Source organism: Cibotium barometz, chromosome 17 (genome assembly GCF_041138505.1).
Source record: "Cibotium barometz isolate CiBa-2024 chromosome 17, ASM4113850v1, whole genome shotgun sequence".
In the NCBI taxonomy this organism is placed as follows: domain Eukaryota; kingdom Viridiplantae; phylum Streptophyta; class Polypodiopsida; order Cyatheales; family Cibotiaceae; genus Cibotium; species Cibotium barometz.
In genome coordinates, this window is record NC_141062.1 from 1,273,020 (window position 1) to 1,345,108 (window position 72,089).

The window sequence follows — 72,089 nt, forward strand, 5'->3', positions numbered from 1 at the left end:
AGGATTCAGGAGCCATTGTATAAGGGAAGAGAGTCCCTTTCAACAGAGGAGAGTTTTTTTCTATCAGGAAAAGTTCCAGTGGAAGTTCCAAAGCAAAGGAGGTACAGGTTTGTGAACAGTTGTAATCCTTACTGTATGATTGATGATGTGCTTTACATGAGAGGGGCTGACTTAGTACTCAGGAGGATTCCTTGGCGCATGAAGAAGTCTTCAACATCCTTGAAGCCAATCATGAGGGAGTGTGTGGAGGGCACTTTGCCTTAAAGATTATGCTGAGGAAGATACTTACAGAGGGATATATATGGCCTTCCTTACAGAGGTATATAAGGCATTGGTGTAGGTCTTGTTAGCAGTGTGAACAAATGAGTAAAAGAATCTTGCATCCAGAGCTCAGGAATGTTATGCTTGCATACAATATATTTGAGAAATGGGGAATAGATGCTATTGGCCCTTTGCCCATGACTGCGAGGGGGAATTGTTATGTGTTGACAACTGTAGATTACCTTACAAGGTGGGCTAAAGCACGTGCAGTACGGCCAGTGAATGCTAAGACTGTATGCAAATTTGTATATCAGGATATTTGCTGTAGATTTGGAGTACCGTTGGAATTGGTCTCTGATAGAGGTCCAGGCTTTAGGAGTGATTTGATGGATTTGCTGTGTGATAAGCAGAAATTGAAACACAGGTATGCTAGTCCCTATTATCCTCAGTGTAATGGGATGAATGAGAACTTTAATGGTGAGTGCATTGGTAGAAGGATTGGGATCTTGCCTTGCATTGGGCATTGTGGGCTTACAGAGTTGCAGTGAAGGAAGGTACCCAGTTCTCACCCTTCCATCTTGTTTATGAGAAGGAGGCATTATTGCCTTTGGAGGTGGAAATTCCAGCCTTACAAATGTTGATGAAGATGAGTGAAGAGTTAGGCTAGGCCTATGAGAACCGGTTATTAGATTTGCAGGAAGCACAATTGGATAGGCAGAAAGCACTTGAACACTATGCCTTGACTCAGGAAAGAAATAAAAGGAGAGCAAATAGGAAATTCAGAGCATTAGGGCCAAAAACGGCTAGAAAAGGGCTTTTTGTTAATCTAAGGATTAAGAAATTGTCCAATTGTGAATTGACACGTATACAAAAGTATGGCATTCTTGTCTCCTCTAAATGTCTTCTTAACGGTTCTATTTTAGTGGCGAACGGCTAAAACGGCTTAATTTAGACGTTTACGATGGCTAACATTAAAGTTTGGGTCCAAAATAGTGACATCTTGTTCCATTTTATATTTCAAAAAATCAAGCAGGAAGATACGAAATCTTCTCTTTTCAGGCTCTGAAAACAACGCTATTAATGACAAATCACCAAATTTTTTCAAACGTCTACTTTCCACCTTCCCTCCATTTTGGTATGGCTCATTCCCTTTTCCACCTTCCCTCCATTTTGGCATATGGCTTATTCTCCTTTCTTTTCATTTGCAAAAGACTCACTATTTTTCTCTCATCTGTGAGCTTCTATGGCGTCCTCACGTCGTCCTTCTCATAATATAACTTCTTGTGATTTTCATAACACCAGAGAGGATGGTGTTTGGAAACCCATGTCTTTTCGTGTGAATGATTGGGTAACAATGTGTCCCTCTTGCAAAGGTGCCCACAGGGTGAAAAGAACCAAGCGAAATGAAGTGAAAAGAACCAAGCGAAATGAAGTGAAATCCCATTGGAAAGGTCGTGTTCTTGCCTTCAAAGTGACCGACAATGGTGGCTGGCTTGCAAAAGTTCAAACATGTCTACATGGCCAAAGACATGGTGTTGAACTTGGATGAACATCCAATTCTCCATTCTTACTGTAATTTAACAAAACTTTATCTATTTGATACAACACAATATTTCTCCTTCTGATATATTTGTTGTTTGTTTAATTTCAGTTATCTTTCCATCAACAGCTGTGGAGTGGCAGCCTGTTGAGAGCTTAAGTGGCACATTCAAAGCAATTCACAAGGGGATTGCAGATGTAATGTATGCAGACAAACCACCTTCATTTTACAAATCAGTGGATATATTTGTGTACTTTGCAGAATACAGGGTTCCATCAAGAGAAGGTGTTCATGGAGAATTATATGACATACCTATTCCCACATTAATGTCACTGGAATGGAAAGTTCCTGATCCAAATACCATAACAAGCTTCAAATCCAAAATCAAAGATGATATTCTTAAAGCTACGTCTCCTGGAAGGATTTCAAGAAGGATAAAAATTCAATGGTTCTTGCCTATACATGTCTTTGTGGCATGTTTCAATACAATGGAATTGGAGAGGACAAGAACGATGTGGCTTAATAGAAGACTATCTACGACTGATCTGGACACTATACTTGGAGAAGGATGGAGTACCAAGGAAACTTTTCATATTGGCGACAATATCAGTTGTAGAGTAAGCCCAAATTCTATGTCTATCTCATACCAACTATGTCGTCAATCCCTAGTTTTGGGCTATGACTATAGGAGATGGAAAAGCAAGCTTGGTAATTGGGTCCCTTTGGATTCTGAAGAGAATTGTCCAGAGTTTGAATTTAACATCATAGTCCATCCACTCATAGATCCTAGGAACCTCATAGTAACATCAAACTGGAGACTACAACATGTAAGAGAGTTGCTTGAGTTTCTGGATGAAACATAACCTGAATATAGATTCAAAGTAGATGATATTGTTGTCAGTACAAGGATGGAGAGTGTAACCTCATGCATCACATGTCTCCCCCCAAAAAAAGTTGTATTTGAGCCACTTGCAAGGGCAAGTTTGTAAAGCTGAAAAGGATTTCTCCAATAATGTAATCAATATATTCTGCTAAATTTCGTCTTGACTTCTTCACAAAAATGGTCAACATATTGTTCGCAACACAAAATAAGGTTTAACAGTTGAATATCAAATTATTGATACTGAATTTAAGTACAGAATATAGTCCCAAAAAGGGTGTGTTCATATGGACAAAATGAACAAAACAAAAGCCAATTTGTGGAATCACTCAACAAAATCAACTTTTCTTTTGGCATGGGATGACCCTGGTTCTTTAGAGAATCTTTCTCTCTTCTGTTTGCTTCGATCAAATTTGGCTGATTGAGGTTCAAGTTCTGGAGTTTTGAGCTCTTGAGGTGTTGGAAAGGAAGACTTTGCTGCAGTGGATTCCTCAACTGGTGGTAAGTTGGGCTCTTCTCTGAGATCTTTAGGTGTTGGCGAGGGAGATTTGGCAGTGGGGTCTAGTTTTGGAGAAGGTTGTTTGGAGGTTGGCTTTGGAGACTTGGCAATCTTCTTGGGGAACATGAAAAAGAAATTGAATGGAGAGCCAACATTTGCCCTCTTACTTTCTTTGTTGGATGAACGACGCTTCTGAATTTTAAATTTCACTGGTGAGTGAAACGGAAGACCTTTAGTAGCACTCTTCTCTTTGAAAGGGGTCTTCTCTTTGCTTGGGGTTTTCTCTTTGACAGGGATCTTCTCTTTGATAGGAGTCTTCTCTTGAGCTGGTGAAGAGCTCTTCTCTTTGGCAGGAGGGCTAGGGGTCTTCTCTTTGATAGGAGTCTTCTCTTGAGCTGGTGAAGAGCTCTTCTCTTTGGCAGGAGGGCTAGGGGTCTTCTCTTTAGCAGGAGGGCTAGGGCTCTTCTCTTTAGCAGGAGGGCTAGGGCTCTTCTCTGTAGCCTGAGGGCTCTTTCCTTTAGAATGGGTCTTCTCTTTAGAATGGCTCTTTTTTCCCTTGGAAGATCTACTCTTAGTAGGGCTCTTCTTTCTTTTCTTCTTCTCGGCAGAGGTCTTTTTCTTTTTGGATGAGCCATCCTTGACATGGCTTTCCTTCTCCTCCTTTTTTCTTTTCTTTGAAGTTGTACCCTTGGCTTCTTTATTAGGTGGAAAGGGGGAATCAGGATCAACTGGATTGATAGATCTGTCCAAAACCATAGACACTGCCTTCTCCCTTACCCAACTTACCCAAGAATCTGTATATTCTTGCAACTAAGGCAAAAGAAAATAAGAAAATTTCTTAATATGACAAAGTCACTAAATGTATTGACCAAATTTATCAATGCTATTATTACATGAACTTACAGTAAGTGTTGTCATTCTAAATCTTCACTCAAGATATCTCCAAGCATTAGCAAGCACCATCCATCCACAAGATGTTGAGTCTTTCTGCAAAGGAACTTCCTGATTGAAGTACTTAAAATCTTCAAGTTTGTAGTCTTCATAGGTGGAACCTAGAAAACTCAAGATAAGTTTGGCAGCACTGCAAGCATAAAATATTGAGGGTCAACCAAACAATTGAAAACATACAAAATATTGCTCTAGAACATAAACCATGGTAAAGTTGATTCTTACATTTTACTTCTCCCATGAATGGATGCTAAAGAATTCATAAAGATTACATCTCTATCCAATAGATTGAAGATAATAAGACTCCAATGGCCTCTGTGATAAGATGAATACTGCAATTAGTTGTGAATATTGTAATGATGGACAAAAGATAATTGAGTGTGAGTCTTACACTTCAACATAGGGGTATACAATGTAATTGCATGTCAGCATATCAAAGTTTTTGAGAAAACTTGCAAGATCCCCTTGCCTATTGAAAGGGCACTGTGTAACAAGGGGATCAAGAATGGTCACTTGCATAGCCATTGAGTCAGGAAGATCCCTCATAAGACATCTGGAGACATAATAAAACATATCAACAAAATATGGAATCTGAGAAATTCATCAAGAAAGCAAAAGGAAATCCACACAAACCTCAGACAGATGAAGAGGACTGTGTCAGATATCTCAATATTGTGATTCACAAGCATACTTGTGTCTTCAGGGGCAATGTCACAATAAACCTCATCCTCTCCATGCATGGAGACATCTACTATCATTTGACCTGTTACATTCTGATAAAGCTCTGAATTGGATGCATGAAGAATTTCAGCTTGCTGAGAAAGAATGGCATCCTCTATAATCTTCTCCTGCTCTCTCTCTTTCTCCACTTCTTCTTTAATATCCTGAGCTTTTCTTGTACTATAAGTATGAGAAATATCTTCAATAACAACTGATTGTTTGGGTTGTCTTGCTAGAGGAATATTAAGAATTTCAAAAGCCCTCATATCCTGACTTGGAATGGGTTCCAAAGCTTTGTCAAACTTGTATCTAAGTCTGGACACAAGCACAAAATCTTTGCTCATAAGAGTGATCCTATGAGCAAATGCAGCAGCAATGTATCCATCATTCATAAAGTCGATTAAAAAATCTTCAGCAGCCTCTTGAAGACACATAAGGGCCTGTGACTCCCATCAGACTTTATCAAGATTTGTGTTTCTCATTTTGCCAACTAACCTTTCTGATATGTCCCTGACAACCCGAATAAATGGCAGTCGAGGGATGAGAAGACTAGTAGATTTCTGTGCCGCTCTGATCTCTCTTAATGACTTCACCTGATAATTTAATCTCTTTCTTGCTGTTGCCCTAGCACGAGGCTTTGAAGGAGACTTTTCTTGTTTTTCATCGCTAACTGGCTTTTTGGAAGATCCTGGTTTGTCTTCAGGTTTTTCAGTCTCTAAAGGGGGGTAGACTTTCCTTGCAGTCTGTTTTGTCCTCGCGATTGAAGTTAAAGAAAAAAAAGAGACCCGATCAAGGTGATATGTGTGTTGAGATAAAAAAAACTTACAGTGGCCCGAACGAAGCGATTGGGCGGATCCAAAGTGGTTGGATAAGCACTATCGCTTGATTCGGGCAATTACAAATGGAGATGGAACTAAGCGATTGAAGGCTTCCAAAAGTATTGGAAATGTGCAATCGCTTGGTTCTAGCTTGATTTGGTATGGCCAAGTGATAGGGGGAGGATCCCGAACGAAGCGATGGGGCGGATCCAAAGTGGTTAGATAAGCACTATCGCTTGATTCGGGCAATGACAAATGGAGATGGAACTAAGCGATTGAAGGCTTCCAAAAGTATTGGAAATGTGCAATCACTTGGTTCTAGCTTGATTCGGTATGGTTAAGTGATAGGGGATGAGATCTATCGCTTGATATGGGTGAGAAGGGTAAAAGGAGATTCCGGGAAATTCGGAGGAATGATCTCGCTTGATACCGTGTCGGTGAAAAATAGAAATGTTCTCAAGAAAATTTACTTTTTATACCTCGAATCCGTCGTACATAGGACCGTTGGATACACGTGTTATGCAATCATTTTTGCCACGTGGCACGAACGGTCACTATTTAAGGTGTTTTTGCCACGCTCCACGTGCTCCATCGGATATTCTCAAAAACTCTCTCTCAATTTTTTTCTAAACTTTTGGACCTTTTATTTTCGCTTAGTCAAGCTGTGCCATATAGTGACTTCCAAGCCCTATTTTGCAAAACTCTCTGTTTTTTTTTCGAACCTTCAAATTGCCAAAGCCCGCACCAAGCGATAGAAGCATTCCAAAACTTTTGGACCACTTATTTTCGCTTTGTTCAGGCTCTTTCATATCAAGACTTCTAAGCCTTCTTCAGAATTATTCCAGCGTTTTTCTCAAATATCACAATGAGTAAAAGTGTTGAGGGACGACATGAACTTGTTGAAGAAAGCCCAAGTGAAAGACTCTTGAATGCTATTTTGCAAGATGGTCATGGCATGAAGGTATACGTAGATGCAGTGGAGATATTCAATCCAAGGTTTGTTCTTTCAGATGTTTTGATGAAGCTTAAGGACATTCTTGAAGAGGAGTACAAACAATTTGAAATGTCAATTGAAGGTCATTGTTTTCATATCGGAGACAATGATTTTTGTCACCTTACCGATTTTACTCAGCTGTCAGTGGAGAAAGCCTGGTTCGGTAGATTTTCAAATAGAATCTCTTTCACATGCCCTTCATCCATTTCTTGTCCAATTCATAAAAAGCTTTGTAGCCTTGTCCCCAAGGATGTCTCCTTTCTTTTCTTTCTATTTTTGAAAGCAGAAATACAAGTAATGCCTCAAGAGCAAGATACTTTCTTTGCTACTCTAGCTATGCAGCTGCAGCTGAGGAGTCAGATATCAATCTTCTTGGAGGTTATAGAAGGAGAAATTTTTTGAGATACAGAGGTGACATGCCAAATAGTCCCAAGAGAATCAAAAACTAATGTACACACAATATTTTGCAAGGACTGATTATAATTCATCAAATATTTTGTAAGAGGTACAAATGTGTTAGTAAATCATTAGTCTCTATCTTGAGGTGTTTGTGTAGTTTCAGATTGCTGGTTCTTTGATCTCATCCTTTGTAATTGCCTCCTGTAGAACCAATTGAATAATTCTTTAAGTGCATTTCTTCTTCTTTGACCACCTCCTCTTCTGGTACATCTGAAAAAGGAAGTTCTCGCTTGATAGTGAGACTTTTCCATTCCTTGTGTGTTCCATGTTGCAAGGGGTCCTTCTGTAGCAAAATATGGTCCATGCAAGTAAAGAACATGCTACAAAGATAATTCTTTGTTAGTAAATTTAAGAAATTACACTTTAATTTTAACTGTTTTGATAAGTCTGAACACTCACCAAGTAATAAGTTATGTCTTTTTCTCCCCAGGCATCTATGATAGCTTTTATTAAAAACTTTATTGCTTTTTTGAAATCATCTGCATAAGTATTTGAACCAACTTGTTGTCTTAGGACTTTGAAAAAATTATCGAGTTTTTTCCAAACTTCCATACGTTTGTTGGCTACATCTGGTCTACTTTTGACATTTGTGGTGATGACACATAGATGTTTCCAGCAGTTCCACATTGCATTGACTTGTTTGGTGTCATGGTTGCTCAAAAATCTTCTTGCTTTTGCTCCTCCCATTGAAACATCTTGCAGAACATCACCTGTACCTCCAGAAAGAACAGGATCTTTTTTAAGATGCACTTCGCCACCATGGAAACCCATTTGAGAGAGCAAGGCTTCACATTTTTCTATGCACTCATCTGCAAGTTTAGTCGGCTTAATAGAATATGCATAGTCCAGATGAAGTCGGAGCAATTTGTCCAAGATTCTTATCTCTGCATGCAATGTACATATATGCACATTTTTTAAATGTATTGGTAGAATTGGATCCCAAATTTTAACAGAAGTTGGATAATCGACAACATTCACATTATTTCTGGATGGTGGTTTTTCAATCTCATTTTCTGCAAGCCATTCTCTTGTCCCTGTGCTTGCCATGTAATAAAGACATGGATATTTGGTATTTGCTCCTCCACATACACCAAACATACACTTCAATGCCTTGAGGTCGGCACTCAAATGCCATTCCACAATGAAATCACCTATGTCGTCTACATGAAGGTGTTCACCTGCATTTTGGCTCTGAATAACTGAAGGAATGTCTGTTTGTGAGAAGAGCCACTTTAATGTTTCATGACTCTCTACTGGTACTACATGAGCTGATCCAATCCACCATAGCTCCATTTCTGATTGAGTTTTGTGGTATGGAGAATCAAGCTTACCTTGACTATAGTCCAATGCTTTATTCATTAGGGATATAGATATTCTTTCCATTTTTTGATATTTTTGGATTTGAGCTTCATCTAATTTTATAACAAATACAAGTTTTCCTTCACAATCTATTTCTCGAATGTTGTAATATCTCACCATAAAAGATTGGACTTTTCTAATGTTCATCCAAATATTATTATAAACGTTGTATTCAAAAGATGATTTTTTTTTTGTCTCTCATATGGCATTGTTCCCTCAATATAGAAATACTCTCCGAAATGTTTGGAAATTTCCTCATTTAACAGAGTTCTATATTTTCCAACATTGTGAGGTCTAGGCAACCCAAAAGCTTTGATTTTGTAATACTTAAGGACCCTGAACCAGGTTTTAGAGATGGCTCTGTATCCCTTTCTACTCACTCCCACTGTGTCACAAACTTCTTGCATTTGGGAAGGCTGGACCAATAAGTCCATATCTTTTAGTAGATGTTGAAAGACTAGTTTTTTTGAGTTTGATTTTCAGGAAGTTTCAAAAGTTTCAAGATATCCGACCTATTCATAAGCTCATTCAAAAATCTTACCCTTTCCTGAGCATTAGACATGTCAAATCCTAGAAGAGTAGTAACATGATCTCTTACAAGTTTTAACCTTTTTTTCCTTTGTCCAGATCTCTCTGTCAAGTTAACTACATCCCGCATTCGTTTTACTCGTGCTCTTAACCCTATTGGAGTTTCTTTTAAGGTTTTCAATTGATCATTTTCTTGTTTCAAAGACACTATTTTGTTTTCAAGTTCTATAATTTTTGTTGCATTCAAAGATAAAGTATTTTGAAGATATGTAATATATTCTGCATGTGATTGAGATAGTCTTGAACTATAACCAAGTAAGCCATCCACCCCATCACCAACAAATCTAATCAAATCATGTGGTGTGTGAAAAGAAGGATACCGTCCTGTTCTGAGATCCGGTGGATATAGACTTCCATCTGTCCATAGGTCAATATGCTTCTTTCCTTCGTTGCGAAGATGTTGAGCTTCATTCACACATGAAAGGGGTCTTTGGTAGACACTCCGTGTAGTTGCATACTCTTGGTTGAGCTTGATATTCAAATGAAACTTACGATTAGATGTATCACTCATTACTAACAGAGCTAAAAATATTAGCAGAGCTATTAGAACATGAGAGACGCAGAAGAATGAGAATGAGATGTAGCCTGTGAAATTCTTAGAGAAGCAGAGGAGTGAAATTTTTTGGAGAATGGATGAGAGCGCGTTCGGAGGGAATGGTCATTCAAAAGTAAGAGAAATAAGTATTTGCCGCGAAGTCACTAAAAGAGAACAAATTTCGAGACGAGCTATTAAAGAGTAGCATGAAAACGATATATTTTTTTAGATTTTAAAATATGTACTTAGATACGTGTTCAATCACATAGATACGCTTTAAATATCCAAAATGGCCAAATTTGGAGCCGTTTTGACCGTCAACATTCTACTAATTAGCAAGTTAGCGAAATTCCTTACACAGCCCATTTTGAGACGTTTTTGGCCCTAATGGATAAGAAGATCATAGAGACCCTTCCGTGTCAAAAAGAAGTTCAAGAATGGCTCTTACCAGCTTGAAGATTTGGATGGGAATCAACACAAGAATAGAGTGAATGGTTACAGACTTAAGAAGTTTTTTGTCAGGATTATGCATGTGAGTAGTTGTGGTCCGGTTGCTATGAAGCAAGGCAAGGCAAAGAACTTATGGATGAGGATGTCTCTGAAGAGTTGCAGAAGTTATATATGCCTGGCTGCTAGACATGAATGTCTCCAGACTAGAGGGGGTGGCAAACAATGATAGGATAAAAGTTGTTTTAGTTTTTCATGCACTAAATGTGTACATGGGTAGGCATATAGATACATACACCTAGTGTTGCAGTGAGTTTTAGATTTGGGGGGAAGTTTTTTTCATGTGAAGACTATGGACTGATGTAAATTTTTCAAGTTTGATGAATGAATGTTTTGCAGGGACTCCTGAGGGAGGTGATGAAATGCAGTGTGGCTGCACCAGTCGCTCCAGAGCAATGTGGTGTCAGTATGTGACTAAATGTGGTGTGAAATGTCATATGTCTACCATGATTGCCTTTTGTCATGTGTATGTGAACTATCATTTGTGGGCTTCGTGTTACGGGATGTCATGTACATGTCCTTGTGAGGGAAATGGAATATTGTTTATATGGTCCTGTGTGGGTTTACATGCATTGAATGTGTTCATTCAAGTGCATGTGCAAAGGATTTGCTAGGATGGGACAATTGAGCATTAATTGCTTGGTGTGGATTTGGGGGAAGGAAATTGAAAGAGTGGTAAATTCAGTTTGCTAAGGTGGCTTGCAGAATTAGAAATGAGCATGTGCATGCAAGTTGACTAAGGAATGGAGAATTACGTGTTCCTGGGATGAGCATGAGGCGGAACTTGCCATGCAAGGTGTACGTGAGGAGAGAATCGGCAAGCTTCTGGAGGCATGGCTGCCATGAAGGGAACAGATTACATGCTGGAAAGGGGAGGAAGAACCCAGGAGAGCAGTGGAAGAAAAATGCGCAATTGTCTAAGGAGAAGGACTTCCACAGAGATGAGGGAGTCCTGGAAAAAGATGGCGGGTTGCTGATTACGTGGGCTGGGAATAGAGCACCAGGAGCAGAATTGTAAAACGGGCTGCTGCTAGTATACGTGAAATGGATGACGGGCTGATGACGGATTGTTGTCTTCAATTGCTGGAATCGACATCATCTGGATCAGGAGCGGACTCATAAGATGGTTGATGCTACAGGAGGGAAGAATCGATATAGGGAAGTGTGTGATGGAAGCACGTAATGGCAAAAAGTGCTGGGCACAAGGAAAAGAGGATCGTGAGTTAAAAAAAAATGGCTGCCGCTGTGAATTGTGGGCACGTGAAAAGGGTAGCTTCCAGATAGAGAATAGCGCAGGATTGCAAGAAGGGGGAGACGTCGTGTACCCTGTTGCATAAGCTGATAAGGTGGCTGCTGGAAGGTGACGGAGAGAAGTTACAGTCCATCTTTGATTTGCTGCATTTGTGGTGCTGTTTTTACAGAATGTGTGCCCAGGAAAATGTCAAGAGTGTAGGTGTACCCTTTGAATTCTTTCCTTTTGTAGGAGTTTCCATCCTAAACAAACAGAAACACGTGATGAAGAGGACCTTCCTGAGTTCATCTATCACCTAGAGTTTTGTGCAGAGGAGGATTTAAATTGAATCAAAGGTTGTGAGTACTGGTTGTCTGGGGGTGTTTTCAGAGTGTTCCTGTCCATCTTTGCTCTTCTTTCCTTTCCCCTCTTTTCACCTATCATAGTTTTGGCGATCCTGCTGGGGAAAGGGAATAAAGAAAGCAGTAAGTTGGTCTTGGATTGGGATTGGAGTGCACCCAAGACAAGAGAACCCAGGTGTGGATGATGGCTCAGGACTTTGCAAGGTTTTATGGCCTGCCCAATGAAGATCCTGAAAGATTTATTGAAAATCTGGAGTTTACAGCCCTAATTAAGGACAGGAATGCTCCCGAGGTTTTGTTGCAGATTTTCTCATTCTGTTTGATGGGGGAAGCCCGCTCTTGGCTGCAAAAGTTTAAGGCTGCTTGTCAGGATGAGTATGAGGAGCACAGGGATCCCAATTATGGAGAGGTGAGAGCTGCATTTCTGGCTCGGTTTGCATGTGCAAGAGATGCAGATGGCCTTTGGAGGGAATTATGTGCACTGCAACAGAAATCTGATCAGACTGTTGATGATTACTTGGGGAGGTTCACAACAATGTGGAATAGATGGCAGACAACCCTTCAACCAGAAGTGCCACCCCGTGTCATTAAGAAGGACAGATACATTGCCTACTTCATATAACATTGGTATCAGAGCTTAGGTTTCAACAACTGCAGTTAGTCATGCAGCCAATCATCTCTCCAGTCAATTCATTTGCTTTTGCTCAGATAAATCCAGTTCTCAAGATCTTGCAGGTCTAGAACCATGTGCTTATTGCATCAGCATGGAGCATGTAGGTTGCACACTTGCATCAGCATATAGAAGGCAATCCAGTCTAGTCAGTCAGTCAGAAAAAGAAAAAAAAAATGTTAGTCAGTCAGTCAGTCCTTTGCAGGCAGGACCATCCGTGGCAATTATGGGGTGGTCTGACATCTGCCGACAAAAGGAGGACATGGAGTTTCGTGCAGATCTCGGCATCAGAAAGTCTTCTTCGACATCGCTATCAGAACATTGGCCCACAGACCCAGGGTTTGGTGTATGGCACAGGAAGTAGGCATCAGCAGTCACCTTGGTTTGTGCGGAGGTTCGTGGTTTCCCAGTGGAGGTGGGTGGATGGCTTTTTCAGCATGCCATTGGTGCGAGCGTTTGCAGCAGTTTGCCAGGTCCCCAAAGTCGTAGGCCTCGGAGGAGGAGGTTGTCGCCAGGGCAAAGCGTTGCATGTTTTCCACCTAGCAACAAGTTTAGCAGAAGGGAATATCACATGCACCAGTGCCAGGCACATGTGGCAGTGACACCTGGTTGCATCATCAGTTAGAGTTTAGTTTGCATCGCTCAGTTCGAGGGATGAGAAGGGGCCAGGATTAGCACGGAAGGCAGTGGTCAGAAGCCAGTTGGCCAGTGAAAAGGAACTGATCAGCAGGTTGGCCAAAATTGGCAAAAAAGTTGGCCATAATTAGAGGTTGCCGACCAGCAGACTACAGCCTATTTAAGTGGGGCTCCTCACCCTCATTTTGGCATGCATTCAGTAGCAGCTTCAGTCCAGTCCTTGGGGGTATCAATCCAGGCATTCAGCCAGCTAGGAGTGCGCCTACATCAGGAGCATCAAGAGGAGCATTAATTCGGGTCCATAGTCATCATTGGATCACAATTTAGTGCTTCTCCCACAGGCTGAGCAGGGGCAGCATCTTCCTCAGCGAGTATTACAGCATTTAGAGCATCAAGAGATACCCTCAAAAGTCAGATCTAGGCCAGCTCAGCATTGTAATCAGTTTACAGCATTTAATATAGCTTCGCACTTTGCATTGCATCCTATTTTGGTTTCTTGTGTCAGTGTTCTCTCTCTCATCTCTCTTTCAGTTCCTATCTGGTTGTGTTAGTTCGGTTAGTCAGTAGTCCACGGTTGTTTGCATCGGACAAAGACCCACTTCATGTAACATGGGGGCAAAGGTGTCATAATCAATGCAGTGTTGTTGGGCATACCCCTTGGCCACTGATCTGTCTTTGTGCTTGTCGATGGACCCATCATCGGCATATTTGGTCTTGAAGACCCATTTGACACCTAGCTTCCCAGTGTCATTCTTCTCGAGGATCCTAAGTTCAGCATGCATAACTTTCTTCCAGGGATCCTAGGCTAAGGCCTCATGAACAATAGTGGGTTCTCGATCGTAAATGATTGGAGACATGAAAGCATAGTTGACCTAGAGTGGCTCCGAAGAGGTATCATGGACCCTATGAGATCGGTGAGGGCCATTCTCAATAGTCCAGTTCAGAGGATAATCACCCAATCTGGAGGTACGAAGAGTGTTGATCAGCCAATTGGGTACACAAGGATCTACACTGGTACATGAGGGACTGGGATCCTGGTGCTCACCTTGGTGGGGCATCTAGGATCATTGAAGACGAGCTGATTGATGGCTCATCTGCAAGGTCACCAAGAAGTGGGAGCTTGATCATTGAAGAGGTGGGAACTTGCTCACATCCCGGCTGACAATAACCATTCCCTATTGGGATTGCAAAAGGAGAATTGGTATTGTTGTCCTTTTTGTGAGCAATTGTTTCACACATTACTCCTACCTTAATGGATTTCACATTGAAGGCATCTATTGCAACAACACTTAGCGACGTTCCCGATGAACAATAGCTAGAGTTGATAGACAAGGCAAAAGTTATTTGAGCCAGAGCAGATTCTACTCGGTACCCTTGAAGTGGCGTGGTTAGACGAAGAGTTCTTCCAGGAGTACCCCTAGATACTGACAGACTACTTGGAGTCCATGCACATCGCCAAGTTAAGGAGCAAATGTCACATGCACCCTTGCACTAAGGTGCATTGTAAAGGAGTGGCTTGACATCAATGCATATCATGTTTAAAAGTAGGTCCTAGTTAGGATACATTTTGGCGTATGACTTTGCTGTATTGTTAGCCCTAGTCTAGGGACATGTTAGGCACGAGCTACGTAGGTCAGTCTCCGAGCCTTAGGATCTAAGTCAATCAATCCCTTGTACCCATGGGGAAGTGGACATTGTAGATGTACGTGCACACTAGTGCCCGGTGACACTGTCACCTGGATGCATGTGCACCGGTTCGAGGCAATCTTGAGGACATTTGTAAGGGAATTCCAGCTAGAAAGGGGCCAAAGAGGGACAAGCATGTGGCACGGAACATGGGAACTAAACCCCGGCTAGACCAGCCAACCGGCTGACTAGATATGATCAGCTCAGTTGGGACTGTCGGCCATAAACAGGGCCAACCCCCTTTGGGAGCTCTTGGGCAGACTAACAGGAGCTTTTGGGCAGACTAAGGCATATAAAAGGCCAGCGTTGCACTCAGTTTTGGGCATTCAGTTTGCAGCTCAGTTTAGCACCCTTCAGGGCAGTTTTTGAGCAGATTCAGAAGCAGACCTTGGCCAAGCTTTAGGCCCGGATTAGGAGCAGCTTTTTGCCTCAGTTTTGCAGCCAGAAGTGCTTCAACAGGAGAGGGTTCGCCGGGTTCCAGCCAGGCATCAAGAGCAGATTCGGAGGCCTATCAGCAGCCAGCAGGGGTACTCCTCAGGTGTGCTCATCAAGCCCAGCTTCAGAGGCGGAGTCCTCATCATTTGCAGTAGCATCTATTGCAGTCTTCTCTCTCTCTCTCTCTCTCTCTCTCTCTCTCTCCTATCTCTTGGTTGCTATCTAGTCTTGCCCACAATTAGTTTAGGATTGTTAGCAGTGGTCAACATTGGTATTGGAGCCTAGGTCTTGACAACCCTAGTGCACAAAGATGGACATGACGTTGATAGGTCAAAAAATGTACAAAGTTTTTGTGCACTGCATGTACATAGAGGGTAGGCACATAAGTATACACAACTAGTGTATTTGGATTTAGGGGGTGTTTTTTTGCTTGTGATCATGAACTGATGTAAATACTCCAGTTATGGAATATATGTTTTGCAGGGACTCCATGGGAGGTGATGAGTAACATAGTGGGTGTACCAGGCATTCCAGAGCATGAGGGCATCCATTGTGATGTGATGTCAGTGTGGAATGTCCTATGTCATAGTCTCTTTTCGTCATCATGAGTCTATGTCATTTGTGTGAGTTCTATCTTAGTTGTGGGTCATGGGATTGTCCAAGCGATGGATTTGGGTTCACTTTTTTTCATTGTGATCACAATGTGGTCACAAGTGAATGCATGCAATTAATGATTTGCATGGAAGAATGTGTGAAATGTGTGGTGCCTAAGGGTCCAAAACTTGAATTTGGTCATGATTGTATGTGAATTGGGAGAGTGGTTTAATCACAATGATTACATGGCTGGATTTCTGGAAATGGTGCATGTGGTGCGACTTGCCTTGCAAGGTGTCTACGTGAGGTTGATCGGGTCCTTCTGGAAGCATTGCTGGCTCCGAACGGGATTATTCAGTTCACTGGAGGGTGTTCTCGAATTCGTGGGAAGAAAGAAAAGAAAAGAGAGAAATTTTATTAAAGTCTTCGGACGACCGTAAGGTCTATGAGACTAAAGAGAACCAAATACAACGAGCTGCAACAGGTGTGGTCTCTAAACGGACCACGACACCCGTGATACATAAATCCCAAAAAAGAAAGGGTATCTAATGTAATGTAATATGGAGAATAGAACTCCTGATACAAGAGACATAAGAACTCAGAGGCCCCTAGTACAACAGCCAGTGAGGCGCTCAATGTGACGATAAGAAACTCATGATGGAGGGCTGTCTGTGATCAATGCGAAGGCGTCGCTGTGATCTCCTGACCGCAGCTCGGCGTCGAACAAGTGCAACGGTCACACCCGTCGGCTGTGCTTGTGAGGGGTTGAACATGGAGGAGAGGTCTCGCACCCGTATCTGTGTATCAGGATTCAGTACGCTGGCGAGTCTGTCGAGGCGGAATACGGCGAAATAGGGGCAAAAACCTGTTGATGAAACCGTGAGCGCTCGGTGGACTTGAGGGATCAAGGGATCATGAAGTGGACCGTTGCTGAGAAGAGAGGCCAATACGATTTGATGAGGATGAATTGCGGGGCAGAAGGATATAGCTGAAGGTGCCATCGTGGGTACGTGTTGCTGCTGAACGATTTGAAGGGGGAATTGATAGTGTTTGATCATGGGCTGATTGATGGGTGAACTGTTGCAGAATGATGGGATGGATAGCGTGTTTGTGTTGTGGATGAATTGAGGCACGAGTTTGTTACTGCAGGGAGCGCCTGTGGTGATTCGAACTGCCAAAGAGGTGAATTGTTTGCTGTTGGAAAGTGCGATGGGAAATGGGTGTCCATTGCACGTTTGTTCCCTGCGTTGGTTTGTGGGTTTTGGTTCCTGCTGATTGTGTGCCAGTAATGAAAGAGGAATGAGATCGTATATGTGATTGTGACGAGCTGGTTTGAGATAAGCGGAGAAACTCTCATTTAGAGGTTCTTGCTTGGTGTAGATGAGCAAGGATCTTGTCTGCTGAAATCAACGAGGGAAGAATACGCAGTGATTACCTTCATTGATTGGCCGACTCTAGTACGCAGCAAGAGGAGATCCGAAAGTTCACGTAATCATGATGGGGTTCTGTTCGTAATTGGTCTATTTTTTTTGTTTGATGAGGTTCGTGTGGAACTTGTCTAGTGTTTGGAACGCTTTTTGGTTGATCGTAATTCCAATTTCAGTTCGGTTTAAGCCTATGTGCGAGTTCGTGGGTGTTGGGTCAAGTGTGGTCTTTGTCAGGATACCCTGCTCTGGCTGGTACATATGCTTGCTCTTTGCTATGAGCTCCACTCTGTTTTTTTAAATCCCAATGGAGTTCCACTTTCATTAAAAGCTGATCTGCTATAGCTGAATGTTGAGGGTAATGATTAAAGGTGAATGTTGATGAAGGATATCTTTCTGGCATGTGTGCATTAAATGTGTTGAGTGAGGTGTGTTGGCCACTTAAGTGTGGTACTTCAGTTTGTCTTGAGTTGTGCTATGATTGCTTGAGAGCAGTCCTATTGTTCCCCTTTTCTTTTATCAACGTGAGCCAATTTTCAGTCGCTTCTGCTCAGTTAAATCCAAGGCTGAAGATCCTGCAAGTTCGTACCCTTGTGTTTATTGCACGAGCGTGGAGCATGTAGGTTGCATTCTTGCATCAGCATACAGGAGTCAATCCAGCCAGCCAGTCGGTTTAGTGAGTCAGTCAGAACAAAATTTTAAAAAAGGGAAAGAGTATGCCAATCAATCTTCCCGACAAGAACATTGGTGACATCACAAGAGGAGATTCGATATCCAGCGGAGATCATGGAGTTTGTATAAGATCACCGAGGTTTTTTTTATTATCGCCTCAGCACATAAGACCCTAAGGCACTTGGGTTTGCGTAGGTCACAAATGGAGGCTTCATCAAGTTTCAAGCTTTGTGCGAGATTCGTGGTTCCCCAAAGGAGAAGGATGTTTTATGTCTTCTGAAAAGTTGTCAGTGTGAGAGTTTGCAGCAATTTGTCAGGATTCCCCACAGTCTCGCAAGCCCTTGGAGCAGGTTGTCGCCAGGGCAAAGTGTTGCAAGGTATCCACGTAGCAACAAAGTTAGTTTCACTTTTCATGCTTTGATTTCCCCCCCCCCCCCCTTTTTCACTTTTTTCTCTGTGAAATTCAATTTCGCCCATGGACAAGCATGTGGCAAAGAACATGGGAACCAAGTTGGAGGAGCCAACTGGCTGACTAGATCGTTGGCTTAGTTGGGGTTGGTCGGCCATAAACAGGGGAGACCCCTTTTGGGCTCTCTTGGACAGACTAACAGGAGCTTTTGGGCAGACAAAGGATTATAAAAGGCCAGCCTTGCACTCAGTTTTGGGCACTCAGTTTGCAGCTCAGTTCAGCATCCTTCAAGGCAGTTTCAGGGCAGATCTTGGCCACGCTTTAGGACCAGATTAGGAGCAGTTTTTTCCCTCAATTTTGCAGCCAGAAGCTCAGTGCTTCATCAGAGAGGATTCGCCTGGTTCCAACCAGTCATCACAGGAGCCGATTTGGAGGCTTATCAGTGCTCATCAAGCCCAGCTTCAGAGACGGATTCCTCATCATTTGCAACAGCATCTATTGCAGTCTTTATTGCAGATTTGATTCCAGATCTGTTTGTACTCAGCATATTCAGTTATCATATAGCATTTGCACTTCCTATCCTCTTGCATGTTTGGTGTCAGATCTACTATCTTCTTTTCTCTCTCTCTCTCTCTCTCTCTCTCTCTCTCTCCTATCTCTTGGTTGCTATCTAGTCTTGTCTACAGTTCGTTTAGGGTTGTTAGCATCGGTCCAAGCTCCTTGCATGTATCAGTAGGAGACGAGTCATCCTAGGACAGAAGTCAATGTAGAAAAAGATATTAAAATACATCATTTAACGTGTGTCACATGAGGGATCAAAAGATGCCATAGATGGGGCACTTCAGGGCAGATTTAGGGATACCAATTGAGCCCAAAAGAGGAGCCAAAACAGTAGTTGGCCAATTGGCTGACCATTGGGCAGACAACTTGGCTGACCCCGTCTTGGCAGCCCACTCCTATATAACCAGGCCCTCCCCCACTTTCATTCATCCAGCTCTTCAGCTCTAGCCTTCAGTTCCTCCTCTGTTCCCATGCATCTTTTACAGCCTGCTGCTCCTGGTTCCACACATCCTCATCGGGTGCATTGCCTCGTCCTGCTGCAGCAAACCCTTGTCCTCATCATACCTTGGGGCCTCATATCTGCAGTAGATCATCCTTTGGGACAGAAGTACAACATACATTGCCGCATTTATGACAGCAGCAAGCAGATCGACTTCAGAGCTCGAATCAGCATTCTATCTCTCTCACACACAGTCACTCATTCACAGCAAATACCTGCATTTCGTCGACAGCAGATGCCCCAGGTTCCAGCCTCGCATAGGTATTTGGGGCGCATTGGGTCACACATTCTGGCTGCAGCTGTACCACTCAAGCTTGGTCTCGTCTCTCGCATCAATAATCTTATTGATTGCGTCAAGGTCTTGCTGTGTATCATATGATTATAACCGCTGCATGTACAACCAAGTTGAGTATAGACTCGGGTGAGCTAGTGGAGGATCTTATTATGTACATATTCATAGTAGGAAGTTTTATTCACATGACAACTACCAATTCTTGATACTAGTTGTAGGAGGGAAATGAGAGGACAAGGCAGGAGCAACCCATTGGATGAGCTTCTGTTCTCTCCTTTAATAGAAGAGGAGAAATTAGGTTCACCCTCATGGGTGGCATGTAGCCTCTCATTGGTTGAGGCTATCTCTTGGGTGGTAGTGGCCTCCCTTTGGTTGGGAGCCACACTCCCCAATTGTATGTAATTGAACCCTTATAATCTTACAATTTATTGTTCTTTTGCCTATTATAATTAGTCGCCATTGATTGCACTAGAACTCTTATGGTCTAGATACACACACATGATATAATACATGGCTCTTATCTCCTTGAATGTCCATTTGGCAAGACAAGCTACATTAATTAATCAATTAATTACTCAATTCACTGAGCAAATTAATGAATCATTATTGGTATTTATCACTTGAAGCCTTGACCTTTGTTTAACTAAGGTCCATTAGCTCATTTGTAGTGACGCCAAAGTAAAATCATGTCTTTCAATGATCCACGTGAAATCAATCAATTAATTCATTCACAAATTTTGCCATAAATGTTGCTTTCAATTAGAAACTTGATTTTAATTTTGATGCGTGTGAGGTTTCTATGAAAAGAATCCTCTCATTGCTATAAGTTTATTTCTTTCTCCTTTCGAAAGGAATGCAAGTTTCTTTGTTAAGTTAATAATATAAGGTTTCATAAATTTCATTTCCTTTTTGGGTTTTTTCTTTTTTGTATTTTGTTTTCAACCCAAATTTATTTTTCATCAAAATAGATGCTTAGCTATTTTAAAACGTTTCTCAATTTGTAAGTTGGCTTAATTCTAGTCTTATGTTTGTTGCATATTACACAAATGCTGGTTCAAGCTTGAAAAGTATTCACTCTATGAAATCTACATGAAGTCTTTTCTTGTGCCTCAAAACTTACCAATTATTGTGATCACATCTTTGTTCTAGTTTAATCACTGGCTTTGCATTACCTTTTTATTATAGTGTTTCTTTAATTTTTGCTTTTTTCCCATGTGATCATTGGTTGTACTTAGGATCTTATTGAATGCGATTCTTCAATTCACTATCTATCACACAAGCATCTAGGTCTAAGCAAGTCCAATTATTGTGATTACATTTTTGTTACAGTTTAAGCACTGGCTCTGCATTACCTTTTTATTTTAGTGTTTCTTTAGATCCCCTTTTTTTCCCATGTGACCATTGGGTGCACTTAGGATCTTATTGAATGAGATTCTTCAATGCACCATCTATGACACAAGCAGCTAGGTCCAAAAGGCTTATTCTACAGAATTCTAGGAAATCAAGCTTGGATCATCGTTAAATTAGTGGTCGTCATGATTATTTTGTGATAAGTTTGATTCCGTGATTGTTTTTAAGGAGCGTCACAATCTTGCGGGCTTGACAGGAATCACGTAATGATTTATCTTTTGTAGTGCATATCCAGCCTCTTATCTTTAGTGGTGTGTACACCTATCAACGATCCTTAATTTTGGAATGCGTTTTTTCTCTCTTTTTTTTGGGGGGGGGGGGGAGCCTAAATGGAAATAATATTTTGTGCTCCATAAACTATCACAACTTGGATGAAAGCTTTGTATAAATGTATGCTTGAGCCTTGAGTGTATGGGTGTGCGGGGTGTATGCGTGCTCATAAAGTTCTACACCCACTATTGGAGGTTGATGACATTAGTGGGTAAGTCATACTAGCTGGTCCCTACAGTGCTTGATGGAGCTGATGGTTTATAATCTAGTGGATGATTACTATTTTATCTCATGAGTTTGAACATGTCCTCAGATTCATCTAGGTACATACATGGAGCTGCAACATTTTTCTGGATTTCAGGGTCGGAATCATGTATGAAACGTCTGGAGCCCTTGCCAAAGGTGATGTTGGAAAGTCAGAGTCAAACCTGATGTCAATGACTGGTGAAGAGCTTTGGTGCAGCTGTTAGCCACAGCGTCAAGCTTGGTAAGGAGGAGACAGCTTAGTATGTTGTTTTGATGTATAAGGTGCTGAAATGAAGCTGCTCACTTCAACATATGAATCCATGCACAAACATTTGGCGTTCCACACTTCAACACATGAACTTTTTGCTTATGCAGATGCTGTACCTGTTTACTGTGGATTGATGTGAATAGGCAGTCAATCAGCTTTGGCTCTTTGGTTGATACTGGCTTTCGTATCAAAGAAGTTATCTTGTGCTGCTGGAGTGGCAACTGGTGAAGAGGTGAGATTCTTCAGTCTGATTTTGTCAAAGTACGTTTTATTTACACATTATGTAGTTTTTTAGATTTGATTGATGACTGCAGTTTCGAGCTGCACGTAGAATATCAGAGGAAGTAGGTGCTCAGCTTGTCCTTTGAGATAGACCCATTGAGATAACTGTAAGTATGCTCACACGAAATTTTGTGCTTCTCTGCATCTTAGACAGTTGAAAGATTCATTAGCTATTGTGGGATTTTCTGACTTTGAATGGATTACACCTTGTTTGTATGGATCAATTGGCTGCTTTATATCTGAAGGAGTATTTCTTCACATACAATGTGCTTTCAGCTGGACTATTCACATAACCTTGGCTGGTTAGATGAGCATGTATTTTATCATACCAAGCTCTTGGGGCTTGCTTTAACCCATACAATGCTTTGTGTAACCTGCATACTTTATGTTCCTCACCAGGAACTACAAAACCAATGGGCTGATTTACATATACTTCCTCCTGTAAATCACCATTTAAGAATGCAGTTTTGATGTCCAATTGATGCACTTTCCATCCTTTATGTGCAGCCAATGCAATCACTGATCTTATTGTGGGCATCCTCGAAGTAGGAGCAAAAGTCTCTTCATAATCCATCCCCTTTTTTTGGGAGTAGCCTTTAGCCACAAGTCTTGCTTTGTACCTGTCAATAGTACCATCAGACTTTCTTTTGACTTTGTACACCCACTTTGTTCCAATGACATGCTTGCCTTTAGGCAATTCCACAAGATCCCAAGTATTGTTCTTCATGATAGAAGAGATTTCAGCTTGCATAGCTTGCACCCAATGTTCATTCTCATGTGCTTCTTCATAAGAAGAAGGCTCTTCTCTGAATCAAAGAGACCACCCATGGCTAATGGAGACTCCCCACGATGTATATTCAATGCACGGCTAGAACTAGCCCTTGTTCTACCTGTGAGTGGAGCTGCAAGTTTGCTTTCTTGCAAAGTTTTCAGCAACCATCTTGGCACTGACTTGGCTGTGTCTATGGCTGTTTGCTCTTCCTTGACAAGATCTTCCACTTCTTCCATAGAAGGGGGCTGAATGGCTGGCTGTTCCACATGTTCTACATAAGGATTTTCTTGTGTAGGGGCTGGCTGATCTGAATCCCCCCTTATTGCAATGGGTAATAGTCCATCAAACATGTCCTGTATGCCTGTATCATTACTTTTATACAAGCTGTACATGGGCTGTTCTGAATTTTCAGCAAATACCACATCTCTACTGACAAAAATCCTTCGTGTTGTTGGATTATAAAGACGGTATCCTTTGCTCTCATTGCTGTAGCCCACAAAAATTCATTTCATTGCTTTGTCATCTAGCTTTGTTCGGAGTTGTTCTGGCACATGTGCATATGCCAAACACCCAAATGTACGCATATAATCCACTGTTGGCTTTCGGCTATACCAAGCCTCAAATGGTGTTATGGTTTTCAAAGCTTTTGTTGGACACCTGTTCAACGTCCGCAGGATTGGACCACATACATCACTATGTATGAGCTGTAATTTACTTTCAGCTCTAACAGCTCCATATTTGGGGAATGGTTTTCGTTGCATCTTTCCCAAAATACACCCCTCACATACATGTCTTGGTGGAGACTCAAGAGGCGGCATATTATCAACCATATGATGCTTCTGCAAAAGCATCAAACTTTGAAAATTTACATGCCCAAAATGAGCATGCCATAGCTTTGCATGATGCATAGCAGGAGTGTGGGCAGCCACTATATTTGCATCATAAGTACGCTTGTCATTAGCTGTCCAGCTTATACAAGCCTTTGTATCGTGTTCCAGAAGTGACTATTTCATAACCCTTTGATGGGTCTTTTACCAAACACTTCCCATCTTCAAATTCAACCTTTAAACCTTGGTCGTTTATGGCTGAGACGGAGAGCAGATTTTTCTTTATCCCTGGAACATACAATACATTTTTCATACATATATTGGCACCATTGGCTGCAATAAGTATGACATTGCCAATTCCCTTTATTGGATATGTGGTATGATGTGCACATGATACAGTGCGGCCATTTGAAGCATAAACCAAGTGCTGAAATACATCTTTGCATGAAGTGATGTGGCTCCAAGCACCACTATCAAAATACCATGATCCATCCTGTCTGTTAGATGCAATGCAAGACATATCATTGTCTGAAGCACTTGGTGTGCCACTAGATCATGTAACCAAAAAAGTGTACTCTTCCTGGATTACATTAGCTGATTGCTATGCTTTGTCATCAGAAGAGTCTGCTACTGCATTGCCTGCTTCTTTCCTTTTCTCTTTTGCAATCCGCTTCCTACATTCACTGATGTAGTGTCCAGGCTTATAGCAGTAGTGACATTTGCCCTTCTTTTTGGGCTTGTTTGCATCCCCTTTGTCAGACTTTTCACCACCAGAAGAGGGCTGTCCATGACCAGCCTTGCTAGACTGTTGTCCCCCATGCTTAAAGCTCTTTGCTTTACCCTTATCCTTGGTTGTAAATGCCTTGTCTCCACCACGGTTGCTCGCTAAGTTTGCTCTTGTTTGCTCTTCTTGCAAGAGTAAACCCACCAGCTCCTCAAAAAAGTGACCGGATCACCACCTCCTCTCATTGAGAGGTTGAGATAGGTGTGAAAGCCCAAGTAGGAAGGTGGTAAAGAATGAAGAGTGTTGGTGACCAGCTGTCTCTCTGGGATAACCTCATCAATGTTGAGCAATTGTTCCTGCAAATCTTTCACTTTGGTGAGATGATCTGCCATGGAATCACCCTCATCCATAGAAAGAAGATCCAATTGCCTGTTCAAGTAGGCAACTCTTGCCTCGTTGCGTACCTGATACATTGCTTCCAATGTGTCCCATGCAAGCTTCGATGTCTTGCAAGAACGAATGTGCGGAATAATAGTCCTTTTCACTGAAAGGGCTATCAATGACATGGCCTGTGCATCTCTAGAGTCCCATCTCTTCTACTCGTGTGGGAGCAGGTTCTATATCAGGAGCTCTTTGAGCACCTCCCCTTTGAGGCGTGGCTGGCTGTATGGTAACTGGGCGTGTGTCATCACCACACACGATGTCCCAAAGCCCTTTGGCTACCAGCAAATTACGGATCATGAAACTCCAGAGGGAATAGTTAGATCCATCCCACTTGTCCTCCTGGGTGAGCACACCAAATACATCTGTAGCATTTTGAGCCATGTCAACAAAATATACCTGCAAGCAAACCAAGCACCAATGTGCACTGCCAGGCAACCAAATGTCATGTGCAAATGTTTGCCTGCAAACTGAAGCAAGTGTAAACCTGCACCAAATTGTCCAATTACACACAATGTGTATACATACGCGACAAATCACAGCTGTAATGCCCAATTACATGCTCCAATCTGAAAAGCCCCAAATTTTATGCACTCCAATCGCTTCAATGTGCATTTAATTGGCCAATTTTCACAAAAGCCCCAAATTTTTGCAACTGAAAGAGGCTCAATTTGCTGATTTTGACCTCAATTTGGAAAACCCCCAAATTGCAAGCAAAGCAACATGAAAATTTTTCAATTTGGCCTCAAATTGAGAAATCCCCCAAATTGCCTGAACCTTGTACCACCTTCAATGTTTCTTTGAATCTGACCTGCACAGAAGTGTCTGCAAAATTTGTATGTTTCAATGCATATTTTTACTCACATGAAAAGTACATGCAGGCGAGTGCAGTACGGATGGCAGAGACTTGTATTGCAGGTGTCAGTCCAGGTGTAGGTGTCGGGGTAGGCAAGCGAAGGTTGAGGTGGACTACCAGCGCAGGTTGAGGTGGACTGCCAATGGTGGCCTGATGCCAGCTTTGGAGGTGCTGGCCGAGCGGGGCGGAGGTGCCGGGAGGGGCAGCCGTGTTGGGCGGAGGTGGCTGCCTGCGCAGTCGCGCCGCCGAAGGAGCTGGGCGGAGGTGGCTGCCTGCGCACTCGCGCAGCTGAAAGAGCTAGGCGGAGCCGGCGGCGGCGGTGGAGAGCTAGCCAGTAACGAAGCCGGTCGGGCTGGGCGGCGACGGAGAGCTGGCCACTAACGAAGCCGGCCGGGCTGGGCAGCGGCAGTGGTTGGCTGGGTGGCGAAAACCAGGCGACGGACCGAATCTGCGTTTTCGACAGAAATTCGCCGACGGAAATCGACAGTCAGCTGCAGGCCCTGGACTGAAGCTCTGATACCAATTGTTGGTGTTGGACTCGCACACTTACACACACAAACCTGCACATGGTTAGGTGCAGGATAGAGAAGCTCACACATAGAAAATGAGAGGGAGAGAGAGAGAGCCAAAAGTGTGGTAGCCACAAAATGCAAGTCAACCCTTGCATGTGTGCCACATCCATATATTATATAGAAGTACAAAATATTATAGGTAGAGTGTCCTTTCACACTTGATATCCAAGGGAAAAAACCACATGGGAAAAAGTGCCCTTGGTTAAGCCCTGTTCACACATAGCACTACCATAAGTGAGCATATGCCTACAAAAACGACCCTCATTGCCAGAATCTTTGGATCTCACCCTTCCCGTCTCCAGGCTCGGGATTGGGTCATGGCGGCTCTGCCTTCCGACCTCGCTCTACACTTTCGAGATGTCGGGTTGCTTTGAAGAGCTTTCTTCCAAGTGGATTTTGATTCCGAGGATGCAACCTCAGAGGTTTTGAAGGGCAGCCCTTTGCCATTGGGCCCGAGGAAGGTTTCTTTTCTTCCGTACTCTAGCTATTTTGACCCTGTTGAGGAAGACTGGAACCGTTTCCCGATTACTCTCAGATTCCCAAGTCTTTCTCGCGCATGCCGGGTTTGTCACCAACAATGTCACTTTGCTCGAGATTGCCCTCGGGCTCGGGGTCGCAGGAGGCCTCGCAAGCGTGCTTCTCAGCAGGCGCCACCTCCCTTGGATCCTTCCTGTCCTACAATCCACCAGGTGTGGCGAGCTGTCCCTCAAGCCCGCCCCCCTTGGTGCGATTGATGGGAAGACCTCGGATCTTGCACCTCAGATAGATGATGTTTCTAGGCAGAGGGATGTATCAGCTCATGCTTCTTTGCAGGGAGATGATATCTCAGATATCAGGATGATTTTGTTGAGTCCTCTCTACTTGGAGGGGGCGATATGCAGGATGCTCAGCGCAGTGGGGATCATGTATTGCAGGATTCTCAGCATGATGCCATTGCCCTTGATGCCCCGCAGGGCGCACAGGTTTCTCGTATATATGCAGGTACTGTGCAGGGCCCCGGACAAGGGCATGTCAGTGGACTTTGCCCCATGGATTATCCCGTTCTCCAGCATTATGAGAGGCGTCCTCAGGCTGCCCATCGTCTTCTCTTCCATGAGAATCGTCTCATGGAATGTTCAGGGCCTTGGAGGGCTTCCCACCCGTGGTAGGAAGCGCCTTCTGAAGGACCAGCTTCACCCTGCTGTTACAGGAGGGTCTATGGATATACTTTTGTTGCAGGAACACAAATTGGATAGATCTCAGTGTGGCAAAACTGGTAAGATGCTTTCTGGCCACACCTTCTGGTCCTCGGCTGTTGGGACTAGAGGGGGTGTTTCCATTTCAGTGGCAGTATCTGTTATGCCTCATGTTATTGGGCACGGTGTTATCATCCCTACTAGAGGTCAGAAATTGGGAATCTTGAATATTTATGCACCTAATGTGAGAGGTGAAAGGGTGGCCTTTTGGGACACCGTTACAAATGTCATTCCCCAAGTTGATCATTGGATAGTGGGAGGAGACTTCAATATAGTTGAGCAACCTTCTGACCAGTAGGGTGGACGTGAAGGGGGTCTACACCCTTTGGAGCGAGCCTCATGGGAGAGGTTCACGCTCTCTTTCTTTGGCAGGGATTGCTGGACTGAGGATGACTTCCAGAGAAGGCCAAATTCCTTATCTTTCTCTTGGCATAACCGCAAGAGTGGGGTTGAGAGCATCTTTGCACATCTGGACAGATTTTATGTGGATGATTGGTCCCTGGACAGAGGAGGCACCATTGCTATTATGCTTGGCACCACCAAATCCGATCATTGCCTCGTCGTTTTGTGTCTCAAGAAGCCTAGGGCTCGCTCGGCCTCTCCCCGTGTCCATATCCCTGACTCTCTTTATCTAGATGCTGACATCTCCCTTGAGATCACAGAGATATGGAGATCTTGTGATGGTCCTAATCCTCGTCATAATATTGCACTAGCTCTTGAGAGGACCAGCCATCATTATCATAGCGCTGCCTTGTCTAAGAAGAAGGAGGCTCTGGACAAGGAGAGAGCTATCAGGCGTAGTATTGCTGCTCTTCAGAGGGAACATGAAAAGCATCCACATGCGTCTTGGATTACAGACCTCTTGACCACAATTAGAGCAGAGCTACAGTTGGCCATGGACAAGAGGGCTGAGTTCGCGTTTCATGCGAACGAGGCTTTTTGGACTCAGATGGGTGGCAGATGCAACAAAGAGTTTTTTTCAGCACACAGGCCTTCCCATAGCAGGGATTCTGTGAGGTATTTCCACGATTCACAGGGTGAGGTTCAGATTGAGCCTAACAAGGTAAGGGGTATTGCTTTAGATTTTTTTGTTGACTGCAGAGGTGCCCTCTCCTCCGAGAGATTTGGCACGGCAGAAAGTCTAGGAGTGGTTTCCAAGGTCATCCAGTGTGATAACCAGAGTTGTATAGCTATTGCTCGGAACCCGGTCTTCTATGCCCGGACCAAGCACATAGAGATACAGTATCACTTTGTACGTGAGAAGATCCTGGCTGGTGACATCTTGCTACTTTATTGTTTGACAGAGGACATTGCGGCGGACCTCTTCACGAAGTCTCTACCTCAGGCTATGCTCAGGCGGCACTCCAGCTCCCTGGGGTTGGTTTCACAGCCAGGAGCTGAGAGGGGGTGTTAGAAGTCATCTCCTATCTTTACTGAGACACCAAGGCCTCTGTTGTGGGTGTGCCCGCCCTTGTAGGTGCTTTGGTCATTTTTCCTCACTCCCCGTATTTTTCCCCATATTTTTTCCATTTATCTATGGCTTGGGGGGGTAGTCGTGAGATGGCAGGCGCTTTTTCCTCTCGCCAATTGTACCTGACTCAGGTTGTGCTGGCCGATTGGCCCTTGTAGCTGGTCGTGGAGAACTGGACCCTGTCGGCTGCCTCTGGAGCAGGCCGACTGCTGCCTCGGGTCCATATATAATGGACCCCCACACCCCTTGCCATTTCATCTTGTATCATTCTGGGATCTTGTGTATATAGAGCAGAGTACGCCTCTCTCTCTCCTTCTCTTGTGCTGTCTATTTTCTGCACTCTACTTGCTCTAGTGTTCTCAGATTTGGTTATCATCTCCGCTGCGTATTCTGACATTGTGCAGCCTACAATTCAGCTCTCACGTAGGCTTGCATCTCGCCTTTCATCTTTGCGTACATGTTTGCATACATCTCAGCCAATTGTTTCTCCATCATTGCATTTGTCTTCATTTGCATTTCTTGCATAATTTCTTCCCGAAAGAGGCATATCTTAATCCTCACCAATTTGTGCATCTTATAATATGCTGCCTCATCGATCTTTTTGGATATTTTCTCAAGTCTTTTTACCCCCGAGGAGGGTGTCCATTCCCTTTTTTTCCGTACATAGAATTTTTTAGGGGATTTGGCCTTTCCAGGTGTTTGGAATGCAGCATCATCGGTCTCTTTTGTTTCTAAAACGAGCTCTTCCTCTTGGCTGCCTCCTAGCCGTTCATTTTGCACTCTTTCTTCGGAGCCTGTCATCTAGTGTGAACCTGAGCTTCACATAGCAACTGCAACGGGAGGCGGACGCGTGTATTGGAATCGTATAAATGTGAACAAGATTCTGAGCACTTAACACTTGAGCATCACAACCACAAAGCTGAAAATGACAGTACACCACATAAAGGGGCCGATGATAGGCTGACCCCCCCCCCCTTTAGGTTATATTACCAAAAGAGTCTGCAAAGTACAAGATTACGGGTGCCTGGGGATTCACCACCAGCCTGCACCTGATTCTTCCAAATACATCATGAATGAATACATCCGCCCTACACACAGGTACATCCGCCCTGCACAAGCCTCTTCACAGGTACATCCGCCTACACAAGAGTATCACAATCCTCACAAGTACTCCGCCCTGCACAAGATGTAAATGGATCTTTAGGCCCTGTTTCCACGCGAGAAACTGATCCAGAAACCTGTTTTCTCCGTGAGCAAGTGTCCCCAATGCTTGCCCTAAGCACCTGTTATACCAGGAATCCTTGAGACACATCCATGCTCACATATTCCATTGTTGTCCGGCCTGTTTTGTGCAATAACCAATCCAAAACAGCAACTTTCTATCGCGAGAAATCCACCTGTAAAGGGTCCTACAGCCCTGTGGAGGTCCCTAGAGCTGTCCTGTACTGTCCAAGTTGACTTTGGACACCTGTAACCAGCCCAAAACTCGCAATAACCAGAAATTACAGGTCTGAAATTTACCAACCAGCCCTTTAGAAGAGTGTGGGGATCATTATCCAAGCTTGTGTGAGTCCGGAAAGCAAGCAACCAGCCCTGTAGTAGCAACTCCCAAAGCTCCAACCAGCTCTCCAATGTGTTAAGTAATGAATAAAACAGCCCAAAAGGCCTCTTGAAGGAGGCGCCTTTCTCCAGTGCCACCTAAGGGGCTTGGTGGGTACACATACAGGCTGACAAGTGTCCCCATAAGGTGTCCAGGTAGGTGTCCAGCCCATAGTGCTCCATTTGTCCTGTTTGTATAAGTTTAGGTCCAACCAAATGGGAAATGGCCATAAGTTGTCCGGACTTCATTAATTTTGGTCCAACCAAATGCGAAGGCATTATAAGTTGTCCGGCCACTTATTAATGAGTGTGGACCTGCAAACCAATAAACTTTAGTAGTAAATGAAATAAGCTGTAAATTGAGTGTGGACGCACTTACCACCTGCAAAACCCATAAGCCCACAGTTTTAGGCCCAAACAGGAGTGCACACACGTGTCCACAAGGTGCCCGGGCGTCCCCGGTCCCTCGGACTTCACAAGCCAAAATAACAAGCATTGTCCAGGCAGCAAGACAATGTCACACAAAGTAAAATAAAGTTATGGCATGCATCATTTATGCATTGTGCACATGTAAACTTGGAGAACCACCTATCATCATTCTTGTACTTGAAAATATTCCGCCTGCCATCATAACACACCATGTGTGCATGGCCGGAATCCACACGGGCACCGCCCGAAAGTCCACAAATGTCCTGCCATGTCCTTGGACTCATATGCATCCACTCATATGATCCATACACATGCCCAGGTATAATACATACATGCATCCGCATGTTTCTAGGCCTGACACGCATCCGCATGTCCCTAGAATATAGGGGTTTGTGACATCCCCCCGGCTTCTAATCAGTTGACCGCAACTGAGAAGCCTCCAGATAGGCCTTCAAAAGATCTCGGTACTCCTCGAAGTAGGCCTCATCCATCCATTTTGCATCCAAAGCTGAATAATTCTTGAACTCACAAGGTACCTACGAACAAGTTTGCCTCCCGCAAGCTTTCGTTCCTTGTGAAAAACAATCTGTTCAGGTTGAAGAATCTCTTCCAGCTCATCCACCTCGGGTGGGTCTTCCAAAACTGGCTCAAACGGTGTCGGTCCCACATAAGGCCTCAATAGGCTCACATGAAAAGCATTATGCATGTTCCAATGACCTGGGAGTACAAGCCGAAATGCAACATCATTGATCTTCTCCAAGATCTGAAAAGGTCCATAGTACCTGTTGGAAAGTTTAGGGTACTTTCCCTCTTTCCCTAGCCTCTTCCGAAGGCGTGCCTTTTCAAATTTCAGCAAGACCCAATCACCTTGTTTGAATTGTACATCCCTTCTATGCTTATCAGCTGCCTTTTTAATCTTGGTTTGAGACCTCTCTATGGCTGTCCGTACCTGTGCAAACGCAGTATCCAAGTTTCTGACATACTCATCTGCTGCAAAAATCTCATCCTTTGTACGAAGGATGGGTGGTAGTACCACCTTGCCATAGATAATCTCAAAGGGCGCCTTGCCCGTAGAAGTATGTACCGTATTGTTGTAGGCAAACTCCACAAGTGGTAAATACTTCAGCAAGTCGAGGACGGCTGAATTTGCTATTTCACTTTGCCCATCTGTCTGTGGATGGTAGGCTGATGAGAAGTTCAGCTTTGTACCCATATTGTCAAACAATGCGCGCCAAAATAAGCTTGTGGTTCTAGGATCTCTATCCCCCACAATAGATTTAGGCATGCCATGGTGTTTGAATATCTGTGCCAAAAACATCCTAGCCATATGATCTGGCTTTATTGTCTTGCGCACGGGAATGAAATGTGCCTGCTTGCTAAACCTATCAATAATGGTCCAAATAGCATCATTTCCCTGTGGCATCCTTGGCAAATCCATAATGAAATCCATAGCAATGCTTTCGCATGGTTCATTTGGTATAGGCAAAGGCTGAAGCAATCCAGGTGCTTTATGTCGGTCAAACTTGACCTTTTGACACACCATACATTCACGTACATATGCTTCAATATCCTTGCGAATATGTGGCCAAAAGAAATACCTCTCCAAAGCTTGTGCTGTGGCCAAAATGCCTCTATGACCTGCATATGGAGGAGCATGACACTCATCCATAACCTTATGGCGAAGGTTCTTTACCACACACATATGATTTTGCATCATGAGATATCCATCTCTTATGACATAAGATGAGACAGCAATACCCTCTTGCAAATCAGCCCATACATGTGCAAAATCCTCATCCAGATGATAAGTATTACGCATATCCGATAAGTCCTCATAGTATGCAACTGTAATAGCATGAACCTGTGGTCGTCTAGATAAGGCATCCGCCACCACATTCTTTTTCCCTGGAGTGTGTAAAATCTGAAAATGAAACATTGAGAGGAAATTTGCCCATCTCATATGCTTCTCTGAGAGCTTACTTTGAGTCAAAAAGTATCTCAAACTTTGATGATCAGTTTTGACCATAAAATCAGCCCCTAAAAGATAGTGTTTCCAAATAGTAAGGGCATGAATTACAGCCAACAACTCCTTCTCATAAACCTGTAAGTGAAGCTCTGCATGTTGCAAGCGTCTGCTCTCATAGGCAATGGCATGTCCTTCTTGGTTCAAAACAGCCCCTATGCAGTCCCCACATGCATCACATTCTACCACAAAAGGTTTGTGCAAATCCGGAATAATGAGTACTGGTCCCGAGATGATTGCACTCTTTAACTTTTGAAAGGCATCTCTCTCTTCTTGTGTCCATTTAAAGATTGCTTTCTTCTTCGTTAAATTATGTAACGGAGCGGCAATGAAAGCAAAATGCTTGACGAACCTCCTGTAGTAAGCACATAAACCAAGGAAGCTCCTCACTTCATTGTATCTTTGCGGGATCCATGCGCACACCATCCTTTGATACAATGTGACCAAGATAGTGAATCTCTGGGAGGAAGAATTCACTCTTTTTTGCATTTATGTAGAGCTGATTTTCCTTAAGTTCTTTAAACACAATAGCCAGGTGCTCGCGATGTTGGGCTTCATTCTTTGAGAATACAATAATGTCATCAAAGAATATACCTGTGAACTTTCTATGTTTTCTGAACACCCTGTCCATCATCCTGTTGAAGGTAGCGGGTGCATTTGTAAGGCCAAAAGGCACCACCAAAAACTCATAAAGACCAAAGGCTGTCCTAAATGCAGTCTTGTGTACATCTTGAGGTGCCACTCTCACTTGATGATACCCACTCTTGAGGTCTATTCGGCTGAAACATGCCGAACCTTCAAGCTTGTCCAAGATGTCATCAATGCGCGGAATCGGAAACCGATTCTTGATGGTTATCTTATTGAGGGCACGGTAATCCACACACATCCTGTAAGTACCATCCTTCTTTTGAACAAGAAGTACCGGCGAGCAATATGGCGAGGAACTAGGTCGAATCAAACCCTTTTCCAAAAGTTTATTCACCTGTGCCATAATCTCTTCTTGTTGACTAGCACTCACCCTGTATGGTGGCCTATTAGGTGGAGAGCTACCGGGAATTAGATCTATGCAATGATCTTCCGGCCTCTCTGGTGGCAACCTTACTGGCAAAGCATTTGCAAAACAATCTTTGAACTCATTCAAAAAGTTAAGCTTGTCTTGATCTAATGTACTAACATCAACACTAGAATGTTCAATGGTATCACGTACAAAAACCAAGTAAGAACAAGCTGATTTCTTTATTGCCTTATTAATTTGTACATGGCTTACAAGAGGTATGGTACTTCCAGTAGTACCAGCATCTATAGAGTGCTCACGGCCTCTATGTACAAAGCTGATTTTCTTCTCTTTGTAAGCCTTAACAGGCTCTAAACGGTGATGCCAAGGCATCCCCAACAAAACATCACAACCTGTAAGAGGAGCCACTAGAAAGCTCTCATAGTCGAGGTAGTCCTGTATTTGTAGACGGAGCTTACCAATGACCGGAGCTACATCAACCTGTTTGCCCTCAAAGGCGGCATCTGCATTCATTTGCATTCCCATGTCTTCCACATTGAGACCTATGGCGGCAGCCATCTGTACGGATATAAAGTTATCTGTGGAAGCATCATCAAAAAGAAACAAAGCGGGCTGATCCTTCAATTTGCCCCAAGCCTTGCATATGACTCTACTCTTGGGCTCATGCCCTGTATTACCCTGCACATCGGGTACAACATTCACAAGAGGCTTTTGCACATTAGGCTCAACATTCTTAGGATTCTGTGGGCATTTAGGATATATATGATCTTTACTGCCACACTTAAAGCATTTTCCAGCCTTCCTCAACTCTTCCAATTGCTGTTTTGAGAGCCCAAAATTGTGGCGTTTACCCCCCCAGCTTCTTTTCGGAGTCATCCTTTGCATCTCGGCCATCTTTGGGAGCATTCTTAGGTGGCTGTCCACCCTTTTTCTGGTCATAACCAGCCCTGAATTTGCTCTTGTTTTGACCTACAAATGGCTTATTTGTGGGTGCTTTTATGTGCAAGTTCTCCGCAATCATGGCTGAGTGTATAAGCTCTTGTATGGTCTTATTTGGGTACACTCCCAAGCTTTGTTGGATGATGTGATGGAGCCCCGATTCAAACTTTCTCTTCTTCTGGTCCTCTCCAATCTTCATGAAGGGAGTAACCTTGAGAAGGACTTTCCAAAACTTTGCTATGTATGAAGCAACGGACTCTCCCTCATCTTGGGACAGCCAATCCCACTCCTTGCGTACATCCTTTGCAAAGTTTGGTGGTAAGAATTGATCATAAAACTGAATTTTGAAAGAAGACCAAGTTGGGGCAGCACTTCCATCAAGTATTTTTGCAAGCCACCAATCACTTGCCGTATCCTTGAGATGCATTCCCACATGCCTGAGCATAGACTTTTCTGAAAAGTCTTCATTGCAAAAAGCTATCTCAAACTGTCTGATGAAAGCAAGTGCTTTGGTAGAGTCCATCCGTCCCTGAAAGTTTTCAAACTTTACATCCTTGTCACCGGACTTGAACTCTCGAGGCTTCTTCCTTCTATATGCATCCCTATGTACATCCTGTTCATCTGCATGATGATGATGCCGCGATGAAGATTCACGATCCCTCTTCGTTCTCTCTTGAGCCACACTCTCCAAATGAGTGGAAAGCTCAACACGAGAACGGACATGTCTTCTTGGAGCAAAGCGGGAATGAGTAGAGGATCCCTCATCCTTACTCTTCTCTTGACCTGCATCAAGCCTAGCACCAGGGACTCTTGTCCTTTCAGCATTTGGCACTTGCTGTGCTCTTTCTGCTTGTTGTGCATCATGTGCATCACCACGGGCAGCCATGAGGGGTGGCTTCTTGAAAGCCAAACTACCATCTGCTTCAGTGTATACATCACCCTTAACCATTAGGTATGCAAGTGCAAGCTCTCGGGGTTTCTCAACATCCATTTCCTTTGCAATTGCTTCAAAAGTGACTTCATGGACCGAAGCCTTTGCCTTCGCAGCCAACACCCTTTGTACATCCGGGTCATTTTTCAATGACCTAAGCTCTTCGGTTTCAGCCCTATAGCGTCGCACTTGACACCTCAAAGATTCCAAATCAGAATGCATAGTGTCATGAGTACCTGCATCTCCATAGACATCATTGCCTGCAGCATCTCTTGCATCCTTTATACCATGAAATTCACGGTCCTGTGTGTTCTCCACACTGTCAGAAATGCGGCTGTCCATGACACTCAAATCAGGTCACCACTTATGATTCCAAGCCTCAGACCGTTTTCCAATGATGGGAAAAACTGAGCTCTGATACCAATGTAACGGGAGGCGGACGCGTGTATTGGAATCGTATAAATGTGAACAAGATTCTGAGCACTTAACACTTGAGCATCACAACCACAAAGCTGAAAATGACAGTACACCACATAAAGGGGCCGATGATAGGCTGACCCCCCCCCCCCCTTTAGGTTATATTACCAAAAGAGTCTGCAAAGTACAAGATTACGGGTGCCTGGGGATTCACCACCAGCCTGCAACACCTGATTCTTCCAAATACATCATGAATGAATACATTTCAAACAAGAGAATCTGTAGGTACATCCGCCCTACACACAGGTACATCCGCCCTGCACAAGCCTCTTCACAGGTACATCCGCCCTGCACAAGAGTATCACAATCCTCACAGGTACTCCGCCCTGCACAAGATGTAAATGGATCTTTAGGCCCTGTTTCCACACGAGAAACTGATCCAGAAACCTGTTTTCTCCGCGAGCAAATGTCCCCAATGTTTGCCCTAAGCACCTGTTATACCAGGAATCCTTGAGACACATCCATGCTCACATATTCCATTGCTGTCCGGCCTGTTTTGTGCAATAACCAGTCCAAAACAGTAACTTTCTATCGCGAGAAATCCACCTGTAAAGGGTCCTACAGCCCTGTGGAGGTCCCTAGAGCTGTCCTGTACTGTCCAAGTTGACTTTGGACACCTGTAACCAGCCCAAAACTCGCAATAACCAGAAATTACAGATCTGAAATTTACCAACCAGCCCTTTAAAAGAGTGTGGGGATCATTATCCAAGCTTGTGTGAGTCCGGGAAGCAAGCAACAAGCCCTGTAGCAACTCCCAAAGCTCCAACCAGCTCTCCAATGTGTTAAGTAATGAATAAAACAGCCCAAAAGGCCTCTTGAAGGAGGCGCCTTTCTCCAGTGCCACCTAAGGGGCTTGGTGGGTACACATACAGGCTGACAAGTGTCCCCATAAGGTGTCCAGGTAGGTGTCCAGCCCATAGTGCTCCATTTGTCCTGTTTGTATAAGTTTAGGTCCAACCAAATGGGAAATGGCCATAAGTTGTCCGGACTTCATTAATTTTGGTCCAACCAAATGCGAACGCATTATAAGTTGTCCGGCCACTTATTAATGAGTGTGGACCTGCAAACCAATAAACTTTAGTAGTAAATGAAATAAGCTGTAAATTGAGTGTGGACGCACTTACCACCTGCAAAACCCATAAGCCCACAGTTTTAGGCCCAAACAGGAGTGCACACACGTGTCCACAAGGTGCCCGGGCGTCCCCGGTCCCTCGGACTTCACAAGCCAAAATAACAAGCATTGTCCAGGCAGCAAGACAATGTCACACAAAGTAAAATAAAGTTATGGCATGCATCATTTATGCATTGTGCACATGTAAACTTGGAGAACCACCTATCATCATTCTTGTACTTGAAAATATTCCGCCTGCCATCATAACACACCATGTGTGCATGGCCGGAATCCACACGGGCACCGCCCGAAAGTCCACAAATGTCCTGCCATGTCCTTGGACTCATATGCATCCACTCATATGATCCATACACATGCCCAGGTATAATACATACATGCATCCGCATGTTTCTAGGCCTGACACGCATCCGCATGTCCCTAGAATATAGGGGTTTGTGACAGCAACACTTACGTTCTTGTCAATGTCCAAGAATAGGATGTCACTTTCTAGGTTTTGAATAATCCAAAATCACTTGGACAATGCTTGTTGCTGAGATGGTTTATTCATCAAAGCTTTCTTCATTGCTTATTGCTTAACCAAGCTATTCATCAATGCCTTCAAATCGTCCTTTTTTTTTTTCAAAAAGGAGACTTCTATTAAGTATGAAAAATTTTACAAAATGGAGATTTCACACCAAGCAAGGTGGAGATCTCAACCAATCAAGAGCCCTGTGCTGCCAATAGGGTCCTGAATGAGAGGATGTGAAAAAGATACCAATGTCCCACTCTCTCATAAACTGGGCGCGCTTCCTTTCCGCAGCCCTCGAAGATCCCTGGATTCTGGCCCAAGTAGCCATAATGGTGTGAATAATATCACTCCAAATCCTACAAAGACACTGAGAAACAAGAACGGGAGTACCCTCAATGGCCTCAGTGCATCTAGCCTTCCAGATATTCCAGGTTGAGATGCTAGCAATAATCTCCCAAGAACTGTCTAACCTATGTGCCGGAGGGACAAAGTGTGAAAGTGGCAAATCCTGAAGACAACACTGCCGAGCAACTCCTTGCCTAACCATAATGGCCAGCTCCTGTCAGTCCCCTCGAACCTCAGCTGAGGCCCAAACTGTGTCAACCAAATGATAGAACCGAAAGAAATGATAGCATCCCTCTTAATCCTACCAAAGAGGTGTGCAATCGCAGACCAAACCCTCTGTGCTTCCCTGCATTCCCATAAACAATGGTAAACTCACTCCGAAACTCCTGCACATCTAGGGCATGCTAGGCAAGCACCAGTAGCAAACCTCCACTGATTGGTGGCCAGACCACCATGAAGGGAAACCCAGATAAAGGAGGAAATCTGTAGCTTCCTATAAGAGTGCCACAATCTCCGCCAAAATGCCCTCTGAATGTCAATCAAAATGCCGTAAGACTCCCAATGGGGTCTAAGAGTAGGGACACTCTGTATGTGTCCCAAGATAAGATGTCTGGCATTCCGCACCTTATAACTAAAAAAAGGCATGCTTTTCAAAGGATTACAAGCATCCTTCCACTCCCACTCACCGGGGTCCCAAGGCAAATGTCTGATAGGACAGCCACCATACAATCAAAGGCTAACACTCTGTGATCATCCCTTGGGGGGGGGGAGGGGGGGGTGGTCAACAAAGACGTGCTTCCCTAACCTACCAACAACTCTGACTGGACGAATCTGGGGGCCCTCAATAAGGTCGTGCACATCACATCTCGCTAGCTGCCATCCATCCTGTACAGAAAAAAAGACCGGTACATCATCCTCCCTAGGCAAGGAGATACCCATAACCTGAAGAGGAACACCTGTCCCAAAGAAAACTCCAAACCAAGAATGATGACGACCTTCCAAAAAAGATCCAGTAATCCAATGGTTGGGAATGGCTGCATCAATCTGTGCAATCCTCCGGCTAGAACCTCTCAAATGCTGCGTGATATCCAATTTCTTCACCTCGGTAAGGCTTTGAAACCTCTTCCAAGCCAGCACTGTGGGGCAAAGGGTCTCCCAGCCAGCCCAGAGAATATGCATAGCTGTCCCAAGAGGCCTACCATACACATCTAAGATCAAATTATTCCACAGAATAGGCTGCCGGTTAGCTTCCTCCGCTGAACGCAGGGGGATGTGTACCAAAAAACTCATCAGGTAGTCCTAGGCCTGTAGGAGGGACCTAACCAGGGGGGACGAAGGGGAGTGGTGAACTGCATCTGAAAAAATAAAGCGTGAGCTGAGAGTCCCGTCACCTCCGCGAACAGAGACACACTTCGTGATCTGCTGCATGAGAAAGTCCTTCCATGGCGGCTCAGTGCCTGGAAGAAAGCCCCTAACAACAAGCTTACAAAGCAAAGCCTTACATTGCACCTCGGGGTCAATGATATTCAATCCCCCTTCCTGCTTAGGCCTGATAATGGTTTCCCAAGCAACTCTGGCCTTGGTGTGTGCATTTCCATCAAGCCTTGACCACAGAAAGTTCCAAATAAGGCGACGAAGCTGGCCAATGCAGCCCTTATGAAAAATCCAACACGAAGCAATAAACCAAGACGTGGCTAGCAAAACTTGGTTAACCACCAAAGCTCTAGAGTCCAAGTCTTCCTCCTACTCCAGTGATGAAGTTTGCTTTTAATGCTTAAGAGCACTGGAGCAAACTATTGTGCAGGGGAGATGTCAACGCCCACCTGACAACCAAGGTATCTGGCAGAGCATCCTCTCTCAATCCAAGTAAAACCAACATCTGTACCCCAATCTACAAGAGGAGAATCACTGATCCAAAAACCAACTGATTTATGCCAATTGATAGTAGCTCCTGCTGCCAAACAAAAGGCCTCCAAGGCTGTCTGGAAAGCACATAAACAAGCACGTGAAGCCTCAAGGAACAATGCCGTATCATCTGCTAACTTAGAGTCCAAAAACTCTTCCTCCGTGCATAAAGGCAGCCTGAGACCAACAACACGAGGGGCAGCCCGAAGAAAACTGCTCATAGCCTCAGTTACAATGAGGTACAGTAAAGGGGCGAGGGGACAACCCTACCTCACCGAACGGGAAATCTGAAAACGCTCGCCGCGCCCCCCACAAGCTAAGACAGTGCTATGAGCCTCCTTATATAGGCAGGACCCCCTCTGATCCAGTTTTGGGAAAACCCCATATGTGCCATAGTGCCCTCCAAAAAATCCCAATCCACTATGTCATAAGTTTTTTCAAAATCAAGCAAAAGAATGGCAAGAGTCTGCTGACTAGACTTTGCCCACTCGACAACTTCCCAGAAAGAAAAGATATTATCAAATATACTCCTTCCTTGGAGGAACCCATTTTGTGTATCCTGGATAGTGCTTTGGAAATCGGCTGCAACGTTATACTCAAGGATTTAGCGAAGATCTTATATGCAGATCCAAGGAGAGTGATGGGCTTCCATTGTTTAATGTCAGTCTTGTCCCCACTCTTGGGGATAAGGTGAATCAGCCCCTCCGTGTGAGGTAAGGCGGCATCATACCTGATAGCCACATTTCCTGAAGGGCAACAGTGATAGCATCTCCAATATGATCCCAAAAAAGAATAAAGAAGGCGGGAGAAAGACCATCATCCCCTGGGAATGAGCTTGGGCATGCAAATCTTGCCTAGCAGCCTCCGCAACCACACAACCTCGCAAGCAGCACCACAAGTAGCCCAATACTTTGCCTCTGTCAAAGATAGGGCAATAGTTGGCTGCCTCTTACTGCTCCAAGAAACTGCTCCTCAGCCGAGGGTAAAACTGTATCCTAAAGTAGATCTCCTCGTGTCTGGATCTCCTCCCCAATTTGAGTCACTCCAACCTTGGAGTCTGACTCCATCCCCTCCTGTGTAGAAGTGTCCTAGATCCTTTGTACTTTGCAGATACCGAAAGATCCGCAATCCTGCGTCCCAATGAGACTTGCATAAAAGAGCTCAACAGCCCCACGGAGAAGCTCACGTCCAATCTGGTGTTCAGCAACCAGATCAATGAACCAACCAGCTTCCGATACTGTGAGGCATCAACTGGCTCACTAGGATCATTAACAGTTAACTTTGTATTTGGGTCCATCGGCAAAGTAATAGGCTTGCAGTTCTCCATCCCAAAGGCCTCAAGCAACTCATGAATATACCACTGTTAAGAGACGAAAAACCCCCTCTGGGTCTGCGAGATCTCCAACCCCAAAAAGAAGTGGAGTAAGTCTAGGTCGGTCATCTCAAACTCCTTTGACAAGGCAACAAAGCCTGGAGGCTGCTCAACATACACCTCCTCTTGCAGGTCACCCCATTAAGGAACGCAGATTTTACATCCATTTGATACAGAGGCCACCTCTGAGAAGAAGCAAGGGCAAGAATGGTCCGAATCGTGGTCATCCTTGCTGTCGGTGCAAAGGTATCCTCATATAGTCAATGCCTCGCCGCTGAGCATAACCCTTAGCCACAAGCTTGGCTTTGTGTTTGTCCACCGACCCATCTGACACATATTTGGCCTTAAAGACCCATTTGACACCAATGCCTGACCATTTCGCCGGCCTCGGTACCAACTCCCATGTGTTGTTCTTCTCAGTGAGTTTCACCTGCATGGCTTTCCTCCAAGTATCCTGTGAAAGGTCTTCCTTGACGGAAGTGGGCTCCTTGTCCCGCATGATACGAGACATCAAAGCATAGTTTACCTGAAGAAGCTCCGCTGAATGACTTGTGTCTTGGACTCTGTGCAATCTTCGAGGGCCGTCCTCTGTGGTCCACTCGGAGGGAAGCCCCGTGACACCTGACTCCCGAAGGGTGTCTATCAACCACCTAGGTACTCGAACAGATCGCAGAGCCTCCTGCTGTTGCGGGGTCTCTACTCCAGCTCTGCGGGCTTAATCTCCTGTACTGACTGTGGTTGACCAACTGGAACAATGGACTGGGAATCATCATCAGACTTCTCTGGATCTCCAAGAAGTGGCAGCTCCTCGACAGTGGATACTAGAACATGCTCATCAAAGACCACATCTCGGCTGACAATAATCTCATTTCTCTCTGGATCATACAATCTGTATCCCTTGGAAAGAGAATTATAGCCATAGTCACAAGGGGCGGGGGACGGTAACGGGAGACGGTAACGGGGGACGGGGACGGGGACGGGGACGCGATGGGGCGGGGGACGGCCATAAGTAGGGGATGGGAACGGGCGAGGGAACGGCACTCAAAAAATACTTTTTTTAAGTTCTTTTACTCCACACTTATTCTACTTTGGAAGTACATCAAAATGAGCACAAATTTACACTAAAATGGAAAGCTTTTGAGTCATATTAACAAAATACGCCAATCAAAGAGTGAAGGCGTTGACGGTTGAGGAGGATGCTATGGTTGAAGATGGCTTGAGCCTTGAGCAATGAGAGAGAGAGAGAGAGAGAGAGAGAGAGAGAGAGAGAGCCTAGAGGCCTAGAGGCTTGGAAGTTGGAAGACTCAAGAGGCTTGAGGGAGAGGTGAGAGAGAGAGAGAGAGAGTCTGGATAGTAGAGAGTAGAGCCTTGTGTGAGAGGCTTGGAAGTTGGAAGTTACTAAGTTAGAAGAAGCTTGAGGGAAAGAGACTAGCGAGAGTAGATACACTCATAGAGTGTAGCTTGAGGCTTGAGGCTTGAAAGTTGAGAGAGAGACCCGTCATATGACTCCCTCCAGCACCCTTCTACAAAATCTGACTCCCCATCCTGGACATGTCTGCATCGGTGACAAGTCTTCTATCCCTATCCACTCTAAAGGCACTCTGGATATCGTCCCTGATGGTTGGCAAAGGAGGGAAACACTCCTCGCGGGTCCTCTTCGTCCCCTCTCTCGGTTTTCATCTTCTTTCCGTTTATCAACTCTATTAGCTTAATATGCAGGTCGAATTTGATGAAGATTCTGTAACCGTTCGCGACAAATCCACCAACCAGGTGCTCTGGAGCGACCACTCTCACCAAGGTATCTACAAACTTACAGCCCTTCCGTCACTCACAGGTACTTCTCTTGGGGATCTCTGGCATTACAGGTATGGACATCTTCATGTGGAGGCCCTTCCATGTGCTCATCGCAACCAGCTGGTACACGGTCTTCCTGATGTGGGCACTCGTCAAGGTTTTTGCCCCGCTTGTATCCTTGGCAAGCAGCACCGTGAACCCTTTCCCAAGCATGCTGACCGTCGAGCCTCTGTTCCTCTTGCTGTGGTTCACCTTGACCTTTGTGGACCAATGCAGACTACTTCCCTTGGTGGCACTCGTTACTTCTTCCTCCTGACCGACGATTACAGCCGCTTCTCCTGGATCTACTTTCTTTCCCATAAGTCTCTTACCTTTGGCAGGTTTTGCAACTGGCATGTCATGGTGGAGAAAGAATCTGGGTTCACCCGCAAGCTTATTCGGTCCGACAAAAGAGGGGAGTTTACTTCACAGGAATTTGATCAGTACCTTGCGCATCATGGCATTCAGCGCGAGCTTGCCAATTCAGGTACCCCTTCTGAAAATGTGCCGGCTGAACGCAAGAACCGCACCTCGATGGAAATGGGTCGTACGATGTCAACCTCCAGTCAGCTTCCCCAGTTTCTCTGGGCTGATGAGTTTCCTTTTCACATTCAAACTTGATGCTTGTTCACACGTGCCCATCCCGTGCCCGTGCCCGTGCCCACCTACTTGTTGTTCAGAGGGAAAAACACAGGGTCGTAACATACCGTCCTCTTGAAAAATAGCAAACGTCCTCGATTGCACTCAATAACACAATAAGCATCCAATGAAGAAAGATTCCCCATATGACCAAAGCAATGCCCCTCCGGTGCATCTGGGTGATGAAACAATCATCCTGAACAATAAGGCCATACCGTCACGTCGAAGTGACAAGCAACTCTTACTTGTTCCTTCAGAACCTGTAGCAAAAAGTCTAAAATTAAGTGGAAACACGAAATCTGTGTTAGCCAAAAACAAAACCATGCATCATTCTACATATAACAAACATATGCTACAGGACCCACGACTGATGGTACAACATGAGCATATGAAAGCACTCAATGCATCCAAACAGTACATCCACTAAGTACTTCCCACATATGTCCCTCTTGATGCTTTACACACTCTACTTATGGCCATCCCTCAGGAGCCACATTTAGTGATACACCATGAACATGATAAAGTACCTGATGTATCATATCAACATACATGCATCTCATCCTGACACATCCTGAGTATTGCCCAATGTATTCTCAAGGATACCAGGATCCAATGGCACCAGAATACCATAATATCTCGGAAAGTGTATCAATACATGCACAAATAGAGTTCAATCCATATATCAATGAACCAAACCAACTCTAGGACTGCTCGCAAGACTTATGCCCTTCATAGAGTCTCGAAGCTCAGGTTGCCGCAGCCTTTGAGCTCAACCAAACCATGCCATTCCAAAGGAGATCAACTCCACAAATAGCATCATCTCAATATCCAATTGACCAACACCCTGGTCAAGAACAGCCAGAACCATATGACAAAGATCAACATCCCAATCTTCCTCAGTCATACCTTAGTTCCAAAGGCAAAAACCATCCATAGTTGCAATTATAGTTCATGGTGCGGCCAACTGTGAACCAAACCCAACTTTACCATCTCATGTGACTAGTACACAATATCATAGAAGTCCCATAAGCAGATGTACTGTCAGCCTCAGTACCTTCGGGTGAATACAAAGATGTCACCAAGCGACTCCTAGATGAAAAGCTGAGCCTGTCTGTAACAAGGAAGTGGAGGTGCTACCCCCCTCTTGAGCATCAGGCAATGCTCCAGACCCATGCTCTGCTGAACCTGAATGAACCATAGCAAGAGTCGGCTCCAACTCAAAGGCGTGAAGATAAAGCTGCAATACCTGAGGTGAATCTACTAAGTCACCCTCCTCCATCCACTTCGCATCCCGGTGAATAGTTCTTTAAACTTCACAAGATAGCGACGGGAAACTTTACCTCGTACCTTTCTTTCCTTGTGTACCAGTATCTGCTCTGGAATAAGAACCTCGTCAAGTTCCTCTGCTTCCTTCTGAGCCTCATCTGATACATCCTCAGGCACCCAAAACCTGCTTGCACTCCACCCAAGTGATAAGCACTAGTCCGAATGAAGCATAGTAGATCACCACTCATAAACATAGAAAGAAGCTGCCTTCCAAACCCATGAAGCCTCCGTCAAGATACCACTGGTGACAAAGTGTCAAAAGCCATAGCCTTCAACCCATCTATTGCACCATAACACTTCCCTGCTTCTTGTTCCTGGCTGACTACTTCCTGTTCTTGATGTCTTTTCTCCTGAGCTTCATCTTCAACTTTTGCTCTTCACCTCATATAGGCAAAGACACACAATCCTGTATTGTCTCCTGTACTTCCTTTCCACTTTCCTCATGTAGAAGCTTTTGATGTGACAACCACGGGCTCGCCTCCTTGAGAAAGTCGACGATATCCCGGCGATGTAACCATGAAACCGGCCTTCAGAAATCTAACGGGCGGTGGAACAAACACTCGCACACAAAACACTTCATCACCCATGAGATCCTGGAAAAGGAAAACAAACTGGGGAGCTAGAATGCTCCTGTAAATAGTACAAGAACACCGATTGGCCCCAAAACGCAGTGGCGCCCCTTGCGGTATTTCTTTACTTGATCAAATATGAGTACAAAGTACAACTTGTTGAATCCTTTACCAATAGGATCCCTTTTAGCTTTTCACCCAGGACTTTCCAAATAAGATCTCTCACTTAGTACAGCAAAGCATTCTATAGAGAAGGCACACTTGTACGACACCTCCCTGCTTGAAAAGGTCTTCTCCATCTCAACCATGGATTCCCACAACCCTTTCCCAAACAATTCTGCAGGACACGAGCTTTAATACGGGTCAGGAACCCTTTCAAATTTTGACCTTCAGAAATGGAGCCAGAGCCACTTAAGTGACTCTTTTCCAAGCTTCTATAAGAGTTTATTCCTTTACATTGTATTCCGTGTGTGCTCATAATTTGACCTTCAGCAATGGAGCCAGAGCCACTTAAGTGACTCTTTTCCAAGCTTCTATAAGAGTTTATTCCTTTACATTGTATTCCGTGTGTGCTCATAATGGAAGAGTACTATATCCAGTACATCACCAGCTTCTTTAAAGTTCTAGACATTTTACATAACTACATCATATACCTTTTCTTTTTAAACATTCTTAAAAATCTTCGAGCAAAAAAAGAGCTTTAACTGTTGCACTTTAGGAGACATGCAATCCCAAGATTGTTTTAAACGCATGGTTGCCATTTTGAGATAAACATCAACGTATGGAAAAATCATCCAGAAATATAGAGTCCTGCCCAAAGTAGAAATTTAAACTAGTGAATGTGGAGAATGAACTTTAACCAAACCTGGCATCAAAACAACATATGCGCCATCAATGCTCACCAGAAAGAGAATCCCATGTCTGCCTTACCAAACTGTAAACAAAGCTCTCTCCTGTTTGTCGATTTGTACAATATGTGCTGTCAGGGGACATCCAAAATTTGCGATCCGAGGAGACAGTCCAATCTTGGGGCCGCTCCAAGTCAATGTCACACATTTCCAGCAGCCTGTGTGCCATTGCCTGGACCACAGGCTTAAGGGACTGAAGGTCCCCCAAGTCCTCCACATGGTCTAGGATGTCTTTGAGCACTCTTTTAATCGTTACCGGTTCGTCCTCTGACAAGTTCTTGTCTACCAAGAAAATATCTAAACTACCTGCTCCTCGCCCACCATCCCCAATGCTAAGGAAATTTTCGAAAAAGTGAATGGCTGCATTTCTTTCGCTTTTTAAGATGGAGATGTAACAGCCCATGACCAACAATCTAAACTGGACTTGGTCATCTAACTTAAGAAAATCCATCACCATTCTTTCAGCAGGATGCATTATGTGGGGAATCACAATACCTTCAGCCATTTGACGGCGATCATGAGATCGAATGACGGGATATTGCCACTTCTGTGGTGGTGGTGGAGGGACGTGACACTGCAGCTGTGATGAGAAGAAACTTTCAATGCTATTTGAAGGATCATAAATGGTTTGGTTGTATACAAACCACCGGGTGTGACTGTACGTGAGTGTGTCCACGGTGAGCCTTGACCATGGACCATCTGCACTCACGAGCACCTGCAGCAGTGTTCACGAAAAACCCGAGTTAGTGTCAGGTGAATGGAAGAATTTTGATTTTGACCGGAAGAAAAATATTTTGGAGGTGAAAAAAACCTTCAAAATTTTTTAAAATGTAGTTTAAAACCTCCCAATTTATGAAAATCTATCTCCAATTTTAAGAGCTTGTAGGTTTTTTCCTAAAGACATTTTCTGTGAACACTGACCTGCAGCTGCGGATCCAATGCAGTAACACTAGTGACAGCTCTGTCCAGAGTAGCGAGCAATGCATGTATTAAGTTCAGATTCCTGGAAGTTAACAACGGCTCGTTCAAGTATGGATTTGTGAGCTCGAGCTTGAGGACTTGTCCGTTGACACCCTCTCGATCAGATATTTCATCATCTGCTTCGTACCCTGCTCACCCTGCTCATCCTGCTTCGACTCTTGCTCACATGTCTTCTGCTGCTTAGAATCCTGCTCACAGGTCTTCTGCCTCTTTGGAGCCGATGGGGATATTCTTCGTGCAGCTTCCCCAGTCGACAGAGGCAGCTCGTCAGTGCTCTTGAACTCGAGATTCTTGTGCCCGCCCGGAGTTCTCACTATTGGCAGGTCCTCTAGGTTTGTGATCATCGGAAAGATTGGGGAATTTGGGAAAAACATGACTACGTCTTTCTCACGAGGAGGAGGAGGAAGAGGAGGAAGAGGGGGGGAAGGGGCCATCTGCTGTGAGGAAAAGATCAAGAATCTGCTGTGAGGCAAAAAGATTTGCTTTTTGAAAGGACGAGTTGGACTTACACGTGGCATCCATGAACTCAATCCACGTATTGGGAAGGTACACGATGCATTAGATACGCCAAGGTGTCCACCGTCCCCCATGCCACATGGCAACACCACAAGAACTCTGATGGCACCAAAAAGATGCCAAGTTGGCACACCTTGTTGATGTATCATGTGCCCCTCCCCTTCCCACCCTTTCCCCTAAATTTGTTTGCCCTTCAAAATGTATGTAAAGATGACTAGTACGAGAGTTCCCTCCATTCATAACAACTTACTCTTTTTAGCATATCTTGCAAGTTATACACCTTGAGCTTCCTTCCATCATAAATAAAATGAAGTCTTTCATGGCAAACACTAAGAAAACTCGGATAATGTTGCTAGGTGTGAAACATTATTACCTTGTACTTGAATCGTGAAAGCATGTGGTAATTCATCGAAATTGTGTTTTTGTGTAAAAAATCAAAGATATTTTGCCTTGAGTTGGCAATATTGTGGCAGATATGTATGCTATGCCAAATCGGGTGCACTCACAAATGAAGCACAAATGCTTGAAGAGCTTGGGAACTTCAATACGGTGCACTTGCAAAAGGATGACAAGTGCTTGACGAGCTTCTTCTATTGGGATGTAGTGTTATGGCCCTCATTAACCAACATAACATGGGAGTAGCTAATAAGGGTGAACAAAATCAAGATGAATGTACACTTGTCTTTATACCACAACAACGCGTGCAAACTGGTGTTATGGCACATCTTTTGCATCCTTTTTTTTGCATGTTATTTGACGACTATACTGTGTACAATGTGTGTCTGAGGTGCTCCATGCGTAGAGCTTTGATTGGTTATTAATGCATGTTTTTTTTTCCCCTTTTTAAAGGAAAAATTCACCATCTCACGGGAATGTAAAAGAGTCAGCTTGCATTGGTTGTGAGTCGTGACCTTGCTCCCCCAAACTTAAAACATTAATATGTATTTTGGCTTTCCATATGGGAGATAGGTGCTTTGACTTGTGATACATTTAATAGATATAAAGTAATCCATATCTATACTATGAAATTATGTGGCCAATCCCAAAGGGAAGCTAGTTCTAAACGCATGCACACAATTGTAGACCCACACGTTTTTTTGGGTGAAATCCGTATAGATTTATATCACAGAAAGTAGTCCCCGAAGAGGAGACTTGCAATTACAATATCAGATGATGTCATTGTAGGATAAGTAGAGGAAAAGATCTATCTGACGAACAGGCAGGCAATCGTAAAAAGTCCAGATCAAATTGAGGTCTCTTTAGATGGATGCCAAAGAGCCAAAAAGGCTTGTGAAAGGAAGCATTAGGAAACCTAACTCGAAGATGCTGCAGAAGAAAATGCAGGAAGTCACATGACTGACAAAAATAGCTGACCTGTGGGAATAGGTCCAATGAGCACTCACCATAGGAAAACCTAACTGGAAAACGAAAATCCCCAGACGGCATTAGTGAAGCATGTACAGAGGGCCGACAAAGAGAATCTGACGAAGGCGTTGTCTGCAACAACGGGAAAGATTGACAAGGGGAAAACGTAGAAGAAGAGGCGAACTCTGTCTGCGAAGGGGGGAGGGTTGCAACGGAAACGGGGGAGGAAGCCGAGATTGGGCAAACGGAGGGCACGCCATCTACAGCGGCCTGAGGCGGTGGAGCTGCTGCAGGATGCTCCATCTCCACACCTTTTACGTGCACACATGCACATGCACACGCACATGCACAAGCTAGAGGCGATGGCTTGGACTCCTTTGGGGAGGGAGGGAGATATATATATATATATATATATATATATGAGCAGCAAGTGCCCCAAGAGGTGGTTGCCCGGGGGGGTCTTCCCTCGTCTCTAAATCCCACGGTGCCTTTAAGAGGCACCTCAAGTGGGATCGACGGGGCTGAGGTGAGCGCAGAGATCTCGGCCGTTGGATCAAAACCGCACAAAAAGTAAACTAGGGACAAAAAGTAAACTAGGGATAAAAAGTAAACTAGGGATAAAAAGTAAACTAGGGCTGAGGGTGGCGTCTGGGAAAAGGACGCGGATCATAGATTCGAGAGGTCGTGGTAATCATTTGCATTGGGTTTAGAGATTTTTGAATCTTAATCATTTTTTAACATTTTCTTCTTAAGAAATCTATTGGTTGCATGTAGTGGTCAATTAATGAGGTTTGAGCGTCTTCCCAAGGTAAACTAAGAAAAAAAGTAAACTAGGACACTAAAGAAATATGCAAGATTTTCATTGTCATTCAAAAATGCCCGCTTCCACCTTGTCATATGTTGCTTCCACCACCTCTTTTACTCAAAAAAGCTTGCTATTGACTAAACATTGAAGGTAATTTCCTATCTCTCTCCCTTGTCTCTAAATCACACAGTCTATTTGATATGTAGTAGGAAAATCAAAAAACAAGGTCTGCGCAGTAAACTAGAAAAACTAGGGAAAGTAGGATTGTGTAGTAAACTAGGACCGTGAGCAAACTACGACGGTCAAAGGGATAGATGAATAGCATTATATTAAGAAATTTTTTTCCCTTTTTAAAACATAATAACTTTCTAAATATGTCCATGTGTGTGTAGGATGAGCTTATGGATTGAAGATCCTAGGATTGAAGATGGCCCAAGTGAGCAAACTACGATCGAAGAATACTTGGTGCCTGATACAAGTAGCCAAGAATCTAGCGAGAGTCAAGAAGAGGATGGTTTCTTTGCACAAAGAGTTGAAAGCAAAGAAATTGAAGAAAGTGCCAAAGAGTCACTTAATCCACTACTTTATCTATCGCCTATATATTTCTCCTTTGATAGGAGAAGTTATGATGTGATGGTCAGTGTTATTCAAGGGGATTTGTCGATGACCATTGAGAGTCTTAAGACTTTCAATTCTAGAGGAATCCTTGATCTGAAGAAATGGAGGCAAATGAAGGAAAACCTTTGCTTGGATCAAAATCAAGATGGCTTCCTTGTGCTTTGCTTAAAGTCATTTCCAAATTTAAGGATATCATGCATAGAGGAATGGGAAAATATTGTCATAACATGTCATAATATATTGGAGTGTGGAGATCATAGAGGGATAAAGGAAACCCTTGAAACCATTAAAGAAACATGGTGTGTTGACATTCGTCAACATACATGGAATCCCTATTTCTTATGTAAAGGACTTCATTAATTCTTGTGCTTGCAGAAATATGGTAAAAGGAGTTGATAGAGATTCTATTCCACATTGGCTTCACAAGAACCCAAAAAGAGAATCCACGACCATTTTGAATATTGATAGCTCTAATGTGGAGAGGCATTTGATAGAGATAATGATAGAGCACAAAGTGAGGCTTGTGAAAGTTCGCTCGACAAAAAACCAAGGGCCATCAAAGAGGGTTGTTGATTACTTTTGCCATAGAGGTGGAGAACCTAGTCAAAAGGGGACACTAAGGAGATTGAGGACCTCAAAGAAGTGTCATTGTCCATTTAAGGTACAAGAGGAGTATTTGAATACAAAAGACAAAGCAATTATTTCATTATATGCTTCTCACAAGGGACATGTTCCTGGCACTCGAAATGATCTATATCATTTGCCAGTCCATCCTATTGTCATTGAGCATTGTATAGAGGATTTGTTTGACATTGGTAGCTCTCTGTAGCAAGGATGTCACTCTCAAAAGAGAGATTGCATATGGAGAAATCTTTAGACCTAGATTGCATGATCTTTAGGTTTTTCATGATTCCAAAACAGGCCTCCATGTTGTCATACCAAGTACGCAATCAAGGTAGCATTCTAATACTCATTGACATTCTTGGTTTCTTTTCTATGTGAATAGATATTCTTGACATTCATGTTATTGCAGACAAAGCTACAGAAGATGATTGGGCATTGATGTACATGGAATGCTTGAAACTAAAGACACAAAACAAGGTAAGTTTGGTGGTTTTGCTTGACATCATTGGAGTTCCTTTATTTCTTACCATACATTCTTAATTGCATGTTTTGTGGATATAGGTGCTATATTGTCAGCCCTACAATCCTCAAGCAAAGGAAGACAAAGACAAACCATTCATTCTTTTTAGATGAGTTCAATACATGTGTCAATGTAATAGTTATTTTTGGTTTACTCCTTGGTTACTACTTTATGCAAAACTACGCTTTTTATCGATGTGAGGCTACTTGTTACAAACCTCATTGGCTTTATGAGTCTTCAATATCATCCATTGCAAAATTCAAAGGCAAAGTCCATTGTCGCTTACGCTATAAATATTACTGAGACTTCCATTTATACTTCCGCTTATCCTAGTTTACTGCACAGTCCTAGTTTACTACACAGTCCTAGTTTATGTGAAAATGCTTACCAATAAGAGATCATACACACATCCAATGCTACACAAATACTGAAAAACAGACAATAATTGCCACCATTTCATAACATTAGTTTTGTCATATATATCACAGCAAAGCATTTCAACCACTCTGTTCCGCATGATTGATATCAAGTGTATAATATCTTAAGTCTAACGCGCGATGCGTATATCTTTTTGAGTCAAAGAAAAGTGTCTCTCCTCATCCTTACAATCACCACATAAACAAGACATGATTTTATATTGCAAGCTTGTACTTCCATTTGTACTTTCGCTTGTCCTAGTTTTTGCACAGTCCTAGTTTACTGCAATCTCTTAGTTTATGTGGAAACACTTACCAATGAGAGAGATCATACATACATCCAATGCTACACAAATACTGAAAAACAGGATAGTACTTGCCACACCATTTCACAACATTAGTTTCCTCATATATATCACACCAAAGCATTTCAACCACTCTATGCCACATGATTGATATCAAGTGTACAATATCTTAAGAAAGCGTCTCTCCTCATCCTTACAATCACCATATAAACAAGACATGATCTTACATTGCAAGCTTGTACTTCCATTTGTACTTCTGCTTATCCTAGTTCTTGCACAGTCCTAGTTTACTGCAATCTCCTAGTTTATGTGAAAAGGCTTACCAATGAGAGAGATCGTACATACATCTAATGCTACACAAATACTGAAAAACAGGACAGTACTTGCCACCATTTCACAACATTAGTTTCCTCATATATATCACACCAAAGCATTTCAACCACTCTATTCCACATGATTGATATCAAGTGTACAATATCTTAAGAAAAGCGTCTCTCCTCATCCTTACAATCACCATATAAAAAAGACATGATCTTACATTGCAATCTTGTACTTCCATTTGTACTTCTGCTTATCCTAGTTCTTGCACAGTCCTAGTTTACTGCAATCTCCTAGTTTATGTGAAAAGGCTTACCAATGAGAGAGATCATACATACATCCAATGCTACACAAATACTGAAAAGCAAGACAGTACTTGCCACCATTTCACAACATTAGTTTCCTCATATAGCTTTCACTAAAACATTTCAACCATTCCATTCCACATGATATATATCAAGTGTACAATAGCATAAGTCTAACGCGCGATGTGTATATCTTTTTGAGGACTTGTCCACTTGGAAGAGTCAAAGAAAAGTGTCTCTCCTCATCCTTACAATCACCATACAAACAAGACATGATCTTACATTGCAAGCTTTGTAATCCATTGCATAATAGCACATCCTTGTTTATGAGGATGCCTTCAACACCGATGGGAGCATGTCTTTCAGTTAAAGGCAATAAACCATGGCAAGTGTGACAAGAGAGGGTAGAAAGGGGGTCTACCATCAATGTTTTTATGCAGCAATGTCGGCACCAAATAGGTGGTCTTTTATCAAAGTGAATACGATGTCTACCACATTGATGTTTTCTTCTCAATACACCGGTTACATGAGCCCGTTTGTTAGGGGGACACAATTCAGCTTCCTCAAATGAAGTTGGAATGGTATTGAAAGGTTCTCTTGGCCTTCCATGGCCAAGCCTAGTTGTTGTCACATGTGCTTGAATTTGACGAACACTCCCTCTAGGCATGTCAATCTCCTTTGGCTTGATAAGATTTGTAAGGTACTCCTTTGAGGTTTGTAGCTGTGTCAAGCATAATTCTTTTTCTGTAGAGTCCTTTGTGTCCAATTCTTCCTCTATTTGAATTAAAATTCTTCTAAATTTTTCAATGCAGAGATGAATGTCTTCACTTGTGTTGGCCTCTTTCATGTCCATCTGATTACAAGGCTCGAAGAAGTCTCACAAATCTCGTGATCCATAGAAACCATTCCTAAGAAGGTGCGTGCATTGTCAATAATGGGAAGAAAGTTGTATAACTCAGGAAAGTGATGCCTCATTATCAATCTTATGCCATATAAGTGCTTGCAGTCACTTGTCCAATCGCGGAAATCACAATAATTAGATTGCATACTCACATGATACCATTGGCTTGAAGAAGAGGTGCTTTGAATCTTGAACGACAAGGCCATTTCATTGATAACTTTCAACGATGTGAGGTCACTTTCAAATCGTTGTAATATTCTCTCCCCTCCTGCATACAACCTTGAAGTGTGTATCTTTGACGATCCACGAATACTAAAGCGCCCAGAATCGGCTAGATCAAGAAGTACAAATGTCAAGAAGAGGATTTAAGACACTTTAAATGAATACAACAAAAATGATAAATGAACTAGTGATATTACCTATTTCTTGCTTTTGCTTGAAGAACTCAAGCATAGTTCCACCCATGCACTTGTCAATCTTGGAATCGCCCACAAGAGCATGTATAAGTTCAAGCATGGAGAGGTTGATTTGTGTATCCAAGAGAGTGTATTTTATGTACTGCCATAGACGCTCCACCAAGTTAGTAGTATCAACATTCCCATAAGAAAACAATCGGCCAAATTTTGGCCATCACCTTCGCCATACACAAGTAGACCCACACCAACCATTTGTTACATATCGAATGATATTGTCATGTGCATTGTAACATTGTAAGAAATGTTGATGCTTCTGCTCAAATTCCATTTCTGTAATGAGTGCATGAGATTTGACATTGATGTGTAGATCTCATCTTGTATTTCTTTGGGAACCTACATTTTTCACATTTTTGTTAGAGGTTAAATTATAACAAAAAACTCATATTAAATCAAATATCCTAAGCTACTCTCAATTACGCAGTCCTAGTTTACTATCCAATCCTAGTTTACTATCCAGTCCTAGTTTATTGCATACCCACAGTCCATAGCCTTGAAATATTGCAATCTCTTACTTGTGGTAACAAATTCTCAACCCAAGCTTTCTTAGCATGGAACCAACACTGGATGACATGGCATGCAACTTGTTGGCAAGTTTCTTGCTCTTGTTGAACCCAACAATGTGGATCTTCATCAACCACCTTAAGCAATGGCTCTAGTTCTTGTGGATACTTGTCAATGACTAGAGCTGTAGGATGAATATCTCTCATTCTTGAAAAAACCATTTTCATAGTAGTAATCTCCAAGGCAATGCTCTCTTGATGAGAGCCTGGGTCATTAGTGCACATCATACACCACACTGGAATGCCAACTCCAAGCTGGTTTGGTAGTACAGAGCTCTGCATATAATGGTAGGCCAAATTTATTTGTCTTGAAAGTACTATCAACGCCCATGAGTTATGCAAGGAGAATCGAAGTGCCATTTGTAACATCCACGTATCTTGAATAATAAGAATGAATGGTTTGTCTTTGTCTTCCTTTGCTTGAGGATTGTAGGGCTGACAATACAGCACCTATATCCACAAAACATGCAATTAAGAATGTATGGTAAGAGATAAAGGAACTCCAATGATGTCAAGCAAAACCACCAAACATACCTTGTTTTGTGTCTTTAGTTTCAAGCATTCCATGTACATCAATGCCCAATCATCTTCTGTAGCTTTGTCTGCAATAACATGAATGTCAAGAATATCTATTCACATAGAAAAGAAACCAAGAATGTCAATGAGTATTAGAATGCTACCTTGATTGCGTACTTGGTATGACAACATGGAGGCCTCTTTTGGAATCATGAAAAACCTAAAGATCATGCGATCTAGGTCTAAAGATTTCTCCATATGCAATCTCTCTTTTGAGAGTGACATCCTTGCTACATGATGGCGAGAGCTACCAATGTCAAACAAATCCTCTATACAACGCTCAATGACAATAGGATGGACTGGCAAATGATATAGATCATTTCGAGTGCCAGGAACATGTCCCTTATGAGAAGCATATAATGAAATAATTGCTTTGTCTTTTGTATTCAAATACTCCACTTGTACCTTAAATGGACAATGACACTTCTTTGAGGTCCTCAATCTCCTTAGTGTCTCCTTTTGACTAGGTTCTCCACCTCTATGGCAAAAGTAATCAACAACCCTCTTTGATGGCCCTTGGTTTTTTGTTGAGCGAACTTTCACATGCATCACTTTGTGGTCTATCATTATCTCTATCAAATGCCTCTCCACATTAGAGCTATCAATATTCAAAATGGTCGTGGGTTCTCTTTATGGGTTGTTGTGAAGCCAATGTGGAATAGAATCTCTATCAACTCCTTTTACCATGTTTCTGCAACCAGCACAAGAATTAATGAAGTCCTTTACATAAGAAATAGGGATTCCATGTTGACGAATGTCAACACACCATGTTTCTTTAATGGTTTCTGTTACCATATTATAGTAGTGATGTGTGTGAACACACTTAGGACCGCCGGGGCACTTTTTCCCTCACTAGGAGGTTTTTTCCCCCGTGCATTGTATATACGCCCATTATCTTCTAGGGCTTGTAATCTTTCATTTTTGGCACTCATAATACACTACTGTGTTGTGCTCAAGCTTCCTCATCTTCTTGAAGTTGTGTGTGCATTCCTGCAACCCTAATTCCAACAATTGGTATCAGAGCAGGCTTCCTCCTCCCGGGCAGCATCACCGGCACCTGCCGCTTCATCTCCTCCGATTGCAACGAGGTTTCACGAGCGTCTGCAGGTTAGTATATGCCGTGGGGGAGCCCGTAGGGCCTGGTCGTTTCAGAATTTTGATCTGAAGTCATTTCGCCCTCCGTTTTTGCATTCCAAGTACTGCGCAGGCAAAATCGTCCTACTGTGCAGATTTTCTGTCAAGATTAAAATCTGCAGGACAGGTGCCCATTCGTCTGTTTTGGGCTGTGCTGCATAGCACAGGTCGATTTTATACAGGTTTACCTCTTACAGACAGCATTTACATCTGGTAGTACAGTCATTGGCCATGGCTGACAACAATGATGTATTCCGCATGTTGGCTGCTGAGGATAAGTTGGATGGCACCAACTATCCATTGTGGGCATATATGATGCGACATGTATTGGTAGCAAAGGGGTTATGGAACATTGTGCAGGGTATTGATGCACGTCCTATTGTGGCTGGGAATGCTGCAAACACATCAGAAACAGGTACTGTAGATGATGGTGCAGGCACAAGTGCTGTAGCAGCTGTTCGAGAACCACCACTTTCAGCAGAGCAGATTCGTTGGGATGGTAGAGATGCGCAGGCTCATGCCTTGATTGCGCTGTCTGTCAAACGTACCATTATCCCACATATTCGCTCCTGCAGGACTTCTAAGGATGCTTGGGATGTACTTGCCACATTGTATCAGGCAAGAAATGAGGCTCGTGTTGCTTACCTCCGAAAACAGTTGGAGAATGAGCATATGAACGAAGGTGATTCTATGGATAGCTTTTTGACAAAGATCAAGGATTTCAAAGAGCAGCTCATTTCTGCAGATGAAATCCTGTCAGACAGTTCACTTGTGCAGACTGTTTTGAATGGTCTACCAGATTCTTATCAGGGTTTTGCTTCCACTCTTCGCTTGATGATGAAAGGCAATCCCAATGCCTTATCATTTGAGGAGTTAGTTTCTATTTTGCTGCAAGAAGACCAGTCAAGGCAAAACAGGAATAATATGCGTGTCGCAGATCAAGCTTTCGTTGCTAGTCAGAGAAGCGGGAAAGGTAAAGCTGGCTTTTCTTCTAGTAAGCAGAAATCTGCAAATGCTGCGCAACCAAAGAAGGAAGACAAAGATGAGAAGAAGGGTGACAAACAGAAGACATTTTGCAAGTACTGTAAGGGAAATGATCATGTCATCAAAGCGTGTCCTAAGCTGGCTGCGAAAGAGGCTAAGAAGAAAGAGGCTGGTATGGCTGTTGCAGATGCCTCTCCTTCTAACAATGAATCTGCTAATGTTGTGCTAGATACAGAATGGGCATTCAATGCGCAGTGCAGTTATGACCCATCTTTGCATGACACATGTATGTCTGCAGTAGATTCAGATGTTTGGTACTTTGACAGTGGTGCCACTAAGCATATCACCTCGCAGCGCAGTTTATTCACTTTCCTTGAGTCTGCTCCCACAGGGAATACTGTCACTTGTGCCAATAACTCCTCTTATCCCGTTGAAGGAGTTGGACAGATTGTGCTGAATGTTGCAAATGGCAACACCTTTACACTTTTTGATGCATTGTATGTGCCAGGGATCAAAAAGAATCTGCTGTCAGTCTCCGCATTTGCCAAAACAGGTTTGGTTGTAAAATTTGTGGATGACAGATGTACTGTTCATGATCTCTCTTGTGGTGACATCATTGTAGCATCTGGTTCACTATGTCGAGGGCTGTATAAGCTCAATATGGATGGCAAATGTGTAGAGGATTCAGCATGTGCTATTATGGATACGCAGGCTATTTCAAATGCAAAACTGTGGCATGCACGTTTTGGTCATCTGAATTTTGCAAGTTTGCTGCGCCTGCAGAAATCTGAAATGGTGTCTTCTTTGCCTAAGCTTGAGGCACCTGTCAAGCATGTTTGTGAGGGCTGCATATTGGGTAAAATGCAGCGTGCTTCCTTTCCCAAAGATGGATCAGTGAGAGCTGAACGCAGATTGCAGCTTGTTCACAGTGATGTTTGTGGTCCCATGCAAACTCCATCATTTGGAAACTACCTTTACTTCGTGACTTTCATTGATGATTTTACCAGGCATGCATGGGTATATCCTTTGAAGGCAAAGTCCGAAGTGTTTTTGTGCTTCAAACAGTTTTTGGTTATGGCTGAAAATGTGTCAGAAAGTAAGATGGGCACCCTCCGTTCAGATCGAGGGGGGGAGTATATGTCTTCAGAATTTAATGCATTTCTGGCTGAGCGTGGGATAAAACACCAATGTACAGTGCCGTATACACCACAGCAAAATGGTGTGGCTGAGAGAAAAAACAGGTCTCTCATGGAAATGGCAAGATGTATGGTTAAGAGTCAAAGTCTACCACATGGTTTTTGGCTTGAGGCTGTCATGTGTGCCACTTATGTACTAAACAGGTGTCCCACCAAAGCATTACAGGTTGTCACTCCATATGAGGCTTGGCATGGCCGCAAGCCATCTGTTGGCCATTTACGTGTTTTTGGTTGCCTGGCATATGCATTAGTGCCTATGCAACATCGCAGAAAATTGGATGACAAAGCTGTCAAATGTATTTTTGTTGGATATAGTGCTGAGAGCAAAGGCTATCGTTTGTACCATCCACAGACAAAGCGCATTTTGGTTAGCCGTGATGTTGTATTTGTGGAAGATGCAGTTCAGCCCTTGGTTTCATGTACTAAGGAGACAGATATCAGCTCACGTGATGTCTATGATACATTGTTGCCTCTTTTCAGTGGTGCACAGTCAAGTGCAATACCTCATGAGGCAGTTTTTCAGCCTATGCAGGTTTTAAATGATGGCACAGATCAGCCTATATCTGATGCAGATGTGCATGATGCACTTGAGGATGAGAGACAAGAGATTGAGGGCTCTAGGAATATGCCTAGATGGCTGGTGCAGACTTTGCGTGACAGCAAGTTGGATGCCCCTTTGTCTAGTCGCACTCGTTCTGGCTCTCATGGTGCCTCTTATGCGTCAGATTGTTATGCATTGGCTGTTTCTAGTATGTGCCATGAAAGTGAGCCTGTTTCATTTGATGAGGCACAAAGTTCAGAAAATTGGATGGCTGCTATGCAAGCAGAATACGATGCTATTATGAAGAATAGTACATGGTCTTTATGTGACTTGCCCCCTGGCAAGAAGGCCATTGGCACTAAGTGGGTATACAAATTGAAGCGTAAGCCTGATGGCACAGTGGATCGCCATAAGGCTAGGCTTGTTGCAAAAGGTTATGCTCAAGAGAAGGGCATTGATTTTGATGAGACTTTTGCTCCCACATGTCGTATGACCACTGTTCGTAGCATCTGTGCATTAGCAGCTCATAATGGTTGGAATGTACATCAGCTGGACATAAAGACTGCGTTCTTAAATGGAGATTTGCATGAGGAGGTGTATGTATCGCAGCCTCGTGGTTTTGTTCAAAGAGGGCAAGAAAACAAAGTGTGCAGGTTAAAAAAGGCTTTATATGGTTTAAAGCAAGCTCCACGAGCTTGGTATGAAAAAATACATGCATATTTGACTGCACATGGGTTTCAGAATAGTCCAACAGAAAGCACTTTGTATGTTAAACGTGTGGATGGTGTACATCTAATCATTGCTCTCTATGTCGATGACATGCTGCTCACAGGACCAAATGAGAGTCATATTGCTGATTTTAAGGCTGATTTGAATGCCTCTTTTGAGATGTCAGATTTGGGGCATTTGCATCATTATTTGGGGATACAATTTAAGCAGTGTGATGGAGGTATTGCTTTGTGTCAGACAAAGTATATTGAAACATTGTTGCGGAGATTTGGCCTTGAAGACTGCAAGCCTATTGCTACTCCAATGGAGACAGGTTTGAAGTTGAGTCTTCATGATGCTGGAGATCACTTTGATGTCACACTCTATCAGACAGCTGTTGGTTACCTCATTTATGTATGCATTACGAGGCCAGACATTCAGTTTGCAGTCTCACAGGTGAGCAGATTTATGCATAGCCCAGGCATTAAGCATTGGCAGGCAGTGAAGCGTATCTTTCGCTATTTGAGTGGTACTCGGCATCTTGGGTTGTTTTATCCCAAGGGGGGATCATTGCCGCCAGATTTACATGCTTTTTCAGATTCTGACTGGGCTGGTTGTTATGACACACGCGTGTCCACGAGTGGTTTTTGCTTCATGCTTGGAAGCTCATGCATATCATGGTTGAGCAAGAAGCAGCCTACTGTGGCCACTTCTAGTTGTGAAGCTGAGTACAGGGCAGCTTTCACAGCTACGGTTGAGTGTGTGTGGCTCAGACGCCTTATGGCTGATTTGGGTGTTGGGCAGCCATCTGCCACCACCATCTTCACTGACAGTCAGAGCGCATTGGCAGTTGCGCGGAACCCAGTGTTCCATGCTCGTACGAAGCACATTGAGGTGCACTACCATTATGTCAGGGAGAGACTCTCTGCAGGAGAGATCAGTTTGGCTTATGTGCCAACACAGGATAACCTTGCAGACCTTTTCACAAAGGCTCTGCCTCGTGAGAAGTTCGAAGCTTTTCGCAAAGCTTTGGGCTTACTCCCTTTTGTGGATTCGTCCACATAGCTAGACACTTCCCTATACATGAGTGCTAGCTCTTGTTCACCGCATCACTCCAGGGGGGATTTGTTACCATATTATAGTAGTGATGTGTGTGAACACACTTAGGACCGCCGGGGCACTTTTTCCCTCACTAGGAGGTTTTTTCCCCCGTGCATTGTATATACGCCCATTATCTTCTAGGGCTTGTAATCTTTCATTTTTGGCACTCATAATACACTACTGTGTTGTGCTCAAGCTTCCTCATCTTCTTGAAGTTGTGTGTGCATTCCTGCAACCCTAATTCCAACAGTTTCAAGGGTTTCCTTTATCCCTCTATGATCTCCACACTCCAATATATTATGACATGTTATGACAATATTTTCCCATTCCTCTATGCATGATATCCTTAAATTTGGAAATGACTTTAAGCAAAGCACAAGGGAGCCATCTTGATTTTGATCCAAGCAAAGGTTTTCCTTCATTCGCCTCCATTTCTTCAGATCAAGGATTCCTCTAGAATTGAAAGTCTTAAGACTCTCAATGGTCATCGACAAATCCCCTTGAATAACACTGACCATCACATCATAACTTCTCCTATCAAAGGAGAAATATATAGGCGATAGATAAAGTAGTGGATTAAGTGACTCTTTGGCACTTTCTTCAATTTCTTTGCTTTCAACTCTTTGTGCAAAGAAACCATCCTCTTCTTGACTCTCGCTAGATTCTTGGATACTTGTATCAGGCACCAAGTATTCTTCGATCGTAGTTTGCTCACTTGGGCCATCTTCAATCCTAGGATCTTCAATCCACAAGCTCATTCTACACACACATGGACATATTTAGAAAGTTATTATGTTTTAAAAAGGGAAAAAATTTCTTAATATAATGCTATTCATCTATCCCTTTGACCATCGTAGTTTGCTCACAATCCTAGTTTACTACACAATCCTACTTTCCCTAGTTTTTCTAGTTTACTACGCAGACCTTGTTTTTTGATTTTCCTACACATATCAAATAGACTGTGTGATTTAGAGACAAGGGAGAGAGATAGAAAATTAACTTCAATGTTTAGTCAATAGCAAGCTTCTTTGAGTAAAAGAGGTGGTGGAAGCAACATATGACAAGGTGGAAGCGGGCATTTTTGAATGACAATGAAAATCTTGCATATTTCTTACATGTCCTAGTTTACTTTTTTTCCTAGTTTACCTTGGGAAGACGCTCAAAACTTATTAATTGACCACTACATGCAACCAATAGATTTCTTAAGAAGAAAATGTTGAAAAATGATTAAGATTCAAAAATCTCTAAACCCAATGCAAATGATTACCACGACCTCCCGAATCTATGATCCGCATCCTTTTCCCAGCCATCGCCCTCATCCCTAGTTTACTTTTTGTACGCTTTTGATCCAACGGCCGAGATCTCTGCGCTCACCTCAGCCGTCGATCCCACTTGAGGTGCCTCTTAAAGGCACCGTGGGATTTAGAGACGAGGGGGGTCTTCCCATCGTCCACGGTTGGAGCAGATGCATGTGGATGGCTGGTGTCGTAACTGCACTGATGGAGTTCTTGGCTCAATCCCTCATTTCTTGTGGTGTTGTCCTCACACACATAGGATCTACTTGGGATCTCTTTGGATTGTTTCACTTGGGGTATGGCGCCCTGCTTGAAAAGAGGGGCATCCAAATCGACGAGCTCTCCGTAGCTTATAGGATACATAGATAGAGTATTTTCAAGATTAGGCTATGAGGCCACCCCACCAATTCGGCAAACCTTTTATATGATGAATAAGGCAACACAATAGGGGGTGACCGAACTGATGGTTGGCCATCGATGCTATGGGGCAAACAAAAGATTGCCATTTCACGATTATGAACCATTCGTTGAAGAGAACACAATTGTTTTGTTCAAGTCAATAAGCCACATGGGGTAAGCTTCATTGAATTTCCTATTTAGATGATGAGAGATTAACTTTCTACCCAAAAATTTTTGGCTTTTTTTTGGGGGTGGGGGGGGGTGTCTTCTGAATGGACATGCACTACATTGAAAACCCACCTTATTTTAATAGGTCACCCAAGATATTCACCTAATGTATATTTCATGATGATTTGATTGTGGTGAAGGTATGGGTTAGAGCTTTGGAGCTAGAAAATATATTGTTAAGTGGCTTAACTTCATTAGAAGGGGTCATGTTGTGACCATTGATAGTGAGCAGATGGTGATAGGTGGGTCCGAAGGGAGCATATCTTTCCCTGGATTAAACATTTCCTATTTTGCCATGGATACATGTTCCTCATGTACAAGCTCTTCATTAGTGGGAGATGGGCAGATGGGTCGCCTTACGATAGATATGAAGGTGGTGATCATTATCAATGCAATGTAATCAACCACGTCTTAGAGGTCCCTACACACTACTTACAATACTATGTATGTAGATTGTGTTCATGGGCTGACATATCCAATGCTTCTAACATAATTGTACATGTACATCTACAATACTATGTATGTAGATTGTGTTCATGGGCTAACATATCCAATGCTTCTAACATAATTGTACATGTACATCTACAATACTATGTATGTAGATTGTGTTCATGGGCTAACATATCCAATGCTTCTAACATAATTGTATATGTGCTCATTCCTATTGATTGGCAGCTCTAATGGCTGAAAGGCTGACAAACCATATTCTTAGCCTTAGGAGGTCTTGTTTGAGTACATCCTTGTTGCACACACACATCTCCACTCGCTACAATGCTAACAAATAGAGCGGGTGGAATATGTGCTGGCATGGCAAAATAAATAGCCTTGTGACATCACTTGTCAACATAGGAAGGCATCGCAATCAAGCAATCGCACAATCATGCTACTAGCCCTGACTTGTCTATCCACCTTTGGGGGCAAGGGAAGGATGACGTGGTTGGCTCTCATTTTGCATGTGCTCAACAAACTACAAATGAGCTTTAGCTCTTTCCAAACTGCTCACGGCCAAAAACGCAAAGCACACCATTAGACCAACACGACATGGAGCTATAAACCTTCACCACACTAAAGCTCAAAGAGAACTGCAACATAGTGACATGCATAAAGCACTTTCAAAATTGCTGCTTGCAGATCGCAGAGCCTTTTTTTCCACTCTTCTAATATTATGTTTGTGCAGTCTAAAACTATACATACACAATTTCTCAACCCAAAAAGAACAAGGTCTTAACATCTTGGGGCCATCTGGCCAACCTACCTCTGTGCGCTCGACAGAAAGCTTAAGGATTTCCGCGCCCTTCGCACCACTGAGCTTTTGCAGGTGTGGTTTATTGATTCGCAACTCCAACTCTAATTCTTTAACCAAGTTTTTTATCTGGAATGGACTCTGCTTTGAGAGATGATAGCTTATTCTAGAGATTTAGTATCTCCACCTGAAGCCCTTCAACAAGGTGTTGCATGCCAACCTGCAACAACAACCATTTCTCCCTTGTTATTTCATATTCTTGCTTTGCATGTAGCACTTCTGCACTCAATATCTCCAGTCGATTCTCAAAAAATCTTATTATTTCCTTGATATCTTCCACCAATGAATCATCCTTATGCACAAGCATGGTCATTCCGCCGGAGGATACACATAATGTTGTTTGCGAACTCAAGTGCTCTAGCTGGACTGTAAGTGTGTTGTCAGCAACCAACAAGGCTTGTCCATGTTCTTTCCTCCACTTCTTAATTTTTCTTTCTAGCCCTCCAGCCATCTCTCCCACTTTGGCGAGAGACTTTTCTGCATAGCCTGCCCAATCCACTATGAGTTCAGACTTGTTTGAGGCAATTGCAGCAGAGACACATTTTTCCAGCACAAAACCACGTGCAAAGGCAACGAACACCTCATGGTTGGGAAGGCTCTGCTAGTAGAGATGATAGTGGAGCATGCAACACTGCTCATAAAACTCTGGCCTAATAGTTTTGAGGTGCACCTTGTGGCTTCCTTTCTGTGTCTCTTGGAAAATAGAGAGCCATTGTTCTTCTGTGATATCCTCATCAATCAACAAACGAGGATCCTTTCCTTGCATGGAGAGTCCATATTGTGCATTGAACTTGTCTTTTGTGCAATAGAACTTAGTGTACGGAGAATAGTTTGGAGCTCTCCACCATTTATCTTTAGATGTGGAGGGGCTCTCGAGCGCAGAAGATGAAGCCTAATGAGTAAAGGGGGGGGGAATTCATAGATCATTAAAGCTCTACACAAGAAAGGTAGGCCGCTTCATCCATGTCAGCATGGAGGCCATACAAAATAGTACAATAGAAACTTGGCAATATAACCAGGTCTAGAATATTGAGGCCATATAAAAAACATCGTGGCTCATAACTGCCCACAAAAGACGATGCCTAAAATGCAAAGCAATGATCCTATAGTAGGTGCCCTTGACAATATTGAAAACCGAGGTCTCAAACTCACCTGCATCAACATGAGGATGCATGGGGTTGACATGCAAGGGAAAGTAGTGGTATCAAAAAAGACATTAGAGAGATATCATCACTTACGCAAAAAGTTTTGATACACTCGTAGTATCAGACCATCTAAAAATCGATTGCAAGTTTAATATGGATAGGCAAGCGCGTAAAACAGACACATGTGCTTCAGGATATAGTGAAAGACGAGCAAGCCTATGTAGCTATATTTTCTCTTCTTGGGAAGCGTATTCCACACATCGTGTGTTTTCTTCTACTCTTTCGTGTTCCAAACCTCGATCTTCTGTTCCATCGTGTAAGGCATTTATCATGTCATCCATGTCATGTTCTAGTATTTGCTCCGAATCCGCCTCAAGTTCCTCAGGTTGTTGGATCACCTCGTTTTTGGCTACTCTTGTTGGTCTCCATCGTTCAGGCCAGATATCCTCTGGTTAGCCATTGTTGAAGCGCGCATTGCCACTAATTAGATGTTCCAATCGTGTGTTTTCTTCTACCCCTTCGTGTTCCAAACCTCGATCTTCTGTTCCATCGTGTAAGGCATTTATCATGTCATCCATGTCATATTCTAGTATTTGCTCCGAGAATCCGCCTCAAGTTCCTCAGGTTGTTGGATCACCTCGTTTTTGGCTACTCTTGTTGGTCTCCATCGTTCAGGCCAGATATCCTCTGGTTAGCCATTGTTGAAGCGCGCATTGCCACTAATTAGATGTTCCAATCGCTCCATCGAAAATATTCCTCATTTTTTTGTATGATCATTGTTGCAAATTCATCGACGTCGAGCCACTTGGTATTTGTAGCGACGAGTACATGGGCAAAGTGTCCTCCTCTAAATCAACAAACTTTGAGGGTGTGGCATCATCCATGGTTTCCATATTGATTTGCACTGGGAACGAATGCTTATTTTTGGAGAATCCTTCCTTAAGTATTTGTGGAGGGTGGTAGTCAATGAGATAGGTAATTTGAAATGTCGAGGCCGCGCAAGATCTAGAAAGATTTTGAATTTGAATGAAAAGTAGTGAAACCGAACCCAGAAAAAACTTCCCTTGCCCGGAAAGCACGAGCGATTCCTCTAGGATAATTTTACTCTATTGTAGTCAAAAGTCTTAACTAACTGAACTGATCTGACCGAACCTTTAAGTCCCATAGTCAGATCAAGAAAAAGATTGCACTTGGACCATAGAGACCAAAGCTTTTTTCCTCATTGAGAGGCATAGCCGTTGATTCTTTTCCATAGAATAATTTTTTTATCCGAAACTTCATCTATCGTACCATAACAGAATTGAGTCTTGGATCCATCAGCCCAGCCTAACCCCATCTAGTCCCATGGGTTAGCCAACCGCCCAACCACTGTAGTGATGGGATCCAATTAGGAATTCGCTTAGGTTTTGTCCCGCGTACCAGGGAAAAGAGTTCCCAATCCCCCTAGCTGGATATTCATGCAAACTTAAAACTAGTCACACCACTTACACACCCAATATGAAATCGCATTTTTTACAGATTCAGTTGTCTTTAAAACAATCATTTAATGAAATCATAGTGTCATTGATCATAATCCTCCAAAATATCCAGTTGAATCCTAATTTTTAATTTCCCTTTCATCGGTGTACCTATGGCATCATTGGCAACCAGAACGCTCACCACCTGTCCACTCAAGGGCCTTTTCGATAGTTCCTAGCTCATAGTAACCGATAATATTTTTACTTATAAAAATCAAAATGGAATCTCCGTTGAAGATCAGCAAGATCAACCAACATATCCATATAAAATTGCCATGGACTTATCCGTTGAGGACCAGCAAGGTCAATCAACCAGATCCATGCCCGAATTCAAAAAACAACTCTTACTCCTTGTTCTAATATCTTCCACGACGCACGTGTGGGTATCTTCGACGACTCAGAGCTCGAGCACCGTATGGTCAGCACCCTCTAGGATCCTTCGCAGGTGACCTAGCGCTTCCCTCATAGGCCGCTTCCTTGGTCCCTCATCCACCATACCGGAAGCTCACCATTTTAATCGAACCGAAGCTGGTCAAGACCTCGGCCGACCTTGCTACACGAGATGTCCTCCATTGACTCTCCGTCAGCTGTTGCAACTTTTCTCATCACATCTCATTACATCTATTCATAGAATTTAAACATAGAATTTAAGAGAATTCTAATTTTGATATAAAGATTCTTTACGCATCTATTTATGCATAAAAATCAACTTCAATGGGAATAACACTTTTATAAAAATCCTTTTATGCATCTATTCATGCATAAAAATCAACTTTTATGAGAATAACACTTTCGAAATAAAAATAAATCCTTTATGCATCTTTCTATGCATGAAATCAATTTTAATGAGAATAACACTTTTGAAATAAAAATAAATCCTTTATGCATCTTTCTATGCATGAAATTAATTTTAATAAGAATAACACTTTTAAAATAAAAATAAATCCTTTATGCATCTTTCTATGCATAGAAATTAAATTCAATGAAAATAACACTTTTATAATAAAAAAATTTCCATTATGCATCTTTCTATGCATAGAAATTAAATTCAATGAAAACAACACTTTTATAATAAAAATTTTCATTACGCATCTTTCTATGCATAGAAATTAAATTTAATAATTAATATCAATGATATCCATGCATATTCACAGGTGAATATGTACATGGAGTAAATTAGAATATTTCTTTTAGAATGCACAAACGGTGGGAATTACTCTTTTGGAATAACATAAAAATAAACTTTTTTTTTCACAAAATTTTAGAAAATTTTGCCATAACCTCCTTTGTATGGCTGACCATTTCTCATTTTTATCATTCTAATTTCAACTTAAATTAACCCAATCTAGATGTATAGGACTCTAATCTACTCAATTTTTAGAAATCAAGAGAGTAAACAATAAGAAAAGTTTAATTAATCTTTTTGTTAATCATTCTAGATAAAGAAAGGCTGAATTGTAAAGAAGAGAAGGGGGTGGCCTTTTCATCAAGGCATAGCATTAGAATTTACTTCAATCAATTATAAAACAAGAAAATCAAGAAAACCATAGATTTAAAATTAAAAAGTAAAAAAAATAGCTTACATGTAGTTGTAAGCTTTCCTTTGGCTTGAGGGATTGAGGGTTCTACTCTTGTTTGAAGCAAGAGTGGCCACCAATTGCTTTGGAGAGGATTAAGCCAAAAACAATTGAATTATCAAGAAAATTCAATGTAAATGGCTATGGGTAGTAGGAGTAGAGTAAAAGTGCATAAACACCATTAACCTTTTACAAAGAGGGAGGCTTCTATTTATAGGAAAAAGTGAGCCTCTAACCAAGCAAACTGATTCTAGAATTTTTGAGATCGGTTTGGTCAATTTTTGACCAAGCTTACTTTTTGGATCTAGTTGAAACAGGAGAGAGGAGAGATGAAAATATCTCATTATTTTTTAGTTTAAAACTCCTCCACACATGTGAAATAGGTGCCTCCTTCATGAGGGGATATCCCCACACTGAGGTGTCAAAAATGCATCATTTCCTCTAAATATCTCTTAATTTTTAACTAATAAACCTTGTATTCAGTCAACTCTTCATCTTATGTCAGCATTTACTCATTTTGGGCCTTTTTCTTTTATTCTTCAATTTATCTCCTCCCTACATTTGGATTTATCTTATTGGTCCATAGGAACCTTAGTTGGAGCATAATTCAAAAATTTCTGAAAATCTAGACCCTTAGGCTAAGGTCCTTTATACCTATTTTTAATTAATTCCAATTGCACATTAGAAAGTTCTTTTTGAATTTTTGTTTTAAGAAAAATCATTTTATACACTAGGAGGATTTTTATATCCAAAAATATCTCAATTTTGAATTACCTCCCTCTAGACATTTTCTCTCTCCAGGCCAAAATAGGGTAAAACAGGATCTTTCTTTTATTTCAGAGAGGGAAATAATTATAAGATCATAAGGGGAGGTTCTTACACCTGCACACCTCAAAAAGCTGGGAGGAATCTTACACTAGGTATGCCTCCTTTTCCCTCACTCCCATCTCCTCTTAGTTACATGTACATGTGTTGTAAAATGTTTGTGTGTGTCATTATGGGTAATTTTCTTGTTTTTTTACTTTCTCATTTATTTTGCAGGTTCTTTATCTCTCCCAAGCTCTTCTCCACCTCCTTCTTTTCCCTCCCCTCCCCTCCCCTCCCCTCTCCGTGTGTTGAAGGATAAACCTCCTTGTGTATTCATGCTATTCACACTTTTAGGGTTTTGTATTACTAATTCTTTTCTCAACTTTTTGTTTTATTTTGTAGGTCTTCTAATCCTCTCTTTCAACTTCACTAAAAAGAGGTAAATTCTTTTCTTTCTTTCTTCTCTTTTTGATTTTGTATGTATGCATTAGGTTCTTAGGGCTTTTGTATGTATGCATTACTAATCCTTTCCTCACCCTTTTGTTGGTTTTGTAGGTCTTCTAATCTTCTCTTTCAACATAACGAAAAAAGAGGTAAGTTCTTTCCTATCTTTTTATCCTCTATTTTTATCTACCAAAAAGAGGGGTTTTGTTTTGTAGGTCCTCTATGCATAGAGCTTAATGCATGCAAAGAGCTCTAATCATCAGGGATTTCATTCACGTGATCACGTTAACCGCGAAGTGGTAATAACACTAGTTAATAACACTCTCACACACTTGTTAATATCATAGATATTCACACAACCGGGAGAAACTTGCTATCCCGGTTTTCCCGGCGGGCTACTAGCTTGGCCCGGCGGGCCACTATTTAGCCCGGCGGGTTACTTATCTAGCCCGGCGGGCCCCGGGGCCTTTTTTTTTGCGCCAAAAACTTGGCTGTTTTGGAGGGACCTATATAAAGGGTTTCCCCTCACTTCCAAATGTGCTTTACCAAAGCACTTGGGTGGCTCACCTCAGGCTAAAAGACACAAGAGGTGAGTATAAATATTCTGGATTTTTGTTTGAAGCTTGTTAATAATATTTTGTATTTTATAAGATTTTGATTGTAAATGGTTTATCGTATTTGTTACGTGGACTAGCAATGTCTCCTCTTGGGTGGTCTACTCGAGTGCCAATTGGTCTGGGTAGGAGCTTCCCTAGAGGAGGGTATAGGTGGTGAGATGTTCGGGACATCATCTCTATCTAGGGATGGATTGCCTCAAATGCATCTCACCAAACGTTTGGTTTCTTTAGGTCGACTAGCAATACCTCCTCTTGGGTGGTCTACTCGAGTGCCATTTGGTCTGGGTAGAAGCTTCTCTAGAGGAGGATATAGGTGGTGAGATGTTCGGGACATCATCTCTATTTAGGGATGGATTGTCTCAAATGCATCTCACCAAACATTTGGTTTCTTTAGGTTGACTAGCAATACCTCCTCTTGGGTGGTCTACTCGAGTGCCATTTGGTCTGGGTAGGAGCTTCTCTAGAGGAGGATATAGGTGGTGAGATGTTCGGGACATCATCTCTATTTAGGGATGGATTGCCTCAAATGCATCTCACCAAACGTTCGGTTGCATTGGCAAGAAGTGGGTTTTAGACTTTATAATTGCATATTTTAGTTTTACTCAGGCTGTTTTGGATCTCAAATCTTGCATGATTGTTGTTTAGGTGTTACAATGGTTGCTTCTAATTGTGGCACATCAACCCAACGAAGCAACAGACCATTAGAAACTAGTGGAGTTTCCTTGCAACGAGATATGACAGCACAAACTTTGAATGTTGCGTCTCAAAGTGGCAAGAGGAGGAGCGGAGGAAAATCACCGGGACCTGAATGGCAATTTGCTTCCAATATTTCTAGATTTGTCGAATGGAAGTGTAATTTTTGTGGCTTGGTAAAATCTAGGGGGTGCTCCCAGAATAAGGGAGC

General features: G+C 42.9%; 1 protein-coding gene and 1 long non-coding RNA gene across 6 annotated transcripts; one reads left to right on the top strand and one right to left on the bottom strand.

Moving 5' to 3' along the window:
- Positions 1 to 16,157: 16,157 nt before the first annotated feature.
- LOC147629572 (uncharacterized) lies at positions 16,158 to 51,829 on the top strand. Of its 5 annotated transcripts, none has more exons than XR_015267729.1 (6): positions 16,158 to 16,904; positions 17,103 to 18,195; positions 21,621 to 21,746; positions 21,881 to 22,005; positions 22,088 to 22,162; positions 47,831 to 47,975. It is a non-coding gene; the product is annotated as an uncharacterized LOC147629572 (long non-coding RNA). The 5 variants fall into 5 exon arrangements; XR_015267730.1 differs by having other exon boundaries at positions 16,158 to 16,728; positions 16,809 to 18,195; XR_015267732.1 differs by lacking the exon at positions 47,831 to 47,975 and adding an exon at positions 50,963 to 51,829 and having other exon boundaries at positions 16,164 to 18,195.
- LOC147629573 (uncharacterized) lies at positions 46,531 to 47,999 on the bottom strand. The gene is made up of 2 exons (XM_086811071.1): positions 47,825 to 47,999; positions 46,531 to 47,618 (listed from the first exon to the last, which is right to left on the bottom strand). Exon 2 carries the CDS (start codon positions 47,406 to 47,408, stop codon positions 46,887 to 46,889), a length of 522 nt encoding a protein of 173 aa, XP_086667197.1. The 5' UTR covers positions 47,409 to 47,618; positions 47,825 to 47,999; the 3' UTR covers positions 46,531 to 46,886.
- Positions 51,830 to 72,089: the final 20,260 nt, after the last annotated feature.

What these genes read in the sequence shown, in the direction of transcription:
- LOC147629573 (XM_086811071.1), bottom strand. Translation starts at nt 47,408, where the DNA reads ATGGCTGAAGGTATTGTGATTCCCCACATAATGCATCCTGCTGAAAGA.